Below are 72,089 nucleotides of genomic sequence, written 5' to 3'. Positions count from 1 at the left end.
AGGGGAAGTGGACATGCTGTTAATGGCGCACACGCATTTGGAGATAGTCAGACAGGTGAAACTGTGCCTGCTGCATGAGCATAACAAAAAACGCTCAAACCCCAGACGTACCTTACTGTAAAACCTTAGCAAGGTGGTGCAAGACAACACTCCTAAAGGCTGAACAATGTCAACAGGTTGTCAGTTGGAGGTAGATAATCTTTTTACAAATATCACAGGATTTTATCACAACCTCTCATCTGGATCTCTTGCAGCGTGTACATACCCTCCTTGTATTTCTAGCTAGGTCATGCAATTAGTGCATAAGCTGTACCATGGTAGAAGTCTGAATCTAATTAGAATTGACCCAAAATGTTGTCACAGGCCCTTCTCCTTTCCGTCGCTTCCTGCGTGTTCAATCCTTCCTTGGAATTCTAGATAGGCTTAGCAATGAGTGCATTGGGTGTACCAGAGTGGAAGTCTAAATCTTTTTAGAAATGACACAAAATGTAGTCAGAGGCCCTTCTCTTCTCCTTCTCTTGCTATGTGTACAATAATTCCTTGGAGTTTTAGCTAGGCCTTGCAGCGAGTTCATAGGCTGTACCAGGGTAGAAATGGAAATCTGAATCTTTTTAGAATTGACACAAAATTTAGTAGCAGGGCATTTTATTTTCCATATGTTGCTGCATGTACATTCCTTCCTTTGAATTCGAGCTAGTCCTTTCAATGAATGCATAGGCTGTATCAGGGTAGGAGTCTAAAGCGGGCTTTACACACTGCGATATCGCCGGAATTTTGTCGTTGGGGTCACGGTTTTGGTGACGCACTTCCGCAATCGTTGGCGATATAGCTTTGTGTAACAGCGTTCAGCGATGTAAAATCGTCGCAAAAGCGTGATTTATCGCTAATCGGCTACACGGGTCCTAATTCCCAAAAATCGTTGTTATTTCTTTGTAACTATCGTTGCTCGTTCCTTTCAACATACTTAACGTTACGTGTGACACTACTAAAGCGACTTAAAAAATTGTTGCCTCTTGCGTCATCATCGATACGGGCGTGTATGGTGGTTTAATTGTTCAATACGCCTACTTGTTTCCTATTTGCTAACGCATCTGCTCCATGATTGGACCATAATATATGTATTACGCTAACATCCTTTTAGCGTTTATCCATTTGGTGGGTTCATTTCCTAGGTTCATTTCGTAGGTTTTGGACGTGTCCTGCTGCCTCCGTGTCCGGCGTATAGTTTGGCGTCATTCGTCCGTGAGATAAACTTCGCATGTGAGTTTGTTTTTTTTTTTTTTTTTATTTTTACAATAATTGTTGTATATTTGGCCTTATTTATTTGGATTTAGGTCTTCCTTTCTATTATAACATTTAAATATTTTTTAAGTATTAAATGGGGTTTATCATAATTTAGTAAATAGCCTATATCATGACTGTATTTGTGTTTCTTTAATACATTAGAGTTAGATATATTATATTATCCATTATTGTATGTTAATCAAGATTGCAGCCATCCAAAGTTTAACGTTTAAAAGACGTCAAACATTACTGTGACCAATAAGATTAAGAATCATATTTGTTAACGTTTTTTTTTGTGAGACCAAACAAAAATGGTTTATTATTAGCCCAAAAAATATTTTCAAAAAAAAAACAAAAAATTTACTATATTATTCTCTGTTATACAGGCTAAATATGCGTAGTGAGCCTGAAAATGCCGTCATAGCTGCCATGCTTGTAGCCGGAGGAGCCCTTGCACTTGCCGAGGATCATGACATGCGATGCAGAACTAGAAAAAGACGAATTTGGGCACGCAAATGGCTACTAGAGAGACAACGCTATACTCACATGCACCTTGTAAGAGACCTACAAGAGCATAACCCACATGACTTTCGAAACTACTTACGCATGTCGGAAAGCTCGTTCTCATACCTTTTAGAGAAAGTCCGCCCTTATATCCAGCGCAATAATACAGTAATGCGTCAGGCAGTACCTGTAGACGAGCGTTTGGGGGTGACTCTTCGATTCTTGGCTACAGGACGCAGTTTGACTGACCTTCAGTATTCATCAGCAGTGTCCCGCTCTCTACTTAGCTCATTAATTCCAGAAACATGTTTGGCAATAGCACATGCTTTACATGACTACATGCATTTGCCAAATAGTCCTAGTGATTGGGACAAAATTGCAAATACATTCAACCTATTATGGCAATTCCCTAATTGTGGTGGCGCTATTGACGGCAAACACATACGGATAATGCAGCCACATAATTCTGGCTCATATTATTACAACTACAAGGGCTACCACAGCATTATCCTTATGGCGGTAGTCAACGCCACTTATGATTTTCTGTACATTGATATCGGCATGAATGGCCGAGTTTCGGATGGTGGGGTATTTGAACATACGGAGTTTGCATTACGGCTAAAACAAAATCAACTCCAATTACCCACAAACCAAAATACCATTGGAAATTTAAATTTTGTTTTTTTGGCGGACGAGGCCTTTCCATTACAACGTAATTTGTTACGGCCATATCCACTTACAGGCTTGAATGTAGAAAGACGCATTTTTAATTATCGTCTATGCAGAGCTAGAAGAGTTGTCGAGAATGCTTTTGGCATCTTAAGTAGTAGATTTCGTCTCTTTTCCATGCCAATCAACTTAAAACTTGAATCCATTGACAATGTTGTGCTTGCATGCTGTTATTTGCATAATTTTCTCAGAAAAAGAGATGGTCTTGAATATGTTCCACCTGGCTTTGTTGATGTAGAAAATCCAAGTAATGGTGTTGTTGAGCTTGGGGCATGGCGTCAGCAAGTTAACCCACTGGATAATCTTTTGCCACAGCCACCCCTGACACGTAGTATGATGGATGCAATGGAAAACAGAACTAATTATTGTAATTTTTTTAATGGCCCAGGGGCTGTGTCATGGCAGCATGTTTATAATTAATTAATGATTTTAGGTGCTCATTAAACATGAGATTGCATGGTTGTGTTAAAATAATGTAAGTCATATTTTTGACAATTATTTTTATTTTTTTAAAGAAATTGCCTTAAGGGTGTAAAGAATCTGATTTAGAGTGGAAAAATGTTTATTGTGTTCTGAAAGTAAATTGTTTGATGTTACTTAATACAACATTGTGAATATGTTTTTTTTTTTAATTGTGAAAACATGTTTAATCATCACAAATTAATGTATGATTGTAAACAAAATATTTCTTTTGGAAAACATATTAATTTAAAAATTAACAAAAAAATATAAATAAACAATTAAGCATTACAAGCATTCTGTCAATCATTTATCTCGTTTGATAATTTAAATTTATTAATATGTATGTTTTTTACATGACATAAAACATTATGATTACAAAAATATACGGCACATTTCCTTAACTAAAATATAAATCACAGAAAATTATTTAATAAAAATAAACAAACAAGTGATAAAAACCAAAAAACCCATTTGCGCATAAAAAAATGAGCACATAAGTATTATTAATGTACATTACGGCGACATACAATGTTCAGTTAGTTCACATATAAATAAAGAAACGTCATGACGTCCAAACGTCTAAAGGACCATGTGACACGCCACACTGTGTACCTGCTGATCTAAAGCGAAACAGAAAGAGAAAATGTCAACCAACAAACGTGCAAAGGTCTGGGGCCAAGGGGAGGTCCAATACTTGGTGAAAAGGATGGATGCACTGGACTATATATTTGCAAAGACATATCCACGTCCTATGGGACATAAAAGAAGTGTTGTGAAAAAAATATGCAGGGGCCTGTACCGTAAATTTCATATTAGACGCACATCAACGCAGGTACTGAAGAAATGGGCTGATTTAAAGTACAGGGATAAGGAGAGAATAGAAGAAATTCGAAGTAACCTGGTAGTGATAGCTGGTAAGATAATTTTTTCATCCATACATAATATATATTTTTGAATTATATTATAAAAACATAACAGTTGTTTTTAAAATCATTAACGGTCTGCATTGATTTTTTATATCAAAAAATCACATTATATTTTTTTGTTTGTGTTTAATTAAATGTGTTTTTATTTAATGTTAACAGATGTAAACTCATTGAATAATGAGTCAAGCCAGCCCACTAACAATAATGAAGAAAATGTTGTACAGCAGCTGGCTGCAAGCATGGATTCCAACCGTGAAAATAGCCTACCCATTTTAAATGAGGAAGCAGACAGCCTTGAGTATGATGTTTTGTCACCATCATCAGGACATGCTGATGCTGATGTAATGTCTGAAGAGAATATGGAGGACAATGGTACTGATGTGGTTTGCCAAAGTTAGTACAGTGGTAAATATTTTGCTAGATGGATAAAACTCTAACAAAATTAACTTATGTTTAAATTAGGTGGGAAAGGATCAGGTTGGGACATGAGCGCATCATCCGGAGATGAACGTGAAGAACAAGTTGTCAGTAATGGTAAGTTTCATGAGTGTACAACTTTTTTTTTTTTTTTTTTTTTTAAACCAAACGCTAAAATATATACCAAATACTGAAATTTGTTTTTTTTTTTTTTCAGAAATAGTAACACTATATGATATTTATGTGTCTGCGAACCGACTAAAAGAAGCCTCTGCGGCGCATGATGCCCTAATCCATAAATATATTAATCAACGTCATAAATAAATGATGTTTGTTTTTGATTTTTAAATGTTAAACATGTATGTCGAAATGTTTTTAAAAGAAGATTTAACCTTAAAAATATTTTAAAAAACAAAACAAAAATTTAAACAAGTTCCTAAATGATTCTAAATTTAAATAAAAGTGTTTTAAAATTTTTACAAAAATGTGCATAATTGATTCGAAAAACACATTATTTCATATGGCAGGTTTATTCTCTGTGGAATAGTTACACATTTGTTTTTTTCACAAATATGCACGAAATATCAGGCAACAGAAGGAATACAATAATAACCCAAAAAAATAATTTAAAAAAAAAAAAAAAAACTACTTCTTTTTGCGTTTGTTAACCAAACTCATGCGTGACCTACGGCCACGCACACCACCCTTTCGAAGTGGTTGTCTTGATGGCTCTGCTGCAGCTTGAGGATTTTCAGGGGCATCAACAGGATCAACAGGATCAACAGGATCAACAGGATCAACAGGATCAACAGGATCAACAGGATCAGAAACCTCGCCAATGGCAACATAGGATGAGTCTGTTAGTTTTTTAGCTCTTGCCAAACGTAACACATCCTGGATTAAACATTGGGCAATGTATTTTTGGTCTGGGGTCAGTTCACGCATTTCATCATCCACGAACATAGCAATACCAGAAAGGGGTGGTCTGTTGTGCTGGTCTAGGATGTTTTGTGCCACTCCCATCAGTTTGGTTACAGCTGTAGTAGTGTTTGCAGGGATGGTTTTTTTTTTCCTTTGCCAACTTTGTGTGTATGACACATTGGATGGGCCTGCCTCAACCAAATCTACATTGGTTAATTGGCTAGCAGGAGTTTCCATTAGGTTTTCAGATGATGATTGCTGACTTGTTGTTGGCTCCTGCAATACAAAAATAACATGATTTAATAAAATTGTCATTCAAATTTATTTTTTAAAAACAAAATTTGAAAACTTTTACATATATATTGAAAAGTATACAAATATTCATTTCATCATAATTAAAAAAAAAAAAAAAATGTTTAAGACAAATTAGGACAATAATAAAAATTATACCTCAGATATAGTCACTTCATTGTTAGCATCTGGGGGAATATCACCACCAATATTGAGGCTACTGGTTGATGGCCTGTGAAGCTCCTGGTCCCTTGTGAAATTCAATAAATCAAAATACCACAGCGTTGGGACGTAGACATCACCAGTGCCAGCACCAGAACGTTTGGATTCCTCTATTTTGTTCAGTTCTTTCTTATAAACTGTGCGTATTGCCTGTATTTTCCTTTTCACGAGATCCTCGGTACCTTTTTGATTAGGATGGTATTTGTCATATATTGCAATCATTTTAAGGTACGCATCCTTTTTAAGTTGCCTATTGCTGTACTCGGGGGATTTAATTTTCCATAAGGGTGTTTGCGTCTGGTACACCTCAATGAATTCACGTAGGAATTCCTCCTTATTAGTACACATCTGGAAAACATTAAAATGGAGATAAATCAGTACAAACACTGATTTAAAAAAATTAAAAAAAATAAAAATTAAAAAAAAGATATATAGAGCAAATACTATAACACATACACTTCAGGAAAACATTAAAATGGAGTTACATCAGTACAAACACTGATTTAAAAAAAAAAAAAAAAAAACACAAAAAAAAAAAAAAAAAAATGAGTAAATACGATAACACATACCTTGAAGCAAAGAATCGCAAGTCCAGATGACAGTTGTTTTCAAAAATCACTTGTGCGAGGACAAACGCATATGGGTAGACAACAGCTGCAAGAATGAACACGCATCTGCGCACATTTATACTACCAACATCCAATGAAAATCTAGAGCGCTGATTAAACAAATGAGTCGAGGCAAGAAGGGGTGTAGCGAGTTTACTATTCTACTACATCAAGATGCACTTTGTGTGGGGAAACAACGCCCATATCGCCATGACACTTGGAAATCCATGCGGTGAGACCGCTACACAACGATGCTATTGTTCCTCATTACATCGGGAAACGAGATAGCTTGGAAGGTGACTATAAAAGAGATTGTGACATGTGACCGTAAGCACACGACTAAAACATGGACACACAGCGATGAACACACATCGCACTAACGAACAGGGCGTGCCGCACATACGACGACATCGCGCCCGATATCGCAGTGTGTAAAGTAGCCTTTAGGGCGGCGTTACACGCAATTCATTGCCCGTGTCGCACAAAGTCGTTAAACCCCCGTCACACGTACTTACCTCCCTAACGACGTCGCTGTGGGCGGCGAACATCCTCTTCCTGAAAGGGGAGGGACGCTCGGCGTCACAGCGACGTCACACAGCGGCCGCCCAATAGAAGCGGAGGGGCGGAGATGAGCGGGACGTACCATCCCGCCCACCTCCTTCCTTCCTTCCTCATTGCCGGCGAGATGCAGGTAAGCTGTGTTCGTCGTTCCCGGGGTGTCACACATAGCGATGTGTGCTGCCACGGGAACGGCGAACAACCGGCGCGCAGAAGGAGGAATGACTTTATGAAAATGAACGGCGTGTCAACGAGCAATGATAAGGTGAGTATTTTTGCTCGTTCACAGTCGTTTGTAGCGGTCACACGCTACGATATCTCTAACGATGCCGGATGTGCATCACGGAATCCGTGACCCCGACGACATATTGCCCGATATATCGTAGCGTGTGACACCGCCCTTAATCTTTTTAGAATTGATAGAAACTGTAGTCATTGGCCCTCTTCTCTTGCTGCGTGAAGAAATCCCTCCTTAGAATTCTAGATAGTCTTTGCAATGAGTACATAGACTGTACCAAGATAGAAAAATGGAGGGGAGCCAGCACTGCTTATGAGTGGCATGCAAGAATGGAAAAGTAAAAAGTGTAATATTCACAAATTCATTCCTACTGTAACAATTCAATGAGATTTTTGGCAAATAATTGATCAATGATTTGAGCCCCCCTGACCCGTCACGGCAAATTTCTATAAGGGGGGTCCCTACACTACAGTTATAATATACATACGTCCCATAAGGTCTCGTGTAATGCGCAGGACCATATGGGGGGCTCAAATCATTGATCAATAATTTGCAAAAAATCTCATTGAATTGTTACAGTAGGAATGAATTTGTGAATTTTACACTTTTTATTTTTTCATTGTTGCATGCCATTCATGAGCAGTGCTGGCTCCCCTCTTCTTTGCGTTTACTGGTCGGTGGTTGACCGCCACCATGCCGTGCACGCCCAGTGTGGTTTGCAAATTCCTTCTGTTGCCATCAAAATTTATGTTGGTGCCTGTTCACACACAGCCACCGCCCCCTGGTCCATAGGCATCATTATTTAAGCACCACCTGGCTGAGGCTGTTCCGCCCTCATCCATGTTTGCTGGTCTGGCACTGTGAGGGCCAGTTCTGACATTGTGCTGGTGTGTGTGGTTCTGCCACACACACTGGCACCTGGGCTGCCTTTATTCGCAGTTGTCAGTCCTTGCAGCATGGGAGCGGTTCTGACATTCCCTGGGTAAGTGGTGTCTTCATATGGTCCTGTTCAAGTCATTATTTGAGACCTTATGGTACGATATTAATTTATGACATAGTGTAGGGACCCCGCTATAGAGATTTGCCGTGACGGGGCATGGGGGTTCAAATCATTGATCAATAATTTGCAAAAAATCTCATTGAATTGTTACAGTAGGAATGAATTTGTGAATTTTACACTTTTTATTTTTTCATTGTTGCATGCCATTCATGAGCAGTGCTGGCTCCCCTCTTCTTTGCGTGTACCAAGATAGAAGTCTGAATCTTTTTAGAATTGACATAAAATGAAGTCACAGGCCCTCCTCTTCTCCATCTTTGCTGCATGTGTGACGCCCTGGCAAAACCAGGTAGTCACACAGATTAGGTCCCCGCATAACACCATCCCACAAAGGGTTACATTCAGCTGACCTGAAACCCTAGTCACCCCCCTCAGGGTAGTACAGGCACACCAGTGGGCAGGACCAGGCGGATGGAGAATGCTCACCTAGGGGTCTGGAGAACCCGGGGTGGGAAACACACACAGACAGTTAGTCAGTGGGTCTTGTCCTGAGTAGAAGTTCAAGTTCAAGCCAGAGTGGAAAGTCGTCGGGGTTGGAGCCCCGGCATACTGGTTAGGTGGCAGTCGGTGGTCCGTGTCTGCAGGAGACGGGAAGACGGCTGCCGGAGATCCGAGGTGGACCGGGACAGAGTTGGAGCCCGCCGGTACCGACACCGGAGAACCGACCTGTAAACCTTGCACAGAGTGGGTACTTGGACCCTGAAGCCAGGTAATATTCATAATCGCTATACTCATAACGAGTTCTTTGTAATACCCACTTATTCATTCTGAATAGCGAGCACAATGCAAGTCAATGGGAAATGTGAGTAATTTTCTGCTGGAGCCAACATAGAGGCCTGGTGGTCTGAGGAAAAGGCTGAAATGGATGGGAAAGTGATGAAACGGAATGGGAGGAGCCTGAAGAATATGTCTGCGTCAATTTCTGATTCAGATATGGCTTCTTTAAATAAGGATGTCACAGTATTGCGCCACTTATTCTCATTCTCTGCCGCTCTCTTTCTCTCTGTCTCTGTCTCTCCAAGTGCTTCATACTCACTGATCACCGTTGTGATACAGCTGTCACACTGCTCCCGCGGCCTCTCATTCTTCTTCCCCATCCGCTCATTAGACTCATGCATATTCACTGCACCTACTCATTAAGCTCATATATAGTCACTGCTTCTCCCGACCACCGGTGTCTGTGATTTGTTGCAGTCAGACCCACCCCCCCACTGATTGACAGCTGTCTGACTGCAACCAATCACAGACATCGGTGAGTGGGTTTATATCATAAAGTATAATAAATAAATAATTTAAAAAACGGCTTGTGGTCCCCCCAATTTTGATACCCAGTCAAGATAAAGGGGCTGGTATTCTCAGACTGGGGAGCCCTGTGATTATTACGCTCTCCCCAGCCTTAAAATATCAGCCATGATTCACTTTATTCACCAAATGGGCCCCATTACTACGGAATATAGCACCAAACAGAACTATCTATATATAGAATTGCCTTATTCTGTCTGTCTGTCTGTCTTGCTCCAAAATTCTGTCGTTACCGCGACAAGCATCTCATTGGCCACTCGCCTCGCCTCGGCTCCGCCCCCCCGCAAGGAATGGCCGCTTGCCCAGGCTCCGCCCCCCACACGGATTGGCCTCTCGCCCCGGCCCCCTGCACGCATTGGCAACTCGGCCACGCCCCGCCCCCCTCACGCATTGAACGCTTGCTCTGGCCCCGCCCCCTGCACGCATTCCCCGAAACGACACGGAGCCCTGACTCCCAGGTGAGTGCTGTACCCCCGGGAGCCCACACCAGCGTACGCCGGCAACCCAGCCGACACATACCCTCGCATTGCTGGGGTTGCCGGTGTACGCTGGTGTGGGCTCCCGTGCGTGTGGGGGGCGGGGTACGCTGGTAACCATGGTACATATTGGGTAATATTGTGTAGCATGGTTACCAGCATACACTGGCTCCCAGTACACATGTGCAGAAGAGAGAAGAAAGAAGACCCCCGATCATACTCACCAGAAGCCGACCGGGAGCAGGGGGGATGGAGCACGATGGGGAGTGCGCAGCATGGGGGATGGAGCACGATGGGGGGTACGCATCATGGGGGATGGAGCACGATGGGGGATGCGCAGCATGGGGGATGGAGCATGATGGGAAGTGCGCAGCATGGGGGATGGAGCACGATGGGGAGTGCGCAGCATGGGGGATGGAGCACGATGGGGAGTGCGCAGCATGGGGGATGGAGCACGATGGGGGGTGCGCAGCATGGGGGATGGAGCACGATGGGGGGTGTGCAGCAAGGGGGATGGAGCACGATGGGGGGTGCGCAGCATGGGGGATGGAGCACGTTTGGGAGTGTGCAGCATGGGGGATGGAGTACGATGGGGAATGCGCAGCATGGGGGATGGAGCACGATGGGGACTGCGCAGCATGGGGGATGGAGCACGATGGAGGGTGCGCAGCATGGGGGATGGAGCACGATAGGGGGTGTGCAGCATGGGGGATGGAGCACGATGGGGGGTGCGCAGCATGGGGGATGGAGAACGATAGGGAGTGTGCAGCATGGGGGATGGAGCACAATGGGGAGTGCGCAGCATGGGGGATGGATCACGATGGGGGGTGCGCAGCATGGGGGATGGAGCACTATGGGGGGTGCGCAGCATGGGGGATGGAGCACGATGGGGAGTGCGCAGCATGGGGGATGGAGCACGATGGGGAGTGCGCAGCAGGGGGGATGGAGCACGATGGGGGGTGCGCAGCATGGGGGATGGAGCACGATGGGGGGTACGCATCATGGGGGATGGAGCACGATGGGGGATGCGCAGCATGGGGGATGGAGCATGATGGGAAGTGCGCAGCATGGGGGATGGAGCACGATGGGGAGTGCGCAGCATGGGGGATGGAGCACGATGGGGAGTGCGCAGCATGGGGGATGGATCACGATGGGGGGTGCGCAGCATGGGGGATGGAGCACTATGGGGGGTGCGCAGCATGGGGGATGGAGCACGATGGGGAGTGCGCAGCATGGGGGATGGAGCACGATGGGGAGTGCGCAGCATGGGGGATGGAGCACGATGGGGGGTGCGCAGCATGGGGGATGGAGCACGATGGGGGGTACGCATCATGGGGGATGGAGCACGATGGGGGATGCGCAGCATGGGGGATGGAGCATGATGGGAAGTGCGCAGCATGGGGGATGGAGCACGATGGGGAGTGCGCAGCATGGGAGATGGAGCACGATGGGGAGTGCGCAGCATGGGGGATGGATCACGATGGGGGGTGCGCAGCATGGGGGATGGAGCACGATGGGGGGTGCGCAGCAAGGGGGATGGAGCACGATGGCGGGTGCGCAGCATGGGGGATGGAGCACGTTTGGGAGTGCGCAGCATTGGGGATGGAGTACGATGGGGAATGCGCAGCATGGGGGATGGAGCACGATGGGGACTGCGCAGATGGGGGATGGAGCACGATGGAGGGTGCGCAGCATGGGGGATGGAGCACGATAGGGGGTGCGCAGCATGGGGGATGGAGCACGATGGGGGGTGCGCAGCATGGGGGATGGAGAACGATAGGGAGTGTGCAGCATGGGGGATGGAGCACAATGGGGAGTGCGCAGCATGGGGGATGGATCACGATGGGGGGTGCGCAGCATGGGGGATGGAGCACTATGGGGGGTGCGCAGCATGGGGGATGGAGCACGATGGGGAGTGCGCAGCATGGGGGATGGAGCACGATGGGGAGTGCGCAGCAGGGGGGATGGAGCACGATGGAGGGTGCGCAGCATGGGGGATGGAGCACTATGGGGGTGCGCAGCATGGGGGATGGAGCACGATGGGGGATGCGCAGCATGGGGGATGGAGCACGATGGGGGGTGCGCAGCATGGGGGATGGAGGACGATGGGGGGTGCGCAGCACGGGGGATAGAGCACGATGGGGGATGCGCAGCATGGGGGATGGAGCACGATGGGGGGTGCGCAGCATGGGGGATGGAGCACGATGGAGGGTGCGCAGCATGGGGGATGGAGCACGATGGAGGTGCACACCTCCCCCCAAAACCCACACACACACTGCCACACGCGCACCGCACAACACACCACACACACACTGGGAACCACAAACACCGCCCTACACAGACACCCACACACACAGACAACGCCTCACACACACAACACCCAACACGCAAATACCGCATCATACACAAATTTACGCACATACCACGCAACACACACACATTGCACAAAACATACCTCCCCCCAAAACACACACACGCACCCTACACCCACACCCACACAAACCGCGCAACACACACAGCACCACACACAGACAACACTGCAGACACACAGCGCTCCACAAACAACACAACACACACATAGCGCTCCACACAAATAACACCGCTCTCACACACCCCCACCCAGACAACACCCAGAACATTTACAGCCCCTACACAAACACTTGGCAACTACACACAACAACATCTATATATTTAACAAAAATCATACATTAACTACACAATAAATTCTAGAATACCCGATGTGTTAGAATCGGGCCACCTTCTAGTATAACATAACTGATCAAAATCAGGACAGACGACAGTCCAAAATTAAATTAAAAAATCCTTTAATAGATATATTTTTTTAAATTCTTTAAACAAACTATAAAAATAAACAGGTGTTCCACAAATGGTAACCTTTTGACCACTACGATAACACCAATAGTATTTCAAATATTAGTATAAATATAAAGAATTATACATTTGTTATAAATAACCTTCATGTGCTAAGGATAAGTAACACCTGTAATTCTGTAACAAAACTAGGCACTAATACACCCCATCTCAGTACTATCCCTTCATGGATTGGGATAATTAGAATGCCAAATAATAACAGTGGTGATACTAACCATATGAATCTTCAGTGTTCCTTGGTCAAAGGATGATAACCGGGCGCCTCAACGAGCGTTTCACTCCCGTTTCAGCAGGAGGCGTGTGTACACATTGGTAATGCGGTTGTGTGATTGACAGCTGTCTGACTGAAACCAATCACAGATGTTGGTGAGGGGGTCTAGATCATACAGTATAATAAATAAATAATTGAAAAAATGGCTTGCCGTCCCCCCCAATTTTGATACCCATCCAAAAGAAAGCTCCACAGCTAGGGACTGCTATTCTTAGACTGGAGAGCCCTGTGATTATTAGGCTCTCCCCAGCCTTAAAATATCTGCCAGCAGCCTCCCCAAATTGCCGTATTCATTAGATCCGACTGTCCCGGCACTTTATTCAGCTCTTCCCGATTGCCCTGGTGTGGTGGCAATCGGGGTAATAAAGAATTAATGGAAGCTAATAGCTGCCACTAAGTCCTAGATTAGTCATGACAGGCATCTATGAGACACCCCTCAACACTAATCTGTAAGTGAAAGTAAATAAACACAAACACATAAAAAAAATCATTTATTTGGAATAAAAGACAAAAAGAAAACTCTTTCACCACTTTATTAACTCCCCATAAACCCTTCCAGGTCCGACGTAATCCCCATGAGGTCCCATGAAGCTTTCAGCACTGTCTAGCTATCTATATCTATCTATTCTTTCTAACTATTTTTTCTATCTATACATTTATTCTGATCATGTATCCTACCCTATCATATTTTGTTTCTCCTTTAAAAAATAAATTAACAACAACACGGCAAAATCGCAGCAAAAACGTGACAAAACGCACCATCACTACAACTTTTTTTTTGTTACATTTCCAGGCTATTTGTGACAAGGAGCAGTTTTGGTTGCAGTTTGGGTGAAGATAAAACGGCAGCGTGCGCTTATAGCCTTAAACTTTGTCCTTGCTCGAAAATATTTCTCTCCCTACACTACACTGACTTAGTACAGACTGCAGGTAGCCCTGAAAAGGGCTTTTGTGTTAGGGTAAATTCACATGACCATCCCGTTTTCGCGGTCCATAAAAACAGTCCTGGTTTTCCTCATATGCATCCGTGTAACATCGTGTGACAACCGCATCCGTCCCGTTCCGTATACGGTCTGTTTTACATCCATGTGCTTTTCGTTTTGTTTGCGGACTGCAAATAAAAATGGAAGTAGGGTTGCATAAAGTCAAAAGCTAGAAAGATATATAGCTAGATAGCTAGATAGATATAAAGATAGATAGATAGATAGAGGGATGGATAGATGTATAGATAGATAGATAGATAGATAGATAGATAGATAGAGGGATGGATAGATGTATAGATAGATAGATAGATAGATAGATAGATATAAAGATAGATAGATAGATAGATAGATAGATAGATAGATAGATAGATAGAGGGATGGATAGATGAATAGATAGATAGATGATAGATTGATAGATAGTTATAGGGATAGATAGATAAGAAAGACATATATAATGTCCCACTCCCCTGCATTTTGTAATTTTTGCACCCTTTAGTGCCTTTCATGTGGCACTAAAGGGTGTTTAGCCTTATTTTTAGCCACAAATTAATTATTTCCCCAAAAAATGACATGGGGTCCCCCATATTTTTTGTAGACAACTAAGGTGAAGCAGTCAGTGGCAGCCTGAAGAGCTTGGCTGCTTAGCTATACCTTGGCTGGTAATCCAAAACGGAGGGCACCCCACGCTGTTATTTTAAAATAAATTCAATAATTTCAAACACAAAATATGGGGCCCCCCCAAATTGGATCATCAGCCAAGTTAAAGCGGACAGCTGTGGTCTGGTATTCTCAGACTAGGGAGGTCCACGGTTATTGGACCCTCCCCAGCCTATAAATAGCAAGCCAGAGCTTCCCCAGAAGTGGCACATCCGTTAGATATGCCAATCCTGGTGCTTCGCTTCAGCTCATCCCGTTTCCCTAGTTTGGTGGCAAACAGGATAATATATGGGGCTGATACCAGCAGTGTAATGTCACGTGGCATCAAGCCCTGGCATTAGTGATGTCACGGCATCTATCAGATACCCGACATCATTAACTCAGTCAGTAATAAAAAAAAAAGACGACAAAAAAATGTTATTTGAAAAAAACTCCCCAACAGATTCCCTCTTTCACCAATTTATAGAAAAGAAAAAGCAAATCCGGGTCTGGCGTAATCCAAGGGGGTCCTACGATGATCCATACTCACTATTCCAGTCAATGAAGATAAGAATGTTCCCCATTAGCTAGGGGAGCAGTGCCTAAGTTGACATCATTAGGTCAGGCCAAGTCACAACAGGGCATGACGAGCATCGACGTCATGAGGTTAACTAGGTACATTACCTGTAGTGATGAACTCCGCTGAACTCGTCACGTTAGCGCTCGATATTGAGTTCCATAGTGTGCCGCATTCTCACATGAAGTATCACGAGCAGCCGTGACGTCACCGCTAGTCACAGCCTCTTGCCGCCTGCGAGACCTGATGTGAGAACACGTTTATTAGGTGCAATATGTTTGTATTGGTTTGACATATACATTTCTAATCTGCCATATACTATGTGTTGAGCTACTATTTCTATTTTTTTTTGCTTATTGTGCATTTCCTATGTGTAGTATTTTCTAGTGGAGGGGGAGACCTTTTGGGGTTTTGCCTTATTTTATGCAAACTCTATCTTTGATTGTATGCTTATTGTGTGTTTTTAAATGTTTTTTTAACATGTTTTCTTGGTGTTTTTTCTGTCAATAAAATTGATTAAGTTTTGTAATATTTTTTGGTGATCCCATTTATCACACTCCTCTTTTCTTTCCTTTTTCTTGTCTTGATGTGAGAACACAGCCAGCATGGAAGTCAATGAAGTGACAAGCGTTGATGTCACGAGTTCAGTGGAGATCATCACCACAGGTAATGAACTTAGCTACTCTCATGACGTCAGCACTCATCATCGCTGCAGCTGCTCACACACTGCTGTGAGCTACTTCGGGGCTGGAAGGGGCACCCATAGATGGTAGCCACATGCGCGGCTAGTCAGTCACAGTAATGCCACAACCAAGATGGCTGCGGCATTAGTGTGATTGGTTAAGAATCCCAGAATGTTTAGTGGCTGCAAATCAGGCACCAAAACTGCGCAGTGGGACATATACATATAGAGAGGCGACCACAATTCAAATGAAAAAAGTTGATCCAGCACAGTTCCAGTAGATAAAATTAAAAGTCCTTTATTGGAAAAAACATTAAAAGTCCATTATGCCATGCTGTGAGGGCGCGTTTCGGATTAACTGTCTGTTATGGAGGCTGCCTGATAGTAGGTAGCCACAGGCTACCAGGCAGTCAGGGTCCACTGTGCAGGAAACCTGCTGCTGAAAATGGCAGAGGCTAGGGGGATCATGTACCACAGAAGCAGTACTGACACAATTACTTCACAGTGGCACTAAGGCCAAATGTGGCGTACACTGTTTAATTCACAGCAACTACCGTATTAGCATAAACGCAAATGAGGGATATGCTACACAACTGATGGCGACTACTAAAGTAACCAAAAGGGGACTAGTAAAGTCTGTTAACAGCACAGAGCTCTACACTAAACGTACGGTTACTAACTCTAACCGCACACCATTAACTAGTACCACTGTTAATTCACAGAGGAATGTATGTGTGGTAACATGAGTGGCTCAGCTCTCACACAGAGAAGGCAGTACTAGGACTCCATTAACGGTCACGGAGACAAAGGTTAAAGTCTCTTGTGCAAGTGCACAGGAATACACTAAATGTTTGCAAGCTAACCGCTAGAGATGAACAGCTAACTTCCTTAAGCTACCCGCAGTAGAGGAACTACAGGTCACAGCACAGTCCAGTGAAGGCAAGAACCTGCCTAAGGCCCTGTGCGCACTTACCGGATTTTGCCGCAGATTTTCTGTGGATTTGCTGCATGTTTCGCTGCAGAAAATATTCATAACATCTCTGCAGTGAATCACCAGCAAATCCTATGGGAAAAAAAAAATCTTGTGCGCACTAGGCGGATTTTGACAGTGCATGTTTTGCTGCGGGATTCCCGCAGCAAAAACAATTGCATGTCAATTCTTTTCCGCACATCGCTGTGGGATTTCACTCCATTGACTCCAATGTAATCGTGAAATCCCGCAGGGAATAACGCAGGCAAATTGCAGTCCGCAGCCGCCCCAGAAAATGGCGCTCTCATCTGGCGCTGTATCTAACTCTTCCAGCTGCCCTGGTGACGGTGGCTTGCTGGATAATAATGAGTTAATACTAGCTTTGTTTTACTAGCTCGTATTAAGCCAGAGATTCTTAATGTCAGGCAAGTTTGACCAGGCCATTAAGAATCTCCAATAAAGGGTTAAAAAAAAGACACCACATAGAGAAAAAATACTTTAATAGAGATAAATACACAAACACACTTAGAGACTCCATGTTTATTACTCCCTCTCACCCCTCCACGATCCATGGTCTTCTGTCTTCTTTCTCCTTCAACACATGCAGCTGTGCTCCATCAGCTGCATTGCATGGGAGAAAGACGCTGCTGCCCGTGCAGGCTTTTCATTCCGTGAGTGATCAGTGCTGCTGGCTGTTAGCAGTACCGTCACCGCTGACAGACTGGTTGCATAGCAACGGTGCTCCGGTCACGTGATTCCCGGTGCCGCCGCGGCCGTTAGCGGTGACTTCACCGCTAACAGGCGAGTTGCTATGGCAACGGTGATCTCCGTTATTTACCGACTGTGTCAGCCGGTCAATAATGGACAGGGAAGCAGAACGGGGAGTCGACCATGTGCCAGAGCATGTCGCCGGTACACGGTGGTACACAAACATGCACCGTGTACCGGAGAGTGCAATGACAGGACCTAGCATGACGTCAAAGCCATGTGACCAGTCTGTAGCCAATGAGATAATAGACACGTGACTGGTCACATGGTTATTTTGACGTCACGATAGGTCCTGCATCACTGCTGGTTACCAGAAGGACGCAGCGATTACTGATGGAAAAGCGGCGGGAGACAGAGTGCAAGACGCATCGTGGGCACCGGTAAGCGGTAAGTGTTACGGCAATGTTTATTAACTGTATGTGTACATTTATAATGTATTTTTATTAGTGATGAGCGAGCATGCTTGTCACTACTCGGTACTCGCACGAGTATCGCTGTACTCGGGCTGCTCGGCGGGGACCGAGTAATCTCGCGATACTCGTGCTGTACTCGTGGTCTTCATTTCTGCATGTTGGCGCTCTTTTGAGAGCCAGCCCTCATGCAGGGATTGGCTGGCAGACCACTGCAATGCCACAGCCCTGTTAGTTGTGGAATTGCAGTGATTGGCCGGCCTGCACAGCGTGACCGAGCCTTTATATCGGCCGGCGCGCTGTGCTCTGCTCACAACTATCCAGACAGTCAGTGCAGGGAGAGGGTCGCTGATTCAGGGAAAGCTTTGCGGCCCTTTATAGTTAGTTCCGGAGCAGGGCTGCAAACAGTGTGACCAGAAGTCCTTCTCAGGACTATTCTAGTTGTATACAGGCAGGCAGGGTATAGCCAGGTCGGAGTACAGGAGCAGAGTCCTTCTCAGGACTATTGTTGCTATATACAGGCAGGGTATAGCCAGGTCGGAATACAGGCTAGTGACCAGAAGAGTCCTTGTCAGGACTATTGTAGCAGTATACAGGCAGGCAGGCAGGCAGGCAGGGTAGTGGTGACCGTATACCAGCCTTCATCATATCTGGGGCTGGTGTACACAGTGTAAAACAGTCCAGATAGTGTCAGACTTCTCAGTAATTGTCGCTCCTAAAAACCAGTTAGGTTCTTATTGCGTCCGTGCTTGCATTTAAAAACAGCACGTGTGTGGCAGTCGGTGGCAGGGTACAGGTGCGCGTTTTGCACAAACTATTATATAACGCACAAGTCTAGTGTATAATACACGTCAGTCAGCAGTGTCTGATAGTGTCAGACTTCTCAGTAATTGTCGCTCCTAAAAACCAGTTAGGTTCTTATTGCGTCCGTGCTTGCATTTAAAAACAGCACGTGTGTGGCAGTCGGTGGCAGCGTACAGGTGCGCGTTTTGCACAAACTATTATATAACGCACAAGTCTAGTGTATAATACACGTCAGTCAGCAGTGTCTGATAGTGTCAGACTTCTCAGTAATTGTCGCTCCTAAAAACCAGTTAGGTTCTTATTGCGTCCGTGCTTGCATTTAAAAACAGCACGTGTGTGGCAGTCGGTGGCAGGGTACAGGTGCGCGTTTTGCACAAACTATTATATAACGCACAAGTCTAGTGTATAATACACGTCAGTCAGCAGTGTCTGATAGTGTCAGACTTCTCAGTAATTGTCGCTCCTAAAAACCAGTTAGGTTCTTATTGCGTCCGTGCTTGCATTTAAAAACAGCACGTGTGTGGCAGTCGGTGGCAGCGTACAGGTGCGCGTTTTGCACAAACTATTATATAACGCACAAGTCTAGTGTATAATACACGTCAGTCAGCAGTGTCTGATAGTGTCAGACTTCTCAGTAATTGTCGCTCCTAAAAACCAGTTAGGTTCTTATTGCGTCCGTGCTTGCATTTAGAAACAGCACGTGTGTGGCAGTCGGTGGCAGGGTACAGGTGCGCGTTTTGCACAAACTATTATATAACGCACAAGTCTAGTGTATAATACACGTCAGTCAGCAGTGTCTGATAGTGTCAGACTTCTCAGTAATTGTCGCTCCTAAAAACCAGTTAGGTTCTTATTGCGTCCGTGCTTGCATTTAAAAACAGCACGTGTGTGGCAGTCGGTGGCAGGGTACAGGTGCGCGTTTTGCACAAACTATTATATAACGCACAAGTCTAGTGTATAATACACGTCAGTCAGCAGTGTCTGATAGTGTCAGACTTCTCAGTAATTGTCGCTCCTAAAAACCAGTTAGGTTCTTATTGCGTCCGTGCTTGCATTTAAAAACAGCACGTGTGTGGCAGTCGGTGGCAGGGTACAGGTGCGCGTTTTGCACAAACTATTATATAACGCACAAGTCTAGTGTATAATACACGTCAGTCAGCAGTGTCTGATAGTGTCAGACTTCTCAGTAATTGTCGCTCCTAAAAACCAGTTAGGTTCTTATTGCGTCCGTGCTTGCATTTAAAAACAGCACGTGTGTGGCAGTCGGTGGCAGGGTACAGGTGCGCGTTTTGCACAAACTATTATATAACGCACAAGTCTAGTGTATAATACACGTCAGTCAGCAGTGTCTGATAGTGTCAGACTTCTCAGTAATTGTCGCTCCTAAAAACCAGTTAGGTTCTTATTGCGTCCGTGCTTGCATTTAAAAACAGCACGTGTGTGGCAGTCGGTGGCAGCGTACAGGTGCGCGTTTTGCACAAACTATTATATAACGCACAAGTCTAGTGTATAATACACGTCAGTCAGCAGTGTCTGATAGTGTCAGACTTCTCAGTAATTGTCGCTCCTAAAAACCAGTTAGGTTCTTATTGCGTCCGTGCTTGCATTTAAAAACAGCACGTGTGTGGCAGTCGGTGGCAGGGTACAGGTGCGCGTTTTGCACAAACTATTATATAACGCACAAGTCTAGTGTATAATACACGTCAGTCAGCAGTGTCTGATAGTGTCAGACTTCTCAGTAATTGTCGCTCCTAAAAACCAGTTAGGTTCTTATTGCGTCCGTGCTTGCATTTAAAAACAGCACGTGTGTGGCAGTCGGTGGCAGCGTACAGGTGCGCGTTTTGCACAAACTATTATATAACGCACAAGTCTAGTGTATAATACACGTCAGTCAGCAGTGTCTGATAGTGTCAGACTTCTCAGTAATTGTCGCTCCTAAAAACCAGTTAGGTTCTTATTGCGTCCGTGCTTGCATTTAAAAACAGCACGTGTGTGGCAGTCGGTGGCAGGGTACAGGTGCGCGTTTTGCACAAACTATTATATAACGCACAAGTCTAGTGTATAATACACGTCAGTCAGCAGTGTCTGATAGTGTCAGACTTCTCAGTAATTGTCGCTCCTAAAAACCAGTTAGGTTCTTATTGCGTCCGTGCTTGCATTTAAAAACAGCACGTGTGTGGCAGTCGGTGGCAGGGTACAGGTGCGCGTTTTGCACAAACTATTATATAACGCACAAGTCTAGTGTATAATACACGTCAGTCAGCAGTGTCTGATAGTGTCAGACTTCTCAGTAATTGTCGCTCCTAAAAACCAGTTAGGTTCTTATTGCGTCCGTGCTTGCATTTAAAAACAGCACGTGTGTGGCAGTCGGTGGCAGGGTACAGGTGCGCGTTTTGCACAAACTATTATATAACGCACAAGTCTAGTGTATAATACACGTCAGTCAGCAGTGTCTGATAGTGTCAGACTTCTCAGTAATTGTCGCTCCTAAAAACCAGTTAGGTTCTTATTGCGTCCGTGCTTGCATTTAAAAACAGCACGTGTGTGGCAGTCGGTGGCAGGGTACAGGTGCGCGTTTTGCACAAACTATTATATAACGCACAAGTCTAGTGTATAATACACGTCAGTCAGCAGTGTCTGATAGTGTCAGACTTCTCAGTAATTGTCGCTCCTAAAAACCAGTTAGGTTCTTATTGCGTCCGTGCTTGCATTTAAAAACAGCACGTGTGTGGCAGTCGGTGGCAGGGTACAGGTGCGCGTTTTGCACAAACTATTATATAACGCACAAGTCTAGTGTATAATACACGTCAGTCAGCAGTGTCTGATAGTGTCAGACTTCTCAGTAATTGTCGCTCCTAAAAACCAGTTAGGTTCTTATTGCGTCCGTGCTTGCATTTAAAAACAGCACGTGTGGCAGTCGGTGGCAGGGTACAGGTGCGCGTTTTGCACAAACTATTATATAACGCACAAGTCTAGTGTATAATACACGTCAGTCAGCAGTGTCTGATAGTGTCAGACTTCTCAGTAATTGTCGCTCCTAAAAACCAGTTAGGTTCTTATTGCGTCCGTGCTTGCATTTAAAAACAGCATGTGTGTGGCAGTCGGTGGCAGGGTACAGGTGCGCGTTTTGCACAAACTATTATATAACGCACAAGTCTAGTGTATAATACACGTCAGTCAGCAGTGTCTGATAGTGTCAGACTTCTCAGTAATTGTCGCTCCTAAAAACCAGTTAGGTTCTTATTGCGTCCGTGCTTGCATTTAAAAACAGCATGTGTGTGGCAGTCGGTGGCAGGGTACAGGTGCGCGTTTTGCACAAACTATTATATAACGCACAAGTCTAGTGTATAATACACGTCAGTCAGCAGTGTCTGATAGTGTCAGACTTCTCAGTAATTGTCGCTCCTAAAAACCAGTTAGGTTCTTATTGCGTCCGTGCTTGCATTTAAAAACAGCATGTGTGTGGCAGTCAGTGGCAGCGTCAGGCTCCATATTGTCCCTGGATAGAGACGTGCATAAGGGCCTGTAAACATGAAGTGCCCATTGTAAGTAAGTGGGTCTATTGTAGTATAGCCCTTAGGCAGGGCAGCCAAAAATTGGGAGGCTCCACGTTGTCCCTGGATAGAGACGTGCATGAGGGCCTGTAAACCTGAAGTGCCCATTGGAAGGAAGTGGGTCTATTGTAGTATAGCCCTTAGGCAGGGCAGCCAAAAATTGGGAGGCTCCACGTTGTCCCTGGGTAGAGACGTGCATGAGGGCCTCAAAACATTGTTCCCATTGCAAAGGAGCGGGTCTCCTGTCGTTGTAATGTCCATTCTGCAAAGAATGGGCGAAAAAATTTACCACTGGGGGTATACCTGAAACAAAGGCCTAAGTATTGCAATTTGTAACGGTCATCATCATGGTGGCGCATGAGGAGAAGGAGGAGCAGTCCAGCGATTATCCAAAGTCCAGAAGTGTGTACCCATGGGTGAGTGGAGGTACATGGCAAACTTTAAATTCCGCTCTCATTTGCTGGTGGTGTGGTGAAGTCTGGCCCAATCCAACCCTTGTTCATCTTGATCAGAGTCAGCCTGTCAGCATTTTCAGTTGACAGGCGGGTGCGTTTATCTGTAATGATTCCACCTGCGGCACTAAAAACACGCTCTGACAAAACGCTAGCGGCAGGGCAGGCCAGGACTTCCAAGGCGTAGAGAGCCAATTCATGCCACGTGTGCAGCTTGGATACCCAATAATTGTAAGGCACAGAGGAATGTCGGAGTACAGTTGTTCGATCTGCAAGGTACTCCTTCAGCATCTGGGCAAACTTAGGATTTCTTGTGGCACTACCCCGCACCTCAGGGGCTGTGGTACGTGAGGGGCTGAGAAAACTGTCCCACATCTTAAAGACTGTTCCCCTACCTCTGGCGGATTGGACTTGTGCCTCTCTCGGCTGTACGCCTCGGTTGTCCACTGATTCATGACCTATGCCGCTAGCGTTTTGTGAGGGGAATGCTTTGCCTACTTCCGTGACTATGGCCTTCTGGAACTGCTGCATTTTGCCTGACCTCTCCGCCTCGGGAATAAGAGACATAAAGTTCTCCTTTTAGCGTGGGTCTAACAGTGTTACCAACCAGTAATGATTGTCGGCCAAGATGTTCTTAACGCGAGGGTCACGAGACAGGCAGCTTACCATAAAGTCAGCCATGTGTGCCAGACTCTTAACAGCCATCACTTCAGTATCCTGACCAACACGATGACTGAACATGCTGTCCTCCTCCTCCTCCTCCTCATCATCTACCCTGTCCTCTGGCCAGCCACGCTGAACCGAGGATATGACTGCATGTCATATCCTCAATTTGGCCAGAGAGTTGCTCCATGTCTTCATCCTCCTCCTCGTCATAGTCCTCCACTGCACGTTGTGATGAGACGAGGCTGGGCTGTGTGTTATCATCACCCACACCCACTACTGTTTCTTGCTCAAACTCATCGCGCTCCGCCTGCAATGCATCATGGTTGTTTTTTGAGCAGAGACCATTTTAGAAGGCAGAGAAGCGGTTTGGTGACGCTAATAATGTCGTCATCGCCGCTCACCATCTTGGTGGAGTCCTCAAAGTTTTGGCGGATGGTGCATAGGTCGGACATCCATCTCCACTCCTCAGGTGTTATGTGTGGAGTTTGACCCATTTCCCGACGGCTTAGGTGATGCAGGTACTCAACAACTGCCCTCTTCTGCTCACATATCCTGACCAACTTGTGCAGAGTTGAATTCCAACGCGTGGGGACATCACACACCAGTCTGTGTGCCGGAAGATGCAAACGGCGTCTTAAGCCGGCAAGGCCGGCTGAAGCAGTAGGTGACTTTCGAAAATGTGCAGACAGGCGGCGAACTTTTACCAGCAGATCAGACAGCTCTGAGTATGACTTTAGAAACCGCTGAACCACGAGGTTGAGCACATGGGCCACGCATGGAACATGTGTCAGCTGGCCTCGCCTCAAAGCCGCCACCAGGTTCCGGCCATTGTCACACACGACCTTTCCTGGCTTTAGGTTCAGAGTTGTGAGCCAGTGATCTGCCTGCTGTTTCAGAGCTGTCCACACCTCTTCTGCATTGTGGGGTTTGTCACCTATGCAGATTAGCTTCAGCACTGCCTGTTGCCGCTTCGCCGAGGCAGTGCTGCAGTGCTTCTGTGTCGCCCTGGACAAGCCAGGGGCCACAGAGCACAACACTTAAACACCCCACACTCCCTGCAGGCATATCATAGTCAAAACACAAAATCCTTGTTGCCTTCCCCAGGGGCTGTTGTCCACACCAGGGTGTGGAGCCAGGCGGTTGGTCTCCACCCACCGAGGAGGAGGGAAAACACAGGCAGTGAGAGTTAAGCTAAGGAAGTGGAAGGAGGAAAGTAGTAGAGAGGAGAAAAGTGACAGCAAAGAGCCTGAAGTTGGTCCGGGTGTGTGGCCTGGACAGGACAGCAAGGTTGGCAGGATGTGGTGACCGTCTGCAGTGGAGGCCGATTGGAGTCTGCCGTAAGGACCGTGGACGGGTGGTGACCCGGCCGTACCGGACCGGTATACAAAGAGAAGCCAGCACCATTGGCAGAGGACTTTCGGATCCCGGCAAGGCTTGGTGTCGCCGTGAATTTGCCAAATCCGTTAGTGAAGGGGACCTCAGGGTTTCTAAACAGCCAAGTCCAGATAGAAGGCAACCGTACAACCGTGAAGGGGAGACACAGCCACCGCCAAGGGCAACCGTCTCCCAGTGCCATCGCCTGTGGGCAAAAGGGGCTCCTCCGGCCCATATCCAGGTCAGGGAGCGGGTTACCGTTGGGAAACCATCACTACCAACACTTAACTTAGGTGCAGGGAGAGACAGTCATCACTAACCTGCAGGGAGGAACAACCGCAGCCGTCCGAGTGACCCGTCCATCCAGCCACTTGTTTTACCGTGAACTGTGTCATCATCATTGGGCTGAGTGAGTACCTCCGTGCCGTGCGGCACAGCGCTGCCCCTGCGACCCTGCACTTCATCAGGCCCCGCAACCCGCCTGTCATCCATCTCTACCCCATCACCAGGCCCCGGGACAACCAACCCCCCTACCCACGGAGGGGAGAAATAACAACAAAGCTGCTCCCTGTCACAGGCTCCCGGGATCCCCGTCCAGAGCAGCGGTGGTGTCCACACAATCACCACAACCGTGGGTGGCGTCACGGACAATATCCCCAAAACCCAAACCACCCCTTTTCACTCACGGGCGAGTAGCGCCGCTCGAGTCCCCGGGATCCGGCCATCGCTCGAGCCAACGAGCAGCAGCAGCCGTAGAGCTGCGTCAGCCGGACCCGAGCAGTGGGAGAGCGCACCGTCCCCTCCTCCGCCCGCGACACTTCCAGCTTGGGACTGGTGTGGAGGGTAAAGTGGATCAGGATGCGCAGGAGGAGGAGGAGGCTGAGGAGCATGACATTCCGGAGCTGTAGAGTGTGTGTGAAACCCTGACTGAGGTAGGGCCTGCAAAACTTGGTGTGTGAAGGACGTGTTCCGTCCCTCGCTCAGACTGGGTCCCAGCTTGCACAATATTAACCCAGTGTGACGTCAACGAGATGTAGCGGCCTTGCCCACATGCACTTGTCCACGTGTCTGTGGTTAGGTGGACTTTGGCTGAAACAGCGTTGTTCAGGGCACGTGTGATGTTTTGTGACACGTGGTTAGTTATGCAATGCGGGGACGGCACACCGGGAGAAATAGTGGCGGCTGTGGACCGAGTAACGTGGGACAGCTGCCACCATCAGGTCGCGGAATGCTTCTGTCTCAACCAGCCTAAAAGGCAACATTTCCAGCGCAAGCAGTCGCGAAATGTTAGCATTTAGAACTGTGGCATGTGGGGTGTTGGCAGTGTATTTGCGCCTGCGTTCAAAGGTTTGCTGAATGGATAACTGAACGTTGCGCTGGGACAAGGACGTGCTTGATGATGGTGTTCTTTCTGCGTAGGCAACTGCAGGTGCAGGAGTGGAGGAGGCTTGTTCGCAGGCAGCATGGACAGGGGATTGGCTCGCATGCACAACCAGCGAAGACGTAGCAGTGACATCAGCAAGCACTGCTCCTCGACTCTGTTGTACTTCCCACAAAGTCGGGTGCTTGGCTGACATGTGCCTGATCATGCTGGTGGTGGTCAGGCTGCTAGTTTTGGTACCCCTGCTGATGCTGGCATGGCAGGTGTTGCAAATGGCCTTTTTAGAATCATCTGGAGCCAACTTAAAAAACTGCCAGTGTCAGAGTTCCGGGTTTTCCAGTTTTCTTTTGAAAGAGCTTGCCCTTTGTTAACATGGAGTTTTCTGTTCTGTTGCCCTACTTCCTGTCCATCTGTTTAAAAGCCGCCCCTAAAGCTTAGTCCAGTGCCTGAGTATACTGCTTCCTGTGTGCTCCTGCCCTGCTGCTTTTGGTTCCTGATTGTTATTCGGATCCTCTTGGAAAACAACCGACACCGACTCTGGACTTCATCTGGTATCATCTAGCTGTGCCTGGACTCCGTTTGCCGTCTTTGGTCGGCACTTCTGCCCGGTTCCTTCCGTTTAATACCACTCTGGACTCACATCACGTACGGACATTTTTGGACTTACCTATTGCCCTTTTGTGTCCCGGCTGCTGCGCATTTAGGGCTTCTGGGGTGATTGCCAGACAGTCCCTGTATAGGGGTTCGCTCTTGGTGGTCTCCCTGGGGGAGTCCGGTGCGCGGTCCCGGGAATTCCCTTTCGCTCAGTCCCTGGAAGGTATTTCCTGTATTTATGTTCTACTGTGTTTTTGTTCCGTTTATGTACTGTGAGACTGTGACCGGGGTTATCTATGACGGCCGGTATGTCTCGCCCCGGTTGTGCTCACTCCATGATAGAAAGTAAATCCACTCTAGGGTTAATCCTGTTTCCCTACAGGCTGAAGGAAGGGTTAAATGGAAACAGGAACGAGGGCAGGTGTGCCGGGTGTGAGGGAGTGAACAGAACTCCCTGAGCTTTCTGCTGGAGAGGCACATGTATATATTGTTGTGGACTTTTTTTTGTTTGGACATTAAAACCGTGTGCTGTGAACCTTAATGCCTGGATCCCGTGTCTTCTGCTGCGCAGCCGACCGTGCTACCTCACATATGGTGGAGAATCGGCGGGCATGACAGCCGGTGAGGTGTAGCATCATCCCTGGTGACCCAGCAGCACATGTCCTGGATCCGAGCGGCTATACTACAGCCCAAACCCGGTGACGCCATGGAGGACATACTAAGGCAGCAGCAACAGACTAATGCACAGCTACAAGAGGCTAATGCACAGCAGCAACAGACCAATGCACACCTGCTCCGGGCGTTGGAACGTCAGCAGCAATCCTTGCAAGCACAGGAAAAAAGGCACCAAGAACAGATGGTTCTCCTGGCCAAGTCGATCCGTGCCGGACCGGCAGCAACAACCCCGGGACCGGGTGATGACGGCAGCGTCCGGAAAGCGGTGAGACAAGCGTTGCAAAAGATGACCCCGGGGGACGATGTGGAAGCGTTCCTGGCGGTGTTTGAGCGGGTGGCCGAGCGGGAAAAGCTGCCGACCCCCCAGTGGGCTGAGGTATTGTCGCCCTATCTGACGGGGGAACCCCAAAAAGCGTACCTGGACCTCTGTACCGAGGACGCCATTGACTATGTGACCCTAAAAGCCGAAATACTGGCACGGTTGGGGGTGAATACCTATGTACGGGCTCAGCGGGTAAATCAGTGGTTCTATGAGGAAGCCAAACCCGTACGCTCCCAGGCCTATGACTTGTTGCATCTTGTAAAAAAATGGTTGCAGCCTGACACTCTGAGCCCGGCGCAGATGGTGGAAAGGGTAGTAGTGGATCGTTTTGTGCGCACTTTACCCGTCACCGTTCAACGGTGGGTAGGACAGGGTGACCCGAGTACCCTGGACCAGTTAGTGTCCCTGGTAGAGCGGCATGTGGCTACGCAGGACTTGATACGGGACACTGAGACTTTGCGTACCGCCCGTCGGTCCGGCCCCTCCAAGCCTAGGGCCAAGGACCCACCGCCGACAACGGTGCAGGAGTCCCCTACCGTCCCGCCTGAGGCCGCGGCCGCCAATCCTGAGGTCCAGAAGGTTCTGTACCCTAAACGACAACCCGTCAAGGGGGTTTCCGTCCCCATTAGATGTTGGCGGTGCCAGCGGGTGGGACATATGGAAGCCCAGTGTCCACTCACCACGGAGCCCATGGATTGTGGGGTTACCCGGCGGGGTTCAATGTATGCTCAGGTGGTGTGTACCGCTGACCTGGTCTCCCCAGAGACGGAGCCCCACTTGTGCCAAATACAGGTGAATGGATGTCCGGTTACAGGATTGTTGGATTCCGGAAGCTTAGTGACCCTTGTGCGATCCACCTTGAGGGCTAAAGTAAAGGCCACAGGACGTACCGTGGGGGTGGTTTGCATACATGGGGACCGCCGAGACTATCCCACGGGGATTGTCACCATCACAGCACCTTGCGGTCAGGTGCAACATGAGGTGGGACTTCTTAACACTCTTCCTTATGACGTGATCCTAGGAAGGGATCTGCCCTATTTTTGGACTTTATGGAAGGGACCCCCTAAGTCTCCTCAGATATTGGTCAGGCCGGGACCTGAGCCCTACAATCCTGAATCCGGGACACCTGCCGTAGGGGTCCCCATGATAGGGACAGAATGTGAACCCGATAGGTCGCCCTTAGAGGTATTGGCAGGAGAGGCTGAGACGGTCGAACCCATCCCGGAGTTGGAGGCGTCCCCGGCTACGTTTGGGACTGCCCAACTCCAGGACCCTACATTAATACATGCCCGGAGTCGGGTGACAGTAATTGACGGGGTGGCACAGCTGCCCGGTGCCCAGGTAGGGTACCCCCATTTCGCTCTTAAGCAGGATTTACTCTACCGGGTAGATGAAATACGGGGCGTGGGGGTAGAGCAGTTGGTGGTGCCCCAGCCGCATCGTCGGCGGGTCCTCGACTTGGCTCATAAACACCTGATGAGTGGCCACCTAGGGGTCAAGAAAACGCAGGAGCGAATATTGCAAAGGTTCTATTGGCCCGGAGTCTTTGGGGAGGTAAAACGGTTCTGCGAAACCTGCCCGGAGTGTCAGCTTACCGCACCCCTGACCCATTTTCGCAGTCCGTTGGTACCGTTACCCATTATAGAAGTCCCTTTTGAACGGATGGGGATGGATCTGGTGGGGCCCCTCGTAAAGTCCGCTCGAGGGCACCAACACATCCTAGTGATCGTTGACTATGCCACCCGGTATCCCGAGGCGATACCTCTCAGACATACTGCAGCAAAGCTTATAGCTCGGGAGTTGTTTGCTGTGTTCTGCCGGGTGGGGTTGCCCAAGGAGATCCTTACGGATCAGGGGACCCCATTCATGTCTAAAGTGACCAAAGAGCTATGCCGGCTACTCCAGATCAAGCAGTTGCGTACGTCTGTGTATCATCCTCAAACGGACGGTTTAGTCGAGCGTTTCAATAAAACCCTGAAAACCATGCTAAAAAGGGTGATCTCCAAAGACGGGAAAGACTGGGATATGATGCTTCCCTATTTGATGTTTGCCATCCGTGAGGTGCCACAGGCATCCACGGGGTTTTCGCCTTTTGAGTTGTTATACGGGCGACATCCCCGGGGATTGTTGGACCTGGCAAAGGAAACATGGGAGCAAGAGCCCACCCCCCATAAAAGTGTGATTGAACACATTTTGGGTATGCAGAACCGCATAAGCGCGGTCATGCCAATTGTGAAGGAGCATTTACAGGAGGCTCAGGCCGCGCAAAGCGGCCGCTACAATAGACAAGCCACCGTGCGGACCTTTAAACCCGGGGATCGGGTGTTGGTATTAATCCCCACGGCGGAGAGTAAATTCCTGGCTCAGTGGCAAGGCCCCTACGAGATAAAGGAAAGAGTCGGGGTGGTCAACTATAAAGTATTGCAGCCCGGTAGGCGGAAACCTGAACAAATATACCATGTCAACCTATTAAAACCCTGGCAGGAACGGGAAAGCCTGATGGCTGTTTTTTCCCCATCTCCCTCCTCTTCGGGTCGTTCACCTCCGGCTCCAGCGACCTCCGGAGAGGACGAACCGGAAGTAAGGATTGGAGAAGCCCTCACCAAGACTCAGAGGCGAGAGGCCAGACGGTTGGTTCAGCAGAACCCCGATGTCTTCTCCGAGCTGCCCGGTAGGACCAGTCTGATACGACATGATATTGTCACCGAGCCCCACCTGAAGGTACGCCTGAAGTCATACCGGGTACCGGAGGCTCGACGACAAGCCATATCGGAGGAAGTAAAGACAATGTTACGCCTGGGGGTCATCGAAAAATCCCGGAGTGAATGGGCTAGTCCGATCGTCCTAATACCAAAACCCGATGGCTCCTTAAGGTTCTGCAATGACTTTAGGAGATTGAACGAAATATCCAAGTTCGATCTCTACCCCATGCCCAGAGTGGATGAGCTGATTGATAGGCTGGGACAGGCGCGGTATTTTACCACGCTCGACCTGACCAAGGGGTACTGGCAGGTGCCACTGACTGAGTCCGCCAAGGAGAAAACCGCTTTTGTTACGCCGGAGGGTCTCTTCCACTATGTTGTCTTGCCTTTTGGGTTACATGGCGCTCCAGCCACGTTCCAGAGGTTGATGGACTTGGTGCTGGAACCCCACCAGGCGTATGCATCAGCGTACCTTGATGACATCATTATTTACAGCTCCGATTGGCAGACCCACTTGGAACAGGTACAAGCGGTGGTGGACGCGCTTCGAACAGCCGGATTGACAGCCAATCCCAAGAAATGTGCGTTGGGACTCACGGAAGCCCGCTACTTGGGCTACGTGATAGGCCAAGGAGTGATTAAGCCCCAAATTAACAAGGTTGAGGCGATCCAGAAGTGGCCTAGACCCCTGACCACGAAGCAGGTTAGGGCCTTCCTGGGTATCGTGGGATACTACAGGAGGTTTGTAAAGGATTTTGCGGGACTATCAGCCCCCTTCACGGACCTTCTCAAAGGCAAGAAGTCCGTCATGGTGCGCTGGACTCCGCAGGCCGAGGACTCCTTCCGGGCCCTGAAGGGGGTCCTGTGCGGACAGCCCGTTCTTGTACACCCTGATTTCCGGAAGGAGTTCATAGTACAGACTGACGCCTCAGAGGTCGGCCTGGGGGCAGTGCTGTCTCAGGTGGTTCAGGGGGAGGAACACCCCGTCACCTTCTTAAGTAGGAAGCTCACCCCTCCCGAGCGGAATTATAGCGTAGTGGAGAAGGAGTGCCTGGCGATCAAGTGGGCCTTGGAGTCCCTACGCTATTACCTGCTGGGACGGCAGTTTCGCTTGGTGACGGATCACTCTCCACTGGTCTGGATGAGGTCCGCCAAGGAACGGAATGCCCGGGTTACCCGGTGGTTCCTTTCTCTGCAGAACTTCCGGTTTACGGTTGAACATAGGGCCGGTAGGTTGCAGGGCAACGCCGATGCCTTGTCCCGCGGCCCGTGTTTGATGGCGGGAGTTCAACCCCGCACGCTTGAACTGAGGGGGGGGGGTATGTGAGACTGTGACCGGGGTTATCTATGACGGCCGGTATGTCTCGCCCCGGTTGTGCTCACTCCATGATAGAAAGTAAATCCACTCTAGGGTTAATCCTGTTTCCCTACAGGCTGAAGGAAGGGTTAAATGGAAACAGGAATGAGGGCAGGTGTGCCGGGTGTGAGGGAGTGAACAGAACTCCCTGAGCTTTCTGCTGGAGAGGCACATGTATATATTGTTGTGGACTTTTTTTTGTTTGGACATTAAAACCGTGTGCTGTGAACCTTAATGCCTGGATCCCGTGTCTTCTGCTGCGCAGCCGACCGTGCTACCTCACAGTACATATTTGCTGGTTGCATATTATAAACGTCTTGCACCAAGAACTCGTCTCTGGTTGTCATTGCCCTAACGCAATCGAAATCCTCAATACATACAATAGTATTACAGCCAGACTCGGGAAGACCTAACATTTGTACAGGCACCTTGTGTCGTGTTGTTCCGGGGAACAGTTGCCTGACGTCTGCCTGGGGCCACCACTCTGCTTCTTACTGCCTGTTGTGATGCTACGCCTCCCTCCCCCTGTGCACTGCTGTCCTCGCTCTGCATATCCTCCTGCCAGGTTGGGTCAGTTACTGGATCATCCACCACGTCGTCTTCCTCTTCCGCACCCTGCTCCTCCTCCTGACTTCCTGACAATTGTGTCTCATCATCGTCCACCCCTTGTTGAGACACGTGGCCAACTTCGTGAGAACGTGGCTGCTCAAATATTTGGGCATCTGTACATACAATCTCGTCATGGCCCACTTCAACAGGAGCTGGCGAGAGGCCAGAATTTGTGAATGGAAACGTGAACGAACAGCTCTTCCGAGTGTCCAAGTGTGGGATCAGTAATGTCCGTGGACGTGTACTCGGCCTGGTGGTAGGAAGGAGGATCAGGTTCTGAAATGTGCGGTGCAGTATCACGGCTACTGACACTTGACCGTGTGGAAGACAGAGTGTTTGTGGTGGTGCCAATCTGACTGGAAGCATTATCCGCTATCCAACTAACAACCTGTTGACACTGGTCTTGGTTCAAGAGCGGTGTACTGCTGCGGTCCCCAAGAATTTGGGACAGGACGTGCGAGCGACTAGATGTGGCCCTTTGTTGTGGCGAAATTAGAGCTTGCACACAACCTCGGTCTCTGCCTGCACCACCATCACGTCCACTTCCTTGTTCGTTGACAACGCCCTTGCGCATTTTGCAATGCTGTGCTGATGTGTATTCACTAGACTTGTGCGTTATATCCAAGTTTTTGCAAAACTCACACAAATGCAGCGGAAAGCTGCCACCAACAGGCACACACGTGCGTTTTTTAAATGCAAGCACGGAGGCACTAAGAACCTAACAGGTCTCTATCCAGGGACAACGTGGAGCCTCCCAATTTTTGGCTGCCCTGCCTAAGGGCTATACTACAATAGACCCACTTCCTTACAATGGGCACTTCAGGTTTACAGGCCATCATGCACGTCTCTATCCAGGGACAATGTGGAGCCTCCCAATTTTTGGCTGCCCTGCCTAAGGGCTATACTACAATAGACCCACTTCCTTACAATGGGCACTTCAGGTTTACAGGCCCTCATGCACGTCTCTATCCAGGGACAACGTGGAGCCTCCCAATTTTTGGCTGCCCTGCCTAAGGGCTATACTACAATAGACCCACTTCCTTACAATGGGCACTTCAGGTTTACAGGCCCTCATGCACGTCTCTATCCAGGGACAACGTGGAGCCTCCCAATTTTTGGCTGCCCTGCCTAAGGGCTATACTACAATAGACCCACTTCCTTACAATGGGCACTTCAGGTTTACAGGCCATCATGCACGTCTCTATCCAGGGACAATGTGGAGCCTCCCAATTTTTGGCTGCCCTGACTAAGGGCTATACTACAATAGACCCACTTCCTTACAATGGGCACTTCAGGTTTACAGGCCCTCATGCACGTCTCTATCCAGGGACAACGTGGAGCCTCCCAATTTTTGGCTGCCCTGCCTAAGGGCTATACTACAATAGACCCACTTCCTTACAATGGGCACTTCAGGTTTACAGGCCCTCATGCACGTCTCTATCCAGGGACAACGTGGAGCCTCCCAATTTTTGGCTGCCCTGCCTAAGGGCTATACTACAATAGACCCACTTCCTTACAATGGGCACTTCAGGTTTACAGGCCCTCATGCACGTCTCTATCCAGGGACAACGTGGAGCCTCCCAATTTTTGGCTGCCCTGCCTAAGGGCTATACTACAATAGACCCACTTCCTTACAATGGGCACTTCAGGTTTACAGGCCATCATGCACGTCTCTATCCAGGGACAATGTGGAGCCTCCCAATTTTTGGCTGCCCTGCCTAAGGGCTATACTACAATAGACCCACTTCCTTACAATGGGCACTTCAGGTTTACAGGCCCTCATGCACGTCTCTATCCAGGGACAACGTGGAGCCTCCCAATTTTTGGCTGCCCTGCCTAAGGGCTATACTACAATAGACCCACTTCCTTACAATGGGCACTTCAGGTTTACAGGCCCTCATGCACGTCTCTATCCAGGGACAACGTGGAGCCTCCCAATTTTTGGCTGCCCTGCCTAAGGGCTATACTACAATAGACCCACTTCCTTACAATGGGCACTTCAGGTTTACAGGCCCTCATGCACGTCTCTATCCAGGGACAACGTGGAGCCTCCCAATTTTTGGCTGCCCTGCCTAAGGGCTATACTACAATAGACCCACTTCCTTACAATGGGCACTTCAGGTTTACAGGCCATCATGCACGTCTCTATCCAGGGACAATGTGGAGCCTCCCAATTTTTGGCTGCCCTGACTAAGGGCTATACTACAATAGACCCACTTCCTTACAATGGGCACTTCAGGTTTACAGGCCCTCATGCACGTCTCTATCCAGGGACAACGTGGAGCCTCCCAATTTTTGGCTGCCCTGCCTAAGGGCTATACTACAATAGACCCACTTCCTTACAATGGGCACTTCAGGTTTACAGGCCCTCATGCACGTCTCTATCCAGGGACAACGTGGAGCCTCCCAATTTTTGGCTGCCCTGCCTAAGGGCTATACTACAATAGACCCACTTCCTTACAATGGGCACTTCAGGTTTACAGGCCCTCATGCACGTCTCTATCCAGGGACAACGTGGAGCCTCCCAATTTTTGGCTGCCCTGCCTAAGGGCTATACTACAATAGACCCACTTCCTTACAATGGGCACTTCAGGTTTACAGGCCATCATGCACGTCTCTATCCAGGGACAATGTGGAGCCTCCCAATTTTTGGCTGCCCTGCCTAAGGGCTATACTACAATAGACCCACTTCCTTACAATGGGCACTTCAGGTTTACAGGCCCTCATGCACGTCTCTATCCAGGGACAACGTGGAGCCTCCCAATTTTTGGCTGCCCTGCCTAAGGGCTATACTACAATAGACCCACTTCCTTACAATGGGCACTTCAGGTTTACAGGCCCTCATGCACGTCTCTATCCAGGGACAACGTGGAGCCTCCCAATTTTTGGCTGCCCTGCCTAAGGGTTATACTACAATAGACCCACTTCCTTACAATGGGCACTTCAGGTTTACAGGCCATCATGCACGTCTCTATCCAGGGACAACGTGGAGCCTCCCAATTTTTGGCTGCCCTGCCTAAGGGCTATACTACAATAGACCCACTTCCTTACAATGGGCACTTCAGGTTTACAGGCCCTCATGCACGTCTCTATCCAGGGACAACGTGGAGCCTCCCAATTTTTGGCTGCCCTGCCTAAGGGCTATACTACAATAGACCCACTTCCTTACAATGGGAACTTCAGGTTTACAGGCCCTCATGCACGTCTCTATCCAGGGACAACGTGGAGCCTCCCAATTTTTGGCTGCCCTGCCTAAGGGCTATACTACAATAGACCCACTTCCTTACAATGGGCACTTCAGGTTTACAGGCCCTCATGCACATCTCTATCCAGGGACAACGTGGAGCCTCCCAATTTTTGGCTGCCCTGCCTAAGGGCTATACTACAATAGACCCACTTCCTTACAATGGGCACTTCAGGTTTACAGGCCCTCATGCACGTCTCTATCCAGGGACAACGTGGAGCCTCCCAATTTTTGGCTGCCCTGTCTAAGGGCTATACTACAATAGACCCACTTCCTTACAATGGGCACTTCAGGTTTACAGGCCCTCATGCACGTCTCTATCCAGGGACAACGTGGAGCCTCCCAATTTTTGGCTGCCCTGCCTAAGGGCTATACTACAATAGACCCACTTCCTTCCAATGGGCACTTCAGGTTTACAGGCCCTCATGCACGTCTCTATCCAGGGACAACGTGGAGCCTCCCAATTTTTGGCTGCCCTGGCAAAGGAAAATACTACAAAGACTCACTTCCTCAAAATGGGCACATTAGACTCAAGAGGCTTTCATGTACGTCTCTTCTCAGGGACATCGGAGTGCCACACAATGTTTTCACGTAAAATCTTTCATGTATTAATCTCAAAAAGTAACATACACCAGCTCTATCTCACTATTGGGTATGTGCCCTTAACATTTCCGCCATGAAAAATCATTTTGGGGTCATTTTGGAAGGTTTTCTGGTGAGTCCGTAAAAATGGCGTAAAACGCGGACAAAATTGTTCACAGCTGTGACTTTTGAGTGATAAATGCTTCAAGGGGTCTTCCCCATGCTGTTGCCATGTCATTTGAGCACTCTTCTGAGACTTTTGTGCCATTTTTAGGGTTTCTCCATGCTGCCGGGGGGTCATTTCACAAAAATACTCGGGTCTCCCATAGGATAACATTGGGCTCGTTGCTCGGGCCGAGTACACGAGTATCTTGGGAGGCTTGGCCCGAGCTTCGAGCACCCGAGCTTTTTAGTACTCGCTCATCACTAATTTTTATGTGTTTGTGATTGCCTCCCATTGTTTTCAATGGGGTTCGAGAGATTCGTCGAACGGGGCACCATTCGATGAACCGAACTCGAACTCCAGGGGGGTGGCTCATCTCTAGTGAGGACGTCACCCTACCAATCGGCAAGCGGAGCATCATAGTCATGTGACACCGCATCAGCGGTGACATCACATGCGACCAATCAGCATCCGCCACGTGGCACACATGCACAGATCGCACCAGTGCCAAAAAACAGATCGCACATGCGCAGTAGCGCTATTTCTGGACTTAGTCTCCAGCGCTACTGCGATCTAGGACTAGCAGAACGGTGTAGCAGAGCAACAGAGGAGGATGATGGAGAACGCGAATCAGCAGAAGCGGGACTCGTAACAGTATACCCCCTCTAGGGACCCTCTCCCGGTGGCGCAGGTAAGCAGCAATCAAATCAGGAGCATCAATGGCCTCCTCAGGCTCCCAAGAGCAATGTTCCGGACCATAACCATCCCAATCAACCAAAAAGAACCTGCGACCACAAACCATCTTAGGACCTACGATAGCTCGCACATCATAGCTGGTCTAAGAGGAATCCGAAGAAGAGGATAGCTCTCCTCTGGCATGAGGAAGAATTGCAGGCTTCAGTAGCGAAACATGGAATTTATCATGGATCCGCAGGTGCGATGGTACCTTCAATTGATAGACTACAGGATTCACCTGTCTAAGCACCTCATAGGGACCCAAGAATCGTGGAGCAAATTTGGCAGACTCCACTCTCAGTTTCACGTTCTTGGCAGAGAGCCACACGAAATCCCCTGGGGAGCAAACAGGAGCAGGACGACGAAAACGATCACCCACCGTCTTCATACAGTCTTTAGCTGCTTGAATCGCCCCTTGAGTCTGATCCCAAACTTCCCTAGCATTGGTTGCCCAGTCGGCCACGAGTGGTGGGGGTGGTGAAGCAGGAAATGGAACCGGAACCCTAGCGTGTTGCCCGTTATTGAGAACAAAAGGTATTTGCCAATTTGCCTCCACCACAGAGTTTTTAAGGGTGAACTCAGCCCAGGGAAGGAGTGATGACCAATTGTCATGATTAAGGTAAATGATCATAGATTGGTTGGTTCATTCAACCAAACCATTAGTCTCCAGATGGTAGGCCGAGGAGATGTTCAACTCAATTTGTAAGAGACTACAAAGATCTCGCCAGAACTGGACAGCAAATTGTGGACCCCTATCGCAAACGATTCGGTCAGGCATCCCGTGTAGTCTGAAGACGTGTCTCATGAACAACTTGGCCAAAACTTTGGAAGATGGTATCCTCTGCAAAGGAACCAGATGAACCATCCAGGAAAAATGGTCGGTAATAACCCAGGCAACCCGATGACCCTGAGAACAGGGAAGATCACCCACAAAATCCATGCCTACCACCACCCATAGTCTGTCTGGCACGGGCAAAGGGTGCAAGAGACCAGCTGGTCTCTGTCGCAAAGGAAGGTTGCGTGCGCAAGAGAAGCAAGAGCGAACGTATCTCTTGACGTGGTTAGCCAATTGTGGCCACCAATACCACATTTCAAGTAGTTCTTGCGTACGTCTTATACCAAAATACCCACCCACCTTAGAGGTGCGGGTCCACGACAGAATATCATTCTGCCGATTCGGAGGAACAAAAGTCTTGCCAGGAGGAATCTGATCTAAAACCACTGGAGAGAGCGTATGAAAAGCCTGAGATGGAAGGATGAGACGAGGTGCCTCGTTCTCCTCTTGAGTAGACTCCATGGAGCGAGAGAGAAGAGAGAATGTCTGCCTTTTTATTCTTATTCCCAGTAAGTTAATGAACCGAAAAATTGAAATGAGAGAAAAACAAGGCCCAACGTGCCTGATGGAGATTCAGACGCTGTGCAGTCTGCAGGTACGTAAGATTCTTATGGTCAGTGAAGACCTGAAAAGGATGTTTAGACCCCTGAAGCAGATGACGCCAGTCCTCCAACGCTAATTTTATGGCAAGTACTTCCCTATCACCGATGGTGTAATTCAGGGTCGGACTGGGGTGTGAGGGGCCTACCAGGGAAATTGCCTCTAGGGGCCCACACTATAACTACCATAAACATTTTTATTACTTGTACATTTCCGGCTTCTCTCAGTATAACATGCGCCTTTTAACAAACTCTACAGTGCGCATAGAGCCCTGTTCTGTGCCTGCAAATAGCGCAGGATTTCTTTTAGCCTCTTATTTATTGTAGTTAATAATGGAATCTGTTATTTACAGTCAGTCGCAGTTTTTCTTACACACAGACATTCCTTGTCCTAGGAAAACCGAGTCCATCGGCCAAACAATAATCAAAGAGAAGCAGAATGTTATCCAGCATCTTTACATGGAAACATTTACTAACATTAATCCCCCTCTGCCGCCATCTATCTGGGAAATCCCCTGTAAGGGTGCGTGCCCAGCCGTCCACGATCAGTGTTTGTGTGGCGCCCTGGACAAGCCAGGTCATCACAGAACTACACCAACACACCCCACACCCCGGTTAGGCACACCAAAGTCAAACACAAAATCCTTGTTGCCTCCCTCCAGGGGCTGATGTCCACACCAGGGGGTGGGCCAGGCGGTTGGCCCCGCCCACCGAGGAGTTCACAATCCTGGAGGCGGGAAAAGTAGCGAGTTTAGTTCAGATTAGTTTTGGAGAGGAGTTGAGGAGGAGTGAAGTGAAGTGGTAGGAAAGGAGACTGAAGGCGTCCGGGTGTGTGGCCCGGACAGAACAGCAAGGTTGGCAGACGGTGGTGACCGTCTGCAGGAGAGGCTGATTAGAGCGAACCGTAAGGACCGTGGACGGGCGGTGGCCCGACGGTACCGGATCGGGGAGCAAAGAGAAGCCAGCACCATCCGGCAGTGCTTACGGACCCCGACCAGGCTAGGAGTCGCCGTAAAACTGGTCAAACCCGTTAGCGAAGGGAACCTCCGGGGTTTCCCAGCAGTCAACACCCGATTGAAGGCAACAGCTCAAACCGTAAAGGGAAACACAGTCACCGTCAAGGCTACAGTTCCCAGGGCCAGAGCCTGCAGGCAAAAGGGGCTCCCTCAGCATCCATCCAAGCTGGGGAGCGGGTTACCGGTGGGAAGCCATTGGAACCGTAAACACAACACAGGTGCAGGGAAAGGCAGTCACCATCAACCTACCGGGAAAGCTGCCGCAGCCGTCTGTGGGACCTGTCCATCCAGCCGTTTGTTTTACCGGAGACTTTGCATTCATCATTGGCTGAGTGAGTACCACCGTGCCGTGCGGCACAGCGCTGCCCCCGCGACCCTGCACCTCACCAGGCCCCATAACCCGCCTGCCATCCATCCCTACCCCCTCACAGGGACCCGGGACAACCGACCCCCCTACCCACGGAGGGGAGAAACAACATCCAAGCTGCTCCCTGTCATCGCTCCCGGGATCCCCGTCCAGAGCAGCGGTGGTGTCACCAATCTCACCACAACCGTGGGTGGCGTCACGGACAATATCCCTAAACCAAACCACCCCCCTTTCACTCACTGGCGAGGAACGCCGCTCGAGTCACCACCGAGCAGCAGCAGCAGCAGCCGGACCCGAGCAGTGGGTAAGCGCAGCGTCCCCTCCTCCGCCCGCGACAACTTGGCGTCACGAACAGGATCTTACCGCTCTGCCGTCTGGTAGAGGTGCGCCTTGTGACCGCCGGAGGTGTCCGGCCGAAAAACTTTAGAAGCCGCCATTTTGGGCGTGAAAAGTCCTTGCTCGAGCGTCTTCCCGAGTAGTGGAGGCGCGAAAACCGAAACCCCGCCCCTGTAGAGGAGGAGCCGGAAAAAGACTAAGGGGGACGGAAACAAGATGTCTGCGCCCGACGGAGCTGCTGGAGGAGCGGCGGTCGCAGCCGCAGTGGCACCCGCGGATAGGAAGTGGCCCGCCCAGGCCACGGCCGCACTGGCGGGAGGTGCCGTGGCCCCAGCTCTCGCTCAGGTGATGCCGTTCTCCTTGCCCTATGTGCCCGGAGCTACCTGGCTGCCGCAGTACGATGGGAAACCTGATGCGTTGCAGGTCTTCCGGAAGAAGCTTAGCCCGCTACTGGAATTGTACTCCCTAACTGATAAGCAACGTGCAGCGGTAGTGCTGGGGCAGCTAACCGGCGCAGCTGAGCAGGAGGTGGAGACCTGGGCCGAGGGGGACCGGTCCTCTGTAGCCACCATCTTTGAGAAGCTACAGACTGCCTTTGAGACCCGTACCGAAGCCGAGCTGCGGATGCAGTTTTACCAATGCCGGCAACGGCCCGCAGATAGCATTCGGGACTACGCCTTGCGTCTGCAAACCGCCCTCCGCACACTGAAGCGGGTAGACACCATCAACGATGTGGACAGCAACAAAATGCTAGTGGAGCAGTTTGTACAGGGGATGAGGTCCTCGGAGGACCGCAAGCAACTCCGGCTATGGGCCCTAGAACACCCTGATGTGGGCTTTGCTGTGTTAAAGGAACGGGCCATTAAAGCTCTGCAGCCTCCAGCATCGGAACGTTCAACATATGACCACATCTTCACCTATGAGCCTAAATACCAATTTGACTTACGCGTATCTATACTAACAAATACTCACCATCTCTCTGGATAAGTCCCGCTAACTCATGGCATAATCCCTGTATTGTGATTGATACTCTTGATACTGTATCATGGTCTCCCCATTGATTCTCTGTACCCTACTATGTACTTACTCATATATAATTGTGTATCTATATATACTTTATTACCTGTATTGATTGATGTGTTTTGTTTTATTTTTGTATTTTCACTATTGCAAATATGGAGTTTGTCCGACCCGAGGAAGGCCGATTGGCCGAAACGTCTTGGCGGACTTTTGTACAGCACTTCTTTCACAATCTCACAAGCAAAATAAAAGAAAAAAGATTTGTTCCGACCAGGTCCCAGCCCCCGGGGAAGATGCAGCTCGCCGACAGCCCCGAGGACGTCCTCTGGATGCAGCGGAGAAGGGCCAATGACTCACGGTATGGACCTCCGATTTTTTACAGGTGCAGCAAGCCCGGCCACTACTCCCGACGGTGTCCGTTAAACGAGCAACCCCTGGGGCCACGGGCCAATCCTCAGGAGTAGAACCTAGTGGCCCCACCGACTGGCGGGACCGGTACATCGGAGCCCGGCCCATCATCCCCGTGGCAGTGGTCGGTATCCCGCTGATGGCTCTCCTGGACACTGGATCGCAGGTAACCACAATACCATACACACTGTATCAGCGGTATTGGGGAAAGGACGAACTAGCCCCCCCAGATGCCAGTATGACACTAATTGCCACTGATGGACTCCCGTTGACCCAAGTGGGGTGCAAACAAGTGGCTATGACTGTGGGACGAGCTGAACTGCAACACCAGGGTTTGATTGTGATAATGAATGAACCCAGTGATCATAACCCGAAGGTGGTGCTGGGGACTAATGTGATGGAGCACTGTATGAGTGATGTGCTGACCCTACTGCAGCAGCTGGCCGCCACAGCAGCGGGGAGTCGACAGAGAGCTGTGCAGCGTGAGATCCGGGCCCTGATGTATCGCCAACATGTGAACTCGACAGGAGGAGAGATTGGTGGAGTGAGAGTGATGGATGCTGCCCCTTTGATTGTGCCTCCCAGGAGCGAGATGATGATTTGGTGCAGGGCAGCGGTAGGGCCCCAAGGGCGAGACTACTCCGCCATGATAGAGCCCATGTCCTCCGAACACTGGCCCACAATAATGACCGCCCGAGGGGTGGTAGATGTCAAGAAAGGGAGAGTGCCCGTGCGAATACTGAACTGTGGGGAGGAAGAGGTTAGGCTTCCCCGGTACACTACCCTTGCCATATTGCTCACTCTAGATCCCCACACCATCCATGAAGCTGTTCCCCCGATCGCACTGCCTGCTGCCAGTTCCCACCCATCCCTGGGGGAGTTAGACGAATGGTGTCGAGAGCTACACGTCGGCACTGATGATACCCCCACACACCACAAGGAAGGGGTATACCGGGTGGTACGGGAGTATGAGCGAGTTTTTAGCAAGCATCCCCTAGATTTTGGGCAGATTAAAGGGGTCCAACACGGTACCCACCCCCCCTATCAAAGAGAGATACAGGCCTATTCCCCCTGTGCACTACCAATGCACCAAAGACATGTTGAGGAACATGAAGGAGGCAGGGGTTATTAGGGACAGTTGTAGTCCCTGGGCCGCCTTGTTGGTGCTAGTTAAGAAGAAGGATGGCACCATGCGGATGTGTGTGGATTACCGGAAGATTAACCAGATAACGCATAAGGATGCTTACCCTCTGCCCCGCATTGAAGAGTCCCTGGCTGCGCTGAGAACAGCTAACTACTTCTCCACCCTTGACCTCACCAGCGGGTACTGGCAGGTGGCCGTGGCGCCAGAAGACCGAGAGAAGACTGCCTTCGCCACTCCTATGGGACTCTGCGAGTTCAACAGCATGCCGTTTGGGCTGTGCAATGCCCCCGGAACCTTCCAACGGCTGATGGAATGCTGTCTGGGACACCTAAATTTCGAGACCGTCTTGCTGTACTTGGATGATGTGATTGTGTACTCACAGACGTATGAAGCCCACCTGGAGCACCTAGCCGAGGTGTTCGCGTCCCTTGCTAAGTATGGGATGAAGTTGAAGCCCTCCAAGTGTCATCTGCTGAAGTCCAGAGTGCAGTACCTTGGACATGTGGTGGGTGCGGAGGGTGTCGCCCCTGACCCCGAGAAGATTACCGCCATCCAAGACTGGCCGAGACCGACCACGGTGAAAGAAGTGAGGCAGTTCCTGGGCCTGGTGGGGTATTACCGTCGCTTCATCAAGGGGTACATGAAGATGGCTGCCCCCATGCAAGACCTCCTCGTGGGACAGACCAAGGGTGGTAGACCCCTAGGAGCCCCACTGGTGTGGGAAGAAAAGCATGAGGAATCCTTCCGCCAGCTGAGAGCGGCCCTGACCGGAGAGGAAATCCTAGCATACCCTGATTACAGCCACCCATTCGTCCACTACACCGATGCCAGCAATGTGGGCTTGGGGGCTGTCCTATCCCAGGTCCAAGACGGAAGGGAGAAGGTGATTGCTTATGCTAGCCAAAAACTCCGACCGACTAAGAGGAACCCTGAGAACTACAGCTCTTTCAAGCTTGAGCTCCTAGCACTGATGTGGGCTATCACCGAGAGGTTCCGCCATTACCTGGCATCAGTCAAATTCACCGCTTTCACGGACAATAACCCGCTGACTCACCTGGACACAGCCAAGCTGGGCACGTTGGAGCAGCGGTGGGTGGCCAGGCTAGCCAACTACGATTTCACCATCAAGTACCCGGGCCGGCTGCGCCAACGTTAATGCCGATGCACTCTCTCGGATGCCCCACCTGTCGAAAGAAGGGACCGAGGATGACGACCTCGAAGAGATTGAGTTGCCTGCGTTTCACCGGCCGTCAACTGAGAAGGTGCATGTCCATCAACAACGGGTGAACCTGGACCCGCTGCCCAGTCAGGAGTGGCAGGAAGCTCAGGATCAGGCACCTGCTGTCCGCAAGGTCAAGACCCTGGTGGAACAGGGCTCTGCTGGGATAGACCCTGCCGCCCCTGCCGAAGCCCAACGCCTGTGACCAGAACGGAACCGGCTGTACAGGCATACCATGATGGCGCTGGACACTTCGGATGGAAGAAGCTAGAGATGCTGTTGAGAGAGCGGTTCTATTGGAGCGGAATGCGGGAATCTGTGGAGGCCTGGTGTCGGGAATGTGGCCCTTGTACGCTGAGAAGGAAGGACGAGGCTAGCCAGAAGGCGCCCCTACACCCGATCGTTACACATCAGCCGCTGTAGCTGGTCGCCCTGGACCATGTAAAGCTCACCCCCAGCCAAAGTGGGTACACCTACGCTCTAACCATTGTAGACCACTATTCAAGGTTCATGGTGGTTGTCCCAGTTAAAGACCTAACCGGCCGTACCGCCGCTAGAGCGTTCCAGGCTTATTTCTGCCGAACACATGGGTACCCGGAGAAGGTGCTTACCGACCAAGGTCCGGCCTTTGAAGCGGAGGTATTCCAGGAATTCTGCCAGTTGTACAGCTGCAAGAAAATCCGGACCACGGCTTACCATGCCCAAACCAATGGCATGTGTGAAAAGATGAACCACCTGGTCCTGGGCCTCCTTAAGATGTTGCCGCTAGAAGAGCGGAACCTGTGGCCGGAGAAACTACCTGACTTGGTCGATATGTATAACAACATCCCTTCCAGCTCCACAAAATGCACTCCCGCATACCTGATGAGGGCTCGTCCCGGCCGGTTACCAGTGGATTTGGAAATGGGCTTGGAAGCCCCAGAAGCACTCCCTTCGACAGCTGAATGGGACACTCGGCGGAGAGCACAGTACCGACAGGTCCAGGAATATGTTGAAAAGAACTTGTGCCGGAGTCGGGGACAACAGGAGCAGTGCTTCAACAAGAAGGCGTCTGCTGGTCCCTTCCAGCCTGGAGATGTAGTGCTGAAGCGAAAAAGAAGGACCCACAAGCTGGATGATCAATGGGAACAAATCCCGTATGTAATACAGCCCACAGGATGGGAGAATGAGAAGGCTTACCAGATCAGCCGTGACCAAGGAGGAACTTTGGCCACGGTTTCCCGAGACCATCTAAAGAGGTGCCCACCCGCATTGAGGGTAGCGGCTGAAGCTCCAGTTCCCAGACCGGCGGAGAAAGAAAAGGAGGTAATCCATACCATGATGGGTGATTTTCCGGCAGACTGGCCTACGCAGAATTGGGCGGTGATTCTTCCAGTGATACTGTTCCCACAACCTGTGGATGAGGAAGTGATGGAAATGGTCAACCATGAGCCAGTGCCCAGGGATGTACCTGTACCCAGCTCCCCTACGCCTCCGCCTGCCCCACATGATAGCAGGGAGGAGGAACTGGTTGTTCCCCCTGCCCCACTGCCTGTCACCACTGACACTGGGCCCCGAAGGTCCACTCGTCCCAACCTAGGTAGACCCCCACTTAGGTACAGGGAAACTACTCTTTAAAGGGGGCTTTGTGTGCTGAGTGTACGGATAGAAGTTTTGAATAATAAATGAAGAATAATCAACCGAAGAAGTTTACCTGATTGAACCATGATTGCCGGCAACTGTTGTCCCCGTAGGGACTGTCTGCAATCCTTGCGTAAGGAACTGCTTACGGACAAGCCCGAGAACTTGCAGGGCAACCACAAAGTGGAATGTAAATAAAAATGTTGTTGGCTTGAAACCGTTACCGCCTCCGGAAAGGCTGATTTGGGAGGATGGGCCTGGAGGAAAGTGATGGCCCAGGCCTGCCACTACCGTAACTGGTGGCGATCCTTCGGGGGTTCAGGGGTCCCCATGGACGTGGGTCCCCTGAAAGAGACCGTAGCCGCTCGGGCAACTTGGTTCTGGACTGGGGTCAAGGGGTGCTGCCCACTTCTTAGGGGCAGCATCAGGGCCAGGTTGTTTGGGTGGGAGAAGAGCGGAAGCCATACCGTTGAAAAATGTTTATGATGTCTTTACATGTTTTTACCGTTTTTACTCTTTTGCAGTTAAAAAAAATAAATAAATAAAACCGGTGATGGACGGGCAGTCCGCGGACGGTCTGCATTTTACTAAGGGGGAATGTGGCGCCCTGGACAAGCCAGGTCGTCACAGAACTACACCAACACACCCCACACCCCGGTTAGGCACACCGAAGTCAAACACAAAATCCTTGTTGCCTCCCTCCAGGGGCTGGTGTCCACACCAGGGGGTGGGCCAGGTGGTTGGCCCCGCCCACCGAGGAGTTCACAGTCCTGGAGGCGGAAAAAGGAGCGAGTTTAGTTCAGATTAGTTTTGAAGAGGAGTTGAGGAGGAGTGAAGTGAAGTGGTAGGAGAGGAGACTGAAGGCGTCCGGGTGTGTGGCCCGGACAGAACAGCAAGGTTGGCAGACGGTGGTGACCGTCTGCAAGAGAGGCTGATTAGAGCAAATCGTAAGGACCGTGGACGGGCGGTGGCCCGATGGTACCAGATCGGGGAGCAAAGAGAAGCCAGCACCATCCGGCAGGGCTTACGGACCCCGACCAGTCTAGGAGTCGCCGTAAAACTGGTCAAACCCGTTAGCGAAGAGAACCTCCGGGGTTTCCCAGCAGTCAACACCCGATTGAAGGCAACAGCTCAAACCGTAAAGGGAAACATAGTCACCGCCAAGGCTACAGTTCCCAGGGCCAGAGCCTGCGGGCAAAAGGGGCTCCCTCAGCATCCATCCAAGCTGGGGAGCGGGTTACCGGTGGGAAGCCATTGGAACCATAAACACAACACAGGTGCAGGGAAAGGCAGTCACCATCAACCTACCGGGAGAGCTACCGCAGCCATCTGTGGGACCCATCCATCCAGCCGTTTGTTTTACCGGAGACTTTGCATTCATCATTGGCTGAGTGAGTACCACCGTGCCGTGCGGCACAGCGCTGCCCCCACGACCCTGCACCTCACCAGGCCCCGTAACCCGACTGCCATCCATCCCTACCCCCTCACCGGAACCCGGGACAACCGACCCCCCTACCCATGGAGGGGAGAAACAACATCCAAGCTGCTCCCTGTCATCGCTCCTGGGATCCCCGTCCAGAGCAGCGGTGGTGTCACCAATCTCACCACAACCGTGGGTGGCGTCACGGACAATATCCCTAAACCAAACCACCCCCCTTTCACTCACTGGCGAGGAACGCCGCTCGAGTCCCCGGGATCCGGCCCACCGCTCGAGCCACCACCGAGCAGCAGCAGCAGCAGCCGGACCCGAGCAGTGGGTGAGCGCAGCGTACCTTCCTCCGCCCGCGACATTTGCAGCATGTTGGCTGTAGCATGGTTCAGCTGCATCCAAAACGCTGTGTTGTAAGTACAAGCACAGTGGAGGGATTTCTAGAAATCCCGTGCCCAATGTGATTCTTGTTTCCACAGCAAACACTGACCTGCGGATCTTCTTGCTAGACCGCAGTATGTCAATTGTTTGCTGCGTAATCGCATGATCCTCCGTATGGAGAACATAAACTAGAAACCACCAGCGCACTGAACCCTGATTGTGGGTACTGACAGCTGTGGTCTCCTGTGGAGGAGACTCGCGGCCTCGCAGGTCAGGACCCGCTCCATGCAGAACACAGTGAGTCCTGATCGTGGGCACATACCCTAAAGGCCCCGTCACACTAAGCAACATCGCTAGCAACATCGCTGCTAACAAATAACTTTTGTGACGTAACAGCGATGTTGCTAGTGATGTCGCTGTGTGTGACATCCAGCAACAACCTGGCCCCTGCTGTGAGGTCGTTGGTTGTTGCTGAATGTCCTGGGCCATTTTTTAGTTGTTGCTGTCCCGCTGTGAAGCACAGATCGCTGTGTGTGACAGCGAGACAGCAACAACTAAATGTGCAGGCAGCAGGAGCCGGCTTCTGCGGAGGCTGGTAACCACAGTAAACATCGGGTAACCAAGAAGCCCTGTCCTTGGTTACCCGATATTTACCTTTGTTACCAGCCTCCGCCGCTCTCACTGTCAGTGCCGGCTCCTGCTCTGTGCACATGTAGCTGCAGGACACATCGGGTTAATTAACCCGATGTGTGCTGTAGCTAGGAGAGCAAGGAGCCAGCGCTAAGCATTGTGCGCTGCTCCCTGCTCTGTGCACATGTAGCTGCAGCACACATCGGGTAATTAACCCGATGTGTGCTGTAACTAGGAGAGCAGGGAGCCAGCGCTCAGTGTGCGCTGCTCCCTGCTCTCTGCACGTGTAGCTCCGTACGCTGGTAACCAAGGTAAATATCGGGTTGGTTACCCGATATTTACCTTAGTTACCAAGCGCAGCATTGCTTCCACGCGGCACTGCTGGCTGGGGGCTGGTCACTGGTTGCTGGTGAGCTCACCAGCAACTCGTGTAGCGACGCTCCAGCGATCCCTGCCAGGTCAGGTTGCTGGTGGGATCGCTGGAGCGTCGCAGTGTGACATCTCACCAGCAACCTCCTAGCAACTTACCAGCGATCCCTATCGTTGTTGGGATCGCTGGTAAGTTGCTTAGTGTGACTGGACCTTAAGAGTCAGTATGTGGAGGTGTGAAGCATTACCACCCAATACACTTTACCATTTGGAGACTCTGGTGAATATTTGTCTTCACTATAGTTTCCAATCTAGTTTTCCATGTTGGTTAAACCATTCACTAGTCCTGTGTATTCTGACAACACTGCTCTATAGACAGATCAGGCTTTTTTTTTACATATACAGTATTTATACTGAAGCTCCTCCTGTACTATCATCACATATAGAGGCCCCCTGAAGAGTAATTACATATAGCCTAAGATAATGACACTGACACTGGGGGTACAGGATAATGACACTGACACTGGGGGTACAGGATAATGACACTGACACTGGAGGTACAGGATAATGACACTGACACTGGAGGTACAGGATAATGACACTGACACTGGGGGTACAGGATAATGACACTGACACTGGGGGTACAGGATAATGACACTGACACTGGGGGTACAGGATAATGACACTGACACTGGGGGTACAGGATAATGACACTGACACTGGGGGTACAGGATAATGACACTGACACTGGGGGTACAGGATAATGACACTGACACTGGGGGTACAGGATAATGACACTGACACTGGGGGTACAGGATAATGACACTGACACTGGGGGTACAGGATAATGACACTGACACTGGGGGTACAGGATAATGACACTGTAGTACAGGATAATGACACTGACACTGGAGGTACAGGATAATGACACTGACACTGGGGGTACAGGATAATGACACTGACACTGCTGGCACAGGATAATGACACTGATACTGGGGGTACATGATAATGACATTGACACTGGGGGAACAGGATAATGACACTGACACTGGGGGTACAGGATAATGACACTGACACTGGGGGTACAGGATAATGACACTGACACTGGGGGTACAGGATAATGACACTGACACTGGGGGTACAGGATAATGACACTGACACTGGGGGTACAGGATAATGACACTGACACTGGGGGTACAGGATAATGACACTGACACTGGGGGTACAGGATAATGACACTGACACTGGGGGTACAGGATAATGACACTGACACTGCTGGCACAGGATAATGACACTGACACTGCTGGCACAGGATAATGACACTGACACTGCTGGCACAGGATAATGACACTGACACTGGGGGTACAGGATAATGACACTGACACTGGGAGTACAGGATAATGACACTGACACTGCTGGCACAGGATAATGACACTGACACTGGGGGTACAGGATAATGACACTGACACTGGGGGTAGCAATGGGCCCCCCAGCCTTGTGTCCTGTAGCAATGGGCCCCTCTTCCTGTCCCCTATTATGCCATTGTTCACACACACACACACACACACACACACACACACATTCTCACCTGTCCTCCGTTCTTGCGCTGTCCTTACCTTACCAGTCCGCAGGCTCATGGACCCCTCCATGATCTCGTCCGGTGCACGGAGCCGCCGCCGCAGGATGCCATCATGGCTTTACTGCAGTTAAATGCTTTGCGGCGCTGTAAAGCATTTAACTGCAGTAAAGCCATGAAGTCACCTGCAGCGGCGGCTCCGTGCACCGGACGGGTAACTGAGGGGGTCTGTGTCTTGCTGTCTGGAGCTCCGCGGGAACAAAGGAGAAGAGGTGAGAATGATTTTTTTTTTTCTTCGGCTCCTTCTGAGCGCTTACCTCTGCAGCCCTGCGTGTCCTCTCCTCTGCTGCTCCGTCGGTAGTGTGATGACGGCCGCTATGTCGGTGCGGGGATGAGCAGCTCCTCCACCTCCTGTCACCGGCCGCACTGTTCACATGTACGCGCGTCTGAAGGATGCACGTACATTTGAATAGCGCGCGGTGCAGGACCTACGGTGAGTCACATGACTGTCTGTGATGTCACCGCAGGTCCTTCTGCACCCGTAAAAACTGCAGCGATAGTACAGAACTTGTGCTATCGCTGCAATTTGTAATTGAAAGGCTGGGGGGGCCCTCAGAGCATGGGAGGGGGCCCATCAGAGCGTGGGGGCCCTGCCCGGTCTGCCGTACATAACGCCGGCCGTGAAAAACCGGCGGCCCCGTGGCGCTGTACACAGCTCCACACTAAGTAAGGCACGTAGGGCCTGAGGCCTACCGGGGGATTTCCCGCTACCCCGGCGGGCCAGACCGAGCCTGGTGTAATTCCTCTCCGCTGGAGACAACGTTTTTCCAAAGAAAAAGCACGGTATTTTCCTACGAGTGCTATTCTTTTGGTACAACACTGTTCCGGCTCTCACAGAGGATGCATCCACCTCCAAAATAAAGGGCTTGTTTTCATCAGGTCTTTGGAGAACAGGAGCAAAAGAAAAATGCGTCTTAACTGCCTCAAAAGCCCGGGTCATCTCAGCAGACCAGGCCTTTGGATTAGCACCCTTCTTGGTCAACGCCACCAAAGGAGCTACCAAGGTGGAGAAATGTGGAATAAACTGCCGGTAGTAGTTTATGAAACCCAAGAAGCATTGCACAGCCTTCAAGGAATGTGGTTCAGACCACTCGAATACTGCAGTAAGCTTCGCTGGATCCATTGCCAAGCCTTCCGGAGAAATAATATAGCCTAAAAAAGGCAGAGAAGATTGCTCAAAAACACATTTCTCAAGCTTGGCGAATAATGAATGCTCTCTTAACCCTAGAACGCATACCTGGGGCCTCGCAGGCCTGCCAGGTTACTTGTTTTCTATTTTCTGTAAAAGTACTTTAGTTTGAATTTTGAAAATCTAGGTAATCTTCAGGTATTTAGTTGTTAGTAATTTCCAGTTATTCATATATTTTTATGTTACAGACATTTCGGTATAACAACCTTTTTTTGGGACTACCCAATATTCACGCACCTGGGGCCTTTTAGGCCTGTTTACAATTATCATGGAATAACTAAAAAAAAATACTTTTCAAAGTTTATTGCAAAGTAAGGATGCATTCCCACTAGCGCTGGGGTCCGCCAGGACGGGATTTCGTAATGGATCTGACCTCCTGGTGACCCCAGCTAAGGCTGGCGGACGCATACCTGGGGCCTCGCAGGCCTGCCAGGTTACCTGTTTTCTATTTTCTGTAAAATTACTTTAGTTAGATTTTTGAAACTCTAGGTATTCCTCAGGTATATAGTTGTTAGTAATTTCCAGTTGTTCATATATTTTTATGTTATAGGCATTTCGGTATAACAACCTTTTTTTTGGGACTACCCCATATTCACGCACCTGGGGCCTTTTAGGCCTGTGTGCAAATAATACGGAATAACTCAAATAAAAATACTTTTCAAAATTTATTTTACAATTGCAAAGTAAGGATGCATTCCCAGTAGCGCTGGGGTCCGCCAGGAGGGGATCCGTAATGGATCTGACCTCCTGGTGACCCCAGCTAAGGCTGGCGGAATCCTGCCATTCCGGCAGCCTTAGCTGGAGTTACCAGGAGGTCAGATCCATTACGGAATCCCGTCCTGGCGACCACCTGAATTCAGGGACCACCTGAAGAGGTGCCCATCGCTGTTGAAGGTAGCAGCTGAAGTTCCAACCCCCAGACCAACCGGGGAGAAGGAGAAAGAGGTGATCCACACCGTAATGGGTGATTTCCCAGCGGACTGGCCTACACAGAACGGCACGGTTCTTATTCCGGTAATAATGTTCCCACAACCCGTGGAGGAAAAGGAGACAGTAGTACCCGCCAGTGAACCAGTGCCCAGGGCTGCACCTGTACCCAGCCCCCCTGAGTCTCCGCCAGCCCCACACAGTAGATGGGAAGAGGAGCTGACTGTCTCCTCTGTCCCCTTGCCCTCCACTGATAGCATTGGGCCCAGAAGGTCCACACGCCCCAACCTAGGCCAACCCCCGCTTAGGTACAGAGAAACTACCATTTAGGGGTGTCATATGTTAAGTGTGTAAATATGTGATTGAATGACTTTAATGAACCGTGAACCTTTATCTGATTGTCCATGTGATTATTCCGGCCGTTGCCAGCAAGTTGTCCCCAGAGGGACCCTGTGTGCTTTTACCCCCCCCTGCATGAGAGACTACTCATGGACATGGCCGAGAACTGGCAGGCCATCCACGAACTTGTGGGCTTGTAAATAAGTTGAGGGGTGATATTCCGTCGGAGCCGCCTCCGGAGAGGCAGATTGGAGGAAGGGCCCGCAGCAGAGCAGGCTGGGGCCCGGCCACCACCAGGACCGGTGGCCATCCTCCGGGGGGTCAGGGGTCCCCCAAGGACGTGGGGTCCCCTGAAATGACAGCCGGGTGCGAGTTATCGTACCCGTTCCCGCTCGGGCAGCCTGAACCTGGACTGGGGTCAAGAGGTGCTGCCCACTTCTTAGGGGCAGCATCAGGGCTAGGTTGCTTGGGTGGGAGAGCGGAAGACATCCGTCCGTCTGTCATTATTAAAAATGTTTTTGTTTATATGTGCAACGTTTAAGTGTCCTCACAAGAAATGCTTATATGTTCAAAATGTTTATATGTTAATTTATATTTTTACAGCTTTTGAAAAAAAATAAAACCGGTGATGGACGGGCAGCCCGCGGACGGTCTGCATTTCACCAAGGGGGAATGTGGCGCCCTGGCCTAGCCAGGTTGTCACAGATAACACACAAACACCCCCCCATTAGTCAGGGATATCAGCCAAACACAAAACCCTTATTGCCTCCCTCCAGTGTCTGATGTCCACACCAGCTGGGGCAGAGCCAAGCGGTTGGCCCCACCCACCAAGGAGTTCACAGGCCTGGAGGCGGGAAAAGTGACAGTTCAGTGTTGAGCAGTGAAGAGAGAGGAGTGAGCACTTGGGTGTCTGGGTTTGTGGCCCAGGCACTGACAGCAAGGTTGGCAGACGGTGGTGGCCGTCTGCAGGAGTGGTGGAGCAACGCAGAACCGTAGGACCGGGGTCGGGCGATGGCCCGCCGGTACCAACTGGGGAGCGAAGTGAAGCCAGCACACACAGGCAGAGCCATCGGACCCCGACCAGGCTTGGAGCCGCCAACAATAGTCAAATCCGAATCTGACCGGAACGCCAGGGGTTTCCTAACAGCAAAAGTCCCGATTGAAGGCAACCGCCCACACCGTGAGGGTATACAGCTACCGCCTAAGGCTAGAGACCCAAAGGCCAGCGCCTGCGGGCAAACGGGCTCCTTCGGTACCCATACACCGGCAAGCGGACTACCGTTGGGGATCCATAGTAGTCAGAAGGAGAACATCAAGGTGCAGGGAAAGACAGCCGCCATCACCTGTCCGGGGAGAGGCACTGCACCCGGCTGCAGGACCCATCCATCCAGCCAATTGGTTTACCGAGGACTTTGTACCTTTCTTGCTGAGTGAGTACACCCATGCCATCCGGCACCATGCCGCGCTGTCCCGGCAACCCTGCACCTCACCAACCCTGCCTCCGCGTCCCATCATCGGGCCCCAGGACCACCGACCCCTACCCACGGAGGGGGAAAACAACATCCCAGCTGCTCCTTACCATCGCTCCCGGGATCCCCGTCATCAGCAGCGGTGGTGCCTATCTTCACCATGACCTGTGGGTGACGTCACGGACTAAATCCCCCCAAACCAACCACCCCTTTCACTCACGGGCGAGGAGCGCCGCTCGAATCCCCGGATCCAGCCCACCGCTTGAGCCACCGAGCAGCACCAGCAGCCGCAGCAGCGCCGGACCCGTGCAATAGCGAGAGCGCAGCAGCGATGACATCCTCCCCGCCCGCGACATGTGAATCCCAGATTGTAGGGGTTTTTATTAATAAATGAAATAAAATTTTCCAAGTTATTTGCTCTATTTTTCCAAATAATTAAAATATCATCTATAAATATGTCTGGGTTGAACGGATTTTTTAAATTAAAAATAAATTCTTCCTTCCACCAAAACATATAAATATTTGCCAGAGATGGTGAAAAACGTAAACCCATTGAACAACCTTGTGTCTGTAAATAAAAATCCCCCCAAAAAGTGAAATAATTATTTTTTAACAAAAAAAGGGTGACGTCCAATATGTATTGCTGCAATCCCTGTGAAAAATCAGAATATTTTTCCATTTGAGTTTCTAATGCTATTATGGCCAGGTAGTGCGGGATGGAGGTGTATAATGTGCATACATCACACGTTTACCAACAATTGCCCTCCTGCCATTCCATGCTATTTAAAACATTAAGCACATGTTTGCTGTCTTGAACAAAACTCGGAGGGGCTTTAGCCAAAACTTGGAGATGTTTATCTAGCCACTCTGAGAGATGTTCAGTGACAGACCCTATGCCCGAAATAATGGGACGGAAGCTCGGCGGAAATTGATCTTTGTGAGATTTGGGGAGAGCATGCATAAGGGGAGTTATTGGATGTGAAGGGTAAAAGCAATCCTATTGTTTTTGGTTTATTAATCCCAATGAAACCCCTTCCTCTAACAAGATTTTTAATGATTTTCTGATGTCATTAATAGGGTTATGGGATATTTTTTTATAAATACTACTATCCTTTAACATCCCCTTTACCTCCTTTTCATATAACCCCACATCCATGACTACAATCGATCCTCCCTTATCAGAATTTTTAATTATTATATTGGTGTTACTTTTTAGTGTTCAGCGGGTGAGAAGAAAACTGCGGTCAGTTTTCTTCTCACCCGCTGATTATTGGAATTCCTACCCATGTTCTGACCTGGACGCTGCACCCGACTCTGTATGGTCAGCTGGAGCTGGACCTCCCCACATGTGAGTGAGCCCATGTAGTAACAGGAACGTACGAGTGGTGCAGGACTTGTCTTTTCTCTGTGCATTGTTACTTTTTAGTGTTTTTACAGCCCTTTTTTCCCCTGATGTTAAATTATGGGACACTATATCACTTGCTTTGTCTAGCTTAATTAGTTCTTTTTCTACAAGGTTCTGGAAATCCTCCATCTGTTGACAAGGGGTCTGAGTGGGGTAATAAGATGGGTTAGGTACTCTATAGCATGCAAATCTATCATTTATGTCATCAGCTATATTATTATCCCTCAAATCTCGCAAATTTTGCAGCGCCATTTGTTCCTGGAAAGAAATCATAGGGGTTAAATTATCCTTGCACAAAATTGGCATTACAGATTCATTTTCATCATAGAAATGCTTTTTTATGGTCAATCATCTTACAAAACGATTCACATCAAGTATGGTTTCCAGTAAATTAAATTTTGTATTGGGCACATGTGGCGCCCTGGACAAGCCAGGTCGTCACAGAACTACACCAACACACCCCACACCCCGGTTAGGCACACCGAAGCCAAATACAAAATCCTTGTTGCCTTCCTCCAGGGGCTGATGTCCACACCAGGGGGTGGGCCAGGCGGTTGATCCCGCCCACCGAGGAGTTCACAGTCCTGGAGGCGGGAAAAGGAAGCAGATTAGTTTTGAAGGTTGAGGAGTGAGGAAGTGAAGTGGTAGAGGAGCAGAGTGAAAGTGGTCCGGGTGTGTGGCCCGGACGGTACAGCAAGGTTGGCAGACGGTGGTGACCGTCTGCAGGAGAGGCCGATTAGAGTGAGCCGTAAGGACCGTGGACGGGCGGTGGCCCGGCGGTACCGGACCGGTGAACAAAGAGAAGCCAGAACCATCCGGCAGGGCTTACGGACCCCGACAAGGCTAGGAGTCGCTGTTGAAATTGTCAAATCCATTAGCGAAGGGAACCTCTGGGGTTTCCCAGCAGAAAAGACCCGATTGAAGGCAACAGCTCAAACCGTAAAGGGAAACAGTCACCGCCAAGGCTACAGTTCCCAGGGCCAGAGCCTGCGGGCAAAAGGGGCTCCTTCAGCACCCATCCAAGGAGCGGGTTACCGGTGGGAACCCATTGGAACCGTACACACTACACAGGTGCAGGGAAAGGCAGTCACCATCAACCTGCCGGGAGGAGAAACACCGCAGCCGTCTGTGGGACCCGTCCATCCAGCCGTTTGTTTTACCGGAGACTTTGCATTCATCATTGGCTGAGTGAGTACCACCGTGCCGTGTGGCACAGCGCTGCCCCCGCGACCCTGCACCTCACCAGGCCCCGTAGCCCGACTGCCATCCATCCCTACCTACCCCTCACCGGGGCCCCGGGACAACCAACCCCCTACCCACGGAGGAGAGAACAAACATCCAAGCTGCTCCCAGTCACTGCTCCCTAGATCCCCGTTCAGAGCAGCGGTGGTGTCACAACCTCACCACAACCATGGGTGGCGTCACGGACAATATCCCTAAAAACCCAAACCACCCCCTTTCACTCACGGGCGAGGAGCGCCGCTCGAGTCCCCGGGATCCGGCCCACCGCTCGAGCCACCACCGAGCAGCAGCAGCAGCAGCCGGACCCGAGCAGTGGGAGAGCGCAGCATCCCCTCCTCCGCCCGCGACAACTTGGCGTCACGAACAGGATGTTACCGCTCTGCCATCTGGTAGAGGTGCGCCTTGTGACCACCGGAGGTGTCCGGCTAAAAATTTTGAGAAGCCGCCATTTTGGGCGCGAAAAGTCCCCGCTCGAGCGTCTCCTCGAGTAGTAGAGGCGCGAAAGCCGAAACCCCGCCCCGATAGAGGAGGAGCCGAAAAAAGACTAAGGGGGACGGATGGCGTCTGGCTGCATGTAGCTCGCGGCTATAAAAGCAGGGACGCCAGGACCCTGCGGCCATCTTTTTGTTCCTGGAAGAGGCCGCCGCAGCGATTTATCAGCCGTCCCACAGCACCGTAGCCCCAGCGCCTGAAACCGCTGCGTGGGTGGAGGTCCGGACCGCCCAGCTCCAACAGCGGCTGCAGATTCGGATGCAACTCCTCTTGGAGGAGTGGGAGGCCGACATGGTGGAGGTGGTGGCGGCCATACGGAGATGCGAGGTGGAGGGAGTCTTGGAGGAGAGGGTAAGTGACCCACGCCCCTGTACCCCTAGTGGGTCGGTCATCGCGGCCGAGGGGCCCAGTCTACACCCGCTCGCTCTGTCGCCGCTACCTGTGTTGGCTGCTGCTGCCCCGCCACTAGGCCCGCTACCTTCCCCACCGGTAGCGGTACCCCGCCCATCCGCCCAGGCGGACCGATCTGCAGCCGAGGCCCGTGACCGCGCAGCACCGCTTCCTTGGAAGACGCCGAAGGCCGAGCCCGTTGTTGAAACTGTACCGGAGGCACCGCTGATCGTGTCTGACCCCGCATCGGCCCCGGTAACCCGTCTCATGCAGGAGGAGGCGGAGGTCCGGCGGGAGAGGACCCCTGTGCCCATTCCCCACACCTCGGCTGAGGTTACGCCGGGTTGCCGCTGCAAGGCAGCACCCCAGGCCAAGTCACCGCGGGACCTTCCACCCAGATTGCCAGTGGTGGGCAGTGTCCAGAAGGTCTCTCGGGGCCCGACCCGTGCGCAGGGGCTCGCAGCGGCCCCCTATTGTGACAGGGAACAGACCCTGCTGGGCCAAGAAATTGCCGAGAGGGAGCGAAGGAAGACGGAGCTGGTGGCCCGCACGATTCGGGAGAAAGAAAGTCTCTGCCAAGCGACCTTCCGTGTCCGGGGCCCGCTCTATGAAGGGCAAGTGAGGAGGTTTGACGTCCGTCGGGGCTATGGTTTTATCTATGAGCCGGGCCTGGAGGCCGAAGTTTTTGTGGCCCGACGGGACGTCAATGCTCATTTGCCAGAGGATCACCCGGGCCGCAACCTGATGCCGGGAGACTTGGTGCAGTATACCAGGCACTGCGGGGAGAGGAAGTGGTTCACGTTGGATGCGAAGCTGAGGGGCAGTCAAGAGGCCCGAGTATCTACCGAGCCCCCTCCCCTGGCCGACACCGAGGAGTCAGAGTGATGTCAGCGGAGCCCCACTGCAAGTTGTCCCCGTTGGGACCAACAGTTAGAAAGTTTTGTGAATGATAAGCAAATTAACCGAAGATGTGACCTGATTTACTACTTTGATTGAACTGGTCGTTGCCGGCAACTGTTGTCCCCGTGGGGACTGTATGCAAACCAATGCGTAGAAACTGCTACGGACAAGCCCGAGAACTAGCAGGGCAACCACAAACTTGTGGTATGTAAATAAAAATGTTGTTGGCTTGAAACCGTGACCGCCTCCGGAGAGGCTGATTTGGGAGGATGGGCCTGGAGGAAAGGGATGGCCCAGGCCCGCCACTACCGTAACCGGTGGCGATCCTCCGGGGGTTCAGGGGTCCTCATGGACGTGGGTCCCCTGAAAAGGTCAGAACCCGCTCGGGCAACTTGGTGCTGGACTGGGGTCAAGGGGTGCTGCCCATTTGCTTAGGGGCAGCATCAAGGCCAGGTTGCTTGGGTGGGAGAGAGCGGAAGCTGTACCGTTAATAAAGACAACCGTTAGAAACGTTTAAGAAATGTGCCTCCTGCTGTGGGAAGAATGCAAAATGCTTGTTTTACATGTTTACCGGTTTTTTACTCTTTTGCAGTTAAAATAAAACCGGTGATGGACGGGGAGCCCGCGGACGGTCTGCATTTTACTAAGGGGGAATGTGGCGCCCTGGACAAGCCAGGTCATCACAGAACTACACCAACACACCCCACACCCCGGTTAGGCACACCGAAGCCAAACACAAAATCCTTGTTGCCTTCCTCCAGGAACTGATGTCCACACCAGGGGGTGGGCCAGGCGGTTGATCCCGCCCATCGAGGAGTACACAGTCCTGGAGGCGGGAAAAGGAAGCAGATTAGTTTTGAAGGTTGAGGAGTGAGGAAGTGAAGTGGTAGAGGAGCAGACTAAAAGTGGTCCGGGTGTGTGGCCCGGATGGTACAGCAAGGTTGGCAGATGGTGGTGACCGTCTGCAGGACAGGCCGATTAGAGTGAGCCGTAAGGACCGTGGACGGGTGGTGGCCCGGCGGTACCGGACCGGTGAACAAAGAGAAGTCAGCACCATCCGGCACAGGGCTTACGGACCCTGACAAGGCTAGGAGTCGCCATTGAAATTGTCAAATCCGTTAGCGAAGGGAACCTCACTACACAGGTGCAGGGAAAGGCAGTCACCATCAACCTGCCGGGAGGAGAAACGCCGCAGCCGTCTGTGGGACCCGTCCATCCAGCCGTTTGTTTTACCGGAGACTTTGCATTCATTATGGGCTGAGTGAGTACCACCGTGCCGTGCGGCACAGCGCTGCCCCCGCGACCCTGCACCTCACAAGGCCCCGTAGCCCACCTGCCATCCATCCCTACTTACCCCTCACCGGGGCCTCGGGACAACCAACCCCCTACCCACGGAGGGGAGAAACAACATCCAAGCTGCTCCCTGTCACCGCTCCCGGGATCCCCGTTCAGAGCAGCGGTGGTGTCACAACCTCACCACAACCGTGGGTGGCGTCACGGACAATATCCCTAAAAACCCAAACCACCCCCTTTCACTCACGGGCGAGGAGCGCCGCTCGAGTCCCCGGGATCCGGCCCACCGCTCGAGCCACCACCGAGCAGCAGCAGCAGCCGGACCCGAGCAGTGGGAGAGCGCAGTGTCCCCTCCTCCGCCCGCGACACACAAAAGATAAACCTTTTTCCAACACTTTCATTTCATTTGTAATAAGAATGGTAGCAGATAAATTAATCACTGAAGATATATTTTCTGTTTCCTTGTGTAATACCCATGCTGGTGATTTCGTTCTGTTTGGGTGTTTGCTACCAGCCCTTCTTGTTTTTTTCTTGATTTTTTCAAACTGGAAAACGTGTTTTTTGGCGATTGGGCATAGGTAGATGGCATAGTTGTTTCAGTTTCTGAAAAGTCCATATTGCCATCAGAGGTTTAAGGTTCTGTAGAGGAAAAACTCACTCTATTTTCTCCCTATTTGTTTTTTCCTCATGATGGATCTGGGGAGATTTCTCCGGAATTGATGCCAGGTATAAACTCTATCTTGTTTATAGTCCATGAGATCCCTCTGGAATTTATTTTCCTTCATTGCGATTACAGAATCCTCCAATTTATTGAGGTTCACATTAATTTTTTCCTTCATGGCATTATAGGAATCTAGTTCTTTAAATTTTAATAATGCATTCTCCAGATCTTTAACTTTACTTTCCAATTCAGTTAATCTGCTTTGTTTCTGAGAGGTGAGCTGTACGCACTTTTGTAAATGCTTTGTGAAGACATATAGAGAGGCGCGTATACAAAAACTTGGAATATAATGAGTAACCGGAATACTGTACTATCCATAGAGCATAGTAACGATTACACTTGCTCATCACTACCTGCCAGTTTTAAATCAGAGTCTCTCCCCTTTGTGTCTTCCAAGTGGTATTACAATCCCTCCTTCACATTTTTGTCAACCCTTGCACTTAGTGCATAGCCTTTATGAATGTAGCAGTCCCACTCTCTAACAATTTTAACAGAATATCTATGAAGCCCTCCTTTATTACTAATACAGGGTGTATTGGAGTCCTTATTTCTTATTATTTTTGACAGTTCTTATATTGTATACATAGGCATTGTGAGTTTCAGAGTCCCTCCTCCATAAATTTTACAGGATGTATCTGACTATGTTACACACCATATGCTCAGATAAGGTGTAAAATGTTAAAATTACAATTACCAGTGACTACCAGTGGGTGTAGTTTTATTTACCCCTATATTAAGTCATGTACTGTAGTCATAGGTGACAGGGAAATACAGTGAGCGATGGCCCAGCTATTAAGGCTATGTTCATTTTTGCAGCATTTTTGGGTAATGTTTTTAATTACTTTGATACAAATTAAAATCTGATATTAAAATCACGCTCGCAGCAGAGCCTGAGCCGAGGGTCATTAGCATACGGCATCCGATGTGAGAGCCTGTCACGCTCCCCGGGTCCTTGGCTCCCCTCCCCGGGTCCTCCGCTCCGCTCCCCGGGTCCTCAGCCCCGCTCCCCGGCTCACCTGCCACGCTCCCCGGGTCCTTGGCTCCGGTGCCCGTCCTTCCCAGGCCCCCTGGTCCCCGATCGCGGCGCCCGACGGCTTCCCAGGCCCTGGCCGGCTCCCCTGCGTCCTCTTCTCAGCCTCCTTCCCTGGCTTCTGGCACCCGGGCTGCGCGCATGCGCATTAGGGCGCGCGCGCGGTCACTGACCCTTTCTTAAAGGGCCAGCGTCCATTAACAGGAAATGAGGCTAAACAGGTACAGGGTATAAAGGGGTGTATTGTCCAAGAGGGCGGGGCCTGATCTTCGTGTTTTCCAAGCTAGGAGTCAGGTCTCCTTGTATCTTCTTGCCATACTCACGTATCTCTCTTCTAGAGCTGATCCTGCCTCGCCATCCGGTCCTGCTGAATCCCGAACCCCGCACGCTGTCCGTCTGCCATCTGACAGTCCGTACCATCTCGGATCCCTGCGGTGACCCGTCATCTCGCTCCAAAAGGTTCCGGACCCCGCCTGACATCACCTCGGCTTCCGAACCTGAGCTACGTCACCCGGACTACCATCCGTGACTCCGTGGTCCCAGGGACTCCTTCGTTACATTCACTTGCACGGACTGTTCTACTGCCCATACTGCTGCAGCTACCGGACTCCTTACCACCATCTTAGAGTTCGGCCCAGTGGATCCACCTCCTGGGTCTGCCCGACCGCCTGGCCCTGACAGTAAGATCAGGCCATGGATCCCGCTGCAGCACTAGCGGCCTTGCAAGAGGAACTCCAACGCCAGCGTGAAGTCCAGACCCGCATGCTAAACTTTATGACGTCTGTGGACACCCGCCTGACCACGCTACAAGCGGCAGTCACGTCTTCAACACCCCAAGCCGCCACTAGTCGAGCCACGTCCCCCGCTCCCGTGGCTGCCTCTTCGGATGCTTCCCGACTGCGTTTGGCCTCACCACCCCGGTACGCCGGAGATCCCAAGACCTGCAGGGGGTTTATAAACCAATGCTCCCTCCATTTCACGCAGCTGCCACATCTGTTTGCCTCCGACCAAGCCAAGGTCGCCTTCATCATGTCTCACCTGGAGGGCGAGGCACTGGCGTGGATGAACCCGTTGTGGGAGAAGGAGGATCCTATGACCAAGGATCTTCAAGAGTTCCTGCAGGCCTTTCGCAGCACCTTTGACGAGCCGGGACGCGCCTCTGCGTCTGCTTCATCCCTTCTCCGATTACGTCAAGGAACACTGACGGTGGGCCAATACGCCATCCGTTTCCGCACTTTGGCTTCAGAACTCGGGTGGAATAATGAGGCCCTAACAGCCGCCTTCTGGGAAGGACTCTCGAGTCGCATCAAAGATGAGTTGGCGGGTCGTGACGTGCCCTCCACCCTAGATGCCCTGATTGCCCTAGCAACTCGAGTGGACATTCGTTTTCAGGAGCGCTCCAAAGAGCTGTCTCGTGAGAGACGTCCGGTACGGCATTCTTCTCCTCCACAGAAGCCCTCCGTACATCAGTCATCAACAGCTGGGATTCCCGTCCACGAGCCCATGCAGATCGACCGAGTACGACAGTCTGAACAACGTCGAGCAGAGCGGCTCGCCAAGGGTCTCTGCTTTTACTGCGGAGAGGGAACACACCTCCTACGCTCCTGTCCAGAAAGGCCGGGAAACTCCAAAGCCTAGGGTTGGTAGGAGAGGCCACCCTAGGTGCTGGGACTCTCTCAGACCCGGTTATGTGGACTGTGCAAGTGTCAACGGGAGAGACGCGCTTCACGGCTGAGGCATACCTCGATTCTGGAGCAGCAGGCAATTTCATCCAGCAGGCCACTGTGGACAAGTACCAGCTGCCTGTTACTCTACTCGAGAAGCCCCTAGTGATTGCCTCTGTGGATGGGAGACCCCTCTCTGATACCATCTCCTGGGTCACCAGACCGGTCGAACTGCGTATCGGTGCCCTGCACACCGAGAACATCGCTCTCTACGTTCTTCCACACATGTCCCATCAAATCCTGCTGGGACTTCCCTGGTTGCGGACACACGAACCATCAGTCAGCTGGGGTACTGGCGAGATCACCCGATGGGGTCCTGCTTGTCATGAGAAGTGTCTGAAGTCCATACAACCCATCCGACGACCTCCGGTTCCAGAGAACCTACCGGAACTGCCCTCGGCCTATTGGTCCTTCGCAGACGTTTTTGACAAGAAGGAGTCTGAGGTACTTCCGCCACACCGTCCCTACGATTGTGCCATCGACCTGCTCCCAGGAACAACACCACCTCGAGGACGGATATATCCGTTGTCTCCCGCCGAAACCAGGGCCATGTCTACCTACATCACAGAGAGCCTGGCAAAGGGATTCATCCGGAGATCCTCCTCTCCTGCGGGAGCCGGCTTCTTCTTCGTTAAGAAGAAAGAGGGTGACCTACGCCCATGCATCGACTACCGGGGTCTGAATCAGATCACCGTCAAAAACAAGTACCCTCTGCCGCTCATCCCCGAATTGTTCGACCGGCTCAGAGGAGCCCGTGTGTTCACCAAGCTGGATCTGCGGGGTGCCTACAACCTAGTTCGTATCCGCTCTGGGGACGAATGGAAGACCGCGTTTAATACTCGCGATGGGCACTATGAATACTGCGTGATGCCCTTCGGCTTGTGTAACGCACCAGCAGTCTTCCAAGAATTGGTGAACGACATATTCCGGGACCTCCTCTACATCTGTGTAGTAGTTTATCTGGATGACATCCTTATCTACTCTCCGGACCTCCAGACCCACAGAGAGAACGTACAGCTGGTTCTACAAAGACTGAGAGAGAATCGTCTCTACGCCAAATATGAGAAGTGTGTCTTTGAGCAGTCTTCTCTTCCTTTCCTGGGATACATCATCTCGGGTACTGGACTGCAGATGGATCCAAAGAAGGTCTCCTCCATTCTCAACTGGCCTCCCCCTTCTGGACTGAAGGCAATCCAACGGTTCCTGGGATTCGCCAACTACTACCGCCAGTTTATCCCTCACTTCTCTGCCCTGACTGCTCCTCTCTCCGCTTTGACCAAAAAGGAGGCTAATCCTAAGGACTGGTCACCTGCGGCCGACGCCGCGTTTTGCTCACTGAAGCGAGCATTTGCCTCCGCTCCTGTACTCCACCGTCCAGAGTTAAACCGCCAGTTCACCTTGGAGGTGGATGCCTCCTCCTCGGGAGCCGGAGCAGTGCTCATGCAGAAGTCCTCCTCCGGCAAGATGGTGACTTGCGGTTTTTTCTCCAAGAGCTTCTCAGCGCCTGAACGTAATTACACCATCGGTGACCGAGAACTATTGGCGGTCAAACTGGCTCTGGAGGAGTGGCGCTACCTCCTGGAAGGAGCAGTGTACCCTGTGATTATCTACACGGACCACAAGAACCTGGAATACTTGCGGTCCGCTCAGCGACTGAACCCACGGCAAGCCAGGTGGTCCTTATTCTTTGCCAGGTTTGACTTCCAGCTCCATTTCCGACCCGCGGACAAGAACGTACGCGCTGATGCCTTGTCTAGGTCTTTCATGCCCATGGAGCAGGAGGAAGAGACTACCCAACCTATCATCTCTCCTAGCAAGATCATTTCGGTGGCTCCTGTCACCCTGGCCCAGATACCGCCCGGAAAGACCTATGTCTCTGAGACTGACAGACAAAAAGTGTTACACTGGGGTCATGCCTCAAAAACAGCCGGTCATGCAGGCCAGAAGAGAACATGGGGTGCGATTGTACGCCATTACTGGTGGCCATCCCTTCGCACGGACGTCGCTGCTTTTGTCTCTGCCTGCTCCTCTTGTGCCAGGAACAAGACGCCCAAACACCTGCCCTATGGCCGTCTTCTGCCTCTGCCGATACCCTCTGTTCCGTGGCAACACATAGCGATGGATTTTATTACGGACTTGCCATTATCCTCTGGACACACAGTCATATGGGTCGTGGTGGACCGGTTCTCCAAAATGGCTCACTTCATCCCCATGGCTGGACTGCCCTCTGCTCAGGAACTCGCGGAAGCCTATATCCTTCACATCTTCCGCCTGCATGGCTTTCCATCCCACATCGTGTCCGACAGAGGAACTCAGTTCACCTCCCGCTTCTGGAGGGCGCTCTGCAAACATCTGGGAGTAACTCTGGACTTTTCTTCCGCATACCATCCTCAGTCTAATGGCCAAGTGGAGAGGGTCAATCAAATCTTGACATCCTTCTTACGTCATTATGTCAACGCCCATCACGACGACTGGTCCATGCTTCTGCCTTGGGCTGAATTCTCACATAACCACCACATCAGTGAGTCGTCCTCCAAATCTCCCTTCCATGTCGTTTACGGACTTCAGCCCTCCGTTCCATTGCCTATATCCCCTTCTTCGGATGTCCCTGCGGCTGATACTGTAGCCCGTGACTTTGCTACCATTTGGGACTCTGTCAAGGCGTCCCTTGGACGCGCTTCCCAGCGGATGAAGAAACACGCTGACAAGAGGCGTCTGGACCCTCCGTGTTTCTCTCCTGGTGACCTGGTCTGGCTTGCTTCCCAGTACATCCGATTGAAGATACCTTCCTACAAGCTGGGCCCTCGCTACATCGGGCCGTTTAAGGTCCTCTGCAAGATCAATGAGGTCTCCTACAAGCTACAGCTCCCGGCCACGATGAGGATACCCAACTCATTCCACGTCTCTCTGCTCAAGCCGGTTGTCCTTGGTCCCTTCTCCGCTGCTGCCAGTCCGGCTCCTCCACCTATTGCCGATGACGACATCTATGCGGTAAGGGATATCGTGGCCATGAAGACTGTTCGAGGCCGACAGTTCTTCCTGGTGGACTGGGAGGGGTATGGTCCTGAGGATAGGTCCTGGGAGCCCAGGGAGAACGTGGGCACTCCTCTGATCCGTGCCTTCATGTCCCGGTTGCGGGGAGGGGGGCGTGGGGGGGGGGTACTGTCACGCTCCCCGGGTCCTTGGCTCCCCTCCCCGGGTCCTCCGCTCCGCTCCCCGGGTCCTCAGCCCCGCTCCCCGGCTCACCTGCCACGCTCCCCGGGTCCTTGGCTCCGGTGCCCGTCCTTCCCAGGCCCCCTGGTCCCCGATCGCGGCGCCCGACGGCTTCCCAGGCCCTGGCCGGCTCCCCTGCGTCCTCTTCTCAGCCTCCTTCCCTGGCTTCTGGCACCCGGGCTGCGCGCATGCGCATTAGGGCGCGCGCGCGGTCACTGACCCTTTCTTAAAGGGCCAGCGTCCATTAACAGGAAATGAGGCTAAACAGGTACAGGGTATAAAGGGGTGTATTGTCCAAGAGGGCGGGGCCTGATCTTCGTGTTTTCCAAGCTAGGAGTCAGGTCTCCTTGTATCTTCTTGCCATACTCACGTATCTCTCTTCTAGAGCTGATCCTGCCTCGCCATCCGGTCCTGCTGAATCCCGAACCCCGCACGCTGTCCGTCTGCCATCTGACAGTCCGTACCATCTCGGATCCCTGCGGTGACCCGTCATCTCGCTCCAAAAGGTTCCGGACCCCGCCTGACATCACCTCGGCTTCCGAACCTGAGCTACGTCACCCGGACTACCATCCGTGACTCCGTGGTCCCAGGGACTCCTTCGTTACATTCACTTGCACGGACTGTTCTACTGCCCATACTGCTGCAGCTACCGGACTCCTTACCACCATCTTAGAGTTCGGCCCAGTGGATCCACCTCCTGGGTCTGCCCGACCGCCTGGCCCTGACAGAGCCATACGCTATTGGACCCAAAGACTGACTTGTAGGCTTAATATGACATGTTGGCAACTACGTCTCATCATCATACACCACTTGAGACAGTATTTGCTGCTCCCCTCTGTCAACTTCTTCTGACTATGGCTTTTCAAATATTTGGGCATCACTGCACACAAGCTCCTTTTGTGCCTCATGAAATATGTGCTGTGAGAGGCAATAAGAAGACATAAATGGAAAGGTAAAGAGCTCCTCTGAGTGTCCATGTGTTGTGTCACTTGTCTCTTGTCTCCTGGGACTCGCCATGGTGGGACAAAGGAGGATCAGGGTGCGGATTATGTGGTGCTGACTGTTCACTATTCAAGATGGTGCTGATAAACCGATTGGAAGCATTATCTGCAATCTAAAACACAACCGGCTCATACTTTTATGTCTTCATCAGTGGTGTCCCGCGCCCCCCTGCCAAGTGAGACAGGAAACTAGGTCCAGATGACAAATATGTTTGGTGTGCTCCCGGGGCAGGCCCAGTTTGCTCTGGCTCATGGTGAAGGCCTCAGCCTGCACCACCATCAGCAGAACATCCACTTCCACATCTCTTACCGCAGGCCTTGCACATTTTACATTATATACACAGCTAAAGGCCGCTTTACATGCTGCGATCTCGCTAGCAAGATCGCTAGCATGCGTACCCGCCCCCATCGTTTGTGCGTCTTGGGCAAATCGCTGCCTGTGGCGCACAAAATTGCGCGGACGCGTCACACATACTTACCTGTATAGTGACATCGCTGTGACCGGTGAACCGCCTCCTTTCTAAGGGGGTGGTTCGTTTGGTGTCACAGCGACATCACTAAGCGCCCGCCCAATCAAAGCGGAGGGGCGGAGATGAGCGGGGCGAACATCCCGCCCACCTCCTTCCTTCCTCATTGCTGGCGAGACACAGGTAAGGAGATTTTCCTCGTTCCTGCGGTGTCACACACATGATGTGCGATGTGTGCTGCCGCAGGAACGACAAACTACATTGTTACTGCAGCAGCAATGGTAATTGAGATTAGAAGGGCATGTGACCGATTAGTGATTTTGAACGTTTTTGCGAAGATTCAAAATCGCTAACAGGTGTCACACGCAATGACATCGCTAACACGGCAGGATGTGCGTCACAAAAGCCGTGACCCCAACGACATAGCTTTAGCGATATTGCAGCGTGTAAAGCGGCCTTTAGAGAGGTATTATTAGAGAATAAATTACATTTTTTTGCTAGCAGCATCATGGTTTGTAAGGCTAGAATCCCTGCCAAGAGACCCCTAATACACAATCCCTTCTCCAGCAGCTTGCACTACAATAAATGCAGGCAAGAGCGTTATTATTAGATAATATATTTTCTGCTTAGTAGCAGCAGAACGTCTGTACGGCTAGAATTTCTGCTTACAGCCCTCTAATATACTATATCCACACTCCAGAATCTCACCCGACACTAATTGCAAACTAAAAGTGTTATTATCAAATAATAGAATAGAATTTTTAAGTAGCAGCAACATGGTTTGCAAGGCTAGAATCCCTTCCTACAGGCCTGTAATACACTATCCCTTCTCCAGAATCTCACCCTGCACTAATTGTAAGCTAAAAGCGGTATAATACTCAAACAGAATATAATTTTAATGGAGCAAAAGCATGGTCTGTAAGGCTACAATCCCTCTCTACCAGCCTCTAATACACTATCCATACCCCAGCAGTTTGCCTGACACTAAATGCAGCTAAGATCGTATTATTAAAGAATAGATTACATTTTTTAGGTATCAGCAGCACACTGTGTAAGGCTAGAATCACTGCCTACAGGCCTGTGATACACAATCAATAATATAGCAGCTTGCCCTTCATTAAATTCAGCTATGAAAGGTATTATTAGAGAATAGATTTTAAACATAGCAGCAGTACAGTCTGTAAGGCTACAATCCCTGCCTAGAGTCTTCTAATACACTATCCCTACTACAGAATATCACCTGACACTAATTGCAAACTGACAGCGGTATTATTAGAGAATAAAATAGATTTCTTAGGTAGCAGCATGGTCTGTAAGGCTAGAACCCACAGGCTTCTAATACACTATCCCTAATTCAGAATCTGACTTGACACTAATTGCAAACTAAGAGCTGCATTGTTAAAGAATAGAATAGAATTTTTAGGTGGCAGCATCACGGTCTGTATGTTAGAATCCCTGCTTACAGGACTCCAATACATTATTGCTAGCCAAGCAGCTTGCCCTGAATCAAGTGCGGCAATAACACTATTATTGGAGATTAGATTTTATTTTTTTTTTTTTTGTAGCAGCAGCAAGGTATGTAAGGCTAGAATCCTTTCCCATAGGCTTTTAATACATCTTTATTCAACTAAGTCCAATTTCTCAATTTAAGCATGACACTTCAATAATTGTAGAAACAACCAAAATTATCTCCACATGCTGAACTGGAGACAAGAGGAGATTAATGCATAATATAAAATAGATATCTTTATTAGAGTAAATTAAAATAATCAACATACAATTAAAAAACAGAGAAATGCTACTACTACCTGGAAAGTTATCTAGCAAAACCACACTAAATTAATGTGTATCAACAATTAGAGCATACTATAGAAAACATGGAATTTATGTACAAAAATTTGAAATTAATATGTACATCAATAACATACACAATACTTAAAGTGGCATAGCATAATTAATATGTAATTGTAAAGAAACACCATATAGTTTGTGTTGGATTCTAATGAATCTTATCAAACTACCAAAATGAATCCAGTATGCCTAAGTACCTTAATTAAACCACTAGTGAAACACTCACATCAGATTATACAAAAACAACTTTCACATATACACATGGCTTTGAGTGAGCATAAAAATTATTCCATACTGCTAGATGGTCAGCTCAACATCTAATTAAACTAAACTGTGGCACAGTATATACAGTATAATGCTTTTGATCTTACTGGTCATGAATAATATTACCTATATACCTAATAATAAATAAAATTACCTATTGTAGGTGTCCAGCTGCGTGCCCAGATAGAAGAAGATGGTCCCTCCACCCCGATGTATGTTTTGCCCTGCTTCTTCTGGGGACGTCACACCCCCGGAAGAAGGTAATATTATTTCATCTTCATGCTTGAAAAGTGTTCTGGGTTAGAAGAGTGTGTGTGGACAAAATATGTATGTATCACACTTTATACAAATTAAGCCAGAAAATGTTGTAAAATATATTTAAGTAATTTCCAAGCTTAGATTTCATATTCTAGCTTGATTAAAAATTGGTGCATTTTAACTTAAGCCCATATTAGTTTAAAACTTCTTTAAGAAACACAGAAACACAGAGGAAGTGTTTCAAATGAAGTTTAATAACAAAGATTCTAAAACCATAGCACAGGTCTCATTAAAAACACTACAAACTGTTGTCAGGTGAAAACCTTTTGGGACTTGGGGAGCTCCCTGTACAATTTACAGAGCTAGAATCTAATGTGACTTAACTTTAGCAATTTCAATTCTAGATACCATCTAAGCCTGAAAGCCACATTTTGTATTGTCCTTGGATAAGTGTGAAAAGGGAAGCATTAAATTGCCAGTTTCATTTTGTCTCATTTGGGAATTGTTTTCACAATTCTAGCAGAATCATATGATGAAGCTGTATTACCATGCAATAAAGATGGGCCAAACTCATTCTCACCACTTTCACTTTTTAGATTGACGAATGTCTACAAAAATTTAGCTGTTACATTACATTACTAATATGTTGTATGCGTCACCCAATCTCAAGAAAAAAAAAATCATTTGAAGCTTTGAAAAATCTGAACACTGATAAACATAGAATATTATTTTATAGCCTGTCTACATTTAAAATGTGGCTAAGATTATTGCTGCTCAACTTCTAGCCGTCAATAGTTTATACTGTGTGCATATTTATTATAAAAGGGAGTATTGAGTATTAAGATCATATCATCATTTTTAGGCTGGAGTCACACCTGCATGAGACACGCACAAGGATCTCATCTCTCCGACTGGCTGGTGGCTCTCCCGACGGGACCGTATCAGCCTAATGTATTTTGATGCAACTGACATGCTCCTGTCAGGAAAGCCAGTGTGGCCAGTCCGGACGATGAGATGTTATTCTTGCGTGACTCATACAAAAGTGTAACTCCAGCCTTATGCATATTTCTCAACTCCAAGCTGTGTAAACTTGATAGCTTACTGGATGAAACAGATCAGGTGATGTGTAGGGATGGGCGAGCATGCTCGCCGGTACTCGGTGCTTGCCCGAGCATCTCAGTACTCGAGATTAGAGATAAGCGAACCGGTCGCGGTTCGGCTCGAGCTCGGTGTGCCGAACCGAGGTCTGGTTCTAGTTTGGTTCGGCGAACCACTCGAACCCATAGGAAACAATGGGAGGCAATCACAAACACATAAAAACACATTATATATGTACACATACAGTTAATAAACATTGCCATAACACTTACATGTCCCCGGGATGCATCCTGCACTCTGTCTCCTGCAGCTTTTCCATCGGTAATCGCTGTGTCCTCCAGGAACACCAGCAGTGATGCAGGACCTATCGTGATGTCAAAATAGCCATGTGACCAGTCACGTGTCTATT

This window comes from Anomaloglossus baeobatrachus, chromosome 6, assembly GCF_048569485.1.
Source record: "Anomaloglossus baeobatrachus isolate aAnoBae1 chromosome 6, aAnoBae1.hap1, whole genome shotgun sequence".
NCBI lineage: Eukaryota > Metazoa > Chordata > Amphibia > Anura > Aromobatidae > Anomaloglossus > Anomaloglossus baeobatrachus.
The sequence above is the reverse complement of the archived record's forward strand: the minus strand, read 5'-3'. Positions refer to the sequence as shown.